We start from the raw sequence: 60,574 nt of genomic DNA, 5'->3' as shown, positions 1-60,574 counted from the left end.
TTCTGTCACCAAGCTTTGTACTGATATGCATTGCTCCCTCACTTTTCTCAATAATTGTTGTTCTGTTCAGGGCCCTTCTCTGAAAAAGCCAATCTTGTTTGGTAAACTTGTACAAGGTCTCTACCATCTTGTTGACACCTTTCCTGAATCCAACCAACTACCTCATAAAGACTCTTCTGCTTCTATATGTTGTGCTGCTTCAGATATTGAACACACAAAGCTATGGCATCTCAGACTTGGTCATGCTCCATTCCCTGTTATAAAACATATTTTTCCTTCTTTAAATGTCTCTGATTGCATAAATACTTGTATATGTAAAATTAGTCCCTCAGCAAGACAAACTAGATTCCCATTTCCAACTAGTTCAATAAAAACACATAAAGCTTTTTAATTACTTCACATGGATGTATGGGGACCTTACAAGCACTCCACATACAACAAATGCACTTCATTTCTCACTATTGTTGATGATTTTACCAGGACTACCTGGATTTTTTTATTGAAAAACAGATCTCAAGTACCTACTATCTTTGAGTATTTCCATTCATATGTCTTCAATCAATTTCACAGCAATATTCAAAGTGTAAGAACTAACAATGCACCTGAACTATGTGAAGGCAAAATAAAAGTTTTTTATCACATTAAAGGCATAATCAATTATAAATCTTGTCCTAATACACCACAACAAAATAGTGTTGTGGAAAGAAAACACAAACACTTATTAGAAACTGCAAGAGCTCTATACTTTCAATCTAATATTCCCATACAATTTTGGGGAGAATGTGTTCTAACAGCTACATATCTAATTAACAGAATGCCATTACAACGCTTAGGTAACATTTCTCCCTACCAAAAGTTGCTTGATATTCCTCCTAAAATGGATCACTTAAAATGTTTTGGTTGTCTCTGCTATGCTTCAAATACCTCTCCCCATAAAACAAAATTTGATACAAGGGCAAATCCTTGCATATTTCTTGGTTATCCTAACAACCAGAAGGCTTACAAATTATATGACCTCACTACCCACACTATCATCATATCCAGAGATGTCCACTTCTATGAAAAGCATTATCCCTACCATCAACAATCAGCCCAAACACATAACAAACCACATTATCCCTTTTTCGTACCAATATCAACACATACTGACATACTAGTGGATGATATCTTTCAAACACCCATTCTTTCAGAACACACTACAGCAACCGAACACCATCTTTCTCAGACTCTTCATGACACATCACCCTCTAATACTCTTGACCTTTCCACCAGCATTATCCAACATGATAATACAACACTTCAAATTCCTATAAGACACTCTCACAGACAGACAAAATTCCCAACTTATCTCTCAGATTATGTTTGTAATACTATTTCCTGTGCTACTAACAAATGGTGTTCTATGATGTCTTGTAATGATCTTTCCAATTCCCAGCAATGTCTTATGGCTCATCTTACCTCTATTACTGAACCTACTTCATACAAGGTAGCATCTCAAGATCCTAAATGGGTTCAGGCAATGCAGAAGGAATTACAAGCCTTGTCTGAAAATAACACTTGGCTGTTAGTTGACTTACCTACTAATAAGAAACCTATTGGCAGTAAATGGGTTTACAAAGTAAAGCTTCATGCTGATGGCTCTATTGAATGATACAAAGCCAGGTTAGTAGCTAAAGGTTACAATCAAAAGCATGGTATCGATTATGATGAAACATTCTCTCCTGTTGTCAAAATGGCCACAGTAAGAAGTCTTCTAGCCCTTGCTGTACATCATAAATGGCACCTATTTCAACTTGATGTCAATAATGCTTTCCTTCATGGTGATCTAAATGAGGAAATACATATGAAAGTTCCAGATGGTTTTCCAAATCCACAAAATCAGGTTTGTTTACTTAAAAAGTCTTTATATGGTCTCAAGCAAGCATCACGGCAATGGTTTCACAAATTAATGCTTTCTTTAAAATCTCAAGACTTTCTTCAATCAAAAAATGATTATAGCCTCTTCATCAAGAAGGATGGCCATAACATTACAGTGGTTGCTGTCTATGTTGATGATATTATTTTGACTGGCAATGATATTAATTGTATCTCACAACTCAAGCACTACCTCCATGATACATTTAGTATCAAAGACTTAGGGACTCTGCATTACTTCCTAGGCTTGGAAGTTAATTATATTGCTGCAGGAATCTTCCTATCCCAAACAAAGTTCACTAAAGACCTCCTCAAAGAATCAAAACACCAAAATTTCACAACTGCTGTTACTCCTCTACCACAAAACCTCAAACTAACAACTGATCAGGGCCAATTATATGATGATCCCAGTTATTATAGAACAATGGTTGGTAAGTTAAATTTTTTAACCAACACCAGACCAGATCTAGCCTATACAGTTCAGTACCTTAGTCAATTCATGTAAAACCCTCGCACTCCACATGCTTCTGCTTTAAAACACACATTGAATTATGTTCATACTACAGCAAGCCAAGGTATTGTCATTAAAGGTTCTGATCAATTACAACTCCAAGCTTATTCTGACTCTGACTCGGCTTCATGTCCAAATAGCAGAAGGTCTATCACAGGATATATATTATTATTAGGTTCCTCCCCAATAAATTGGAAATCCAAAAAGCAAGGGACAGTTTCAAGGTCTTCAAGTGAGGCAGAATACAAAGCCATGGCCTCTGCAGCAAGTGAAGTTACTTGGCTAGTAAGGCTATTAGAAGAACTACAACTCACATCTTTGAAGCTTGTTCTACTGCATTGTGACAACATAAGGGCTATACATATTGCCAAGAACCCTGTGTTCCATGAACGTACTAAGCACATTGACATCGATTGTCACTTCACTAGAGACAAGGTTTTAGAAGGGCTTCTTCAGTTGACATATCTACCCACCAAGAATCAATTAGCTGACGTACTCACTAAGATCCTGCCCTCTCACCAGCATTATCAATTGATGAGCAAACTAGGCATATCATCCATCCCTAGTTTGAGGGGGGGTGTTAATGATATTAGAACAAAATAAATAAAAATATATGTTCTTAGTTTTGTTAAGCTAGTCTTTCCTTTTCTTAGTTTTTCTTTCTTGATATATATATATATACATATATATATATATATATATATATATATATATATATATATATATATATGTATATATATATATATATATATGTATATATATATATATATATATATATATATATATATATATGTATATATATATATATATATGTATATATATATGTATATATATATGTATATATATATATATATATATATATATGTATATATATATATATATGTATATATATATATATATGTATATATATATGTATATATATATATATATGTATATATATATATATGTATGTATATATATATATGTATATATATATATATATATATATATGTATATATATATATATGTATATATATATATATATGTATATATATATATATATGTATATATATATATATATATATATATATATATATATATATATGTATATATATATATATATATATATATATATATATATATATATATATATATATATATATATATATATATATATATATATATATATCCTTTTCTCTTGTATGCATAAGAATAATGTTTCATTTTTCATTATCAATAATATTGTCTTCTCTTTTCTCTCTTTCTCTTTTACAATTTATTACTAGATCTCATCACAAATGGGTTATACTTCAATCTTCATCAAATATTGACCGTCGAGAGACTTGGAAGTTGGAACTTGGAGGGAATCTCTTACCCTGTACTTGTTATTTGGCACTTACCCGTTTGACAATTATGATAAATGAAAAATCAGTTAATTTTTTGAATAATGTTATCATTGTTCTTCTATAATCATCTTATTTATTTAATAAAATTTATTTTAATATATTATTATTTTAAAATATAATATTAAATGATATTGAAAATTATATATAAATTTTTTTTAGAAAAAATTATCTAAAAATAATATTACGTTTTCATAATTTCCAATAATAATTCGATTTATCGATTAATGTATTTCTTTAGAGTAAACTTTGGCATTCATAAAAAAAAATTTAAAAAGTTTTTGAACCACTCTCTCTTCTTTCTCTATCTAGGTTTTTTCTCTTAGGGCAACTCTTGCCCAGCCATGGCAATCAGAAGAAGAGGCCGCCCCGCTCGATGAAGAAGATGGATCCGTGTGCTTGATACACTTCTATGAAGTAGTCTCCTGCATAATAAATTAGTATATCCCTAAATTTAAGCTTTTTGGTTTCTCTTTTCTAAGGAAATAATTTTGAATCTATATCTGATTTGGGGTTCTAACCCTTATTTCGATTGAGGCTTCTTCTTCCCTCAGTTACGCTCTTTTGAAACCTTAATTCCTGCAGAATCGAAGAACCTGTCTCGATTCATTATAATTGTCCCAATCCCCTATGGTTTTGGTTTAATTCATGCCCTTGAACTCAATTAATGCATTAAGTAGTTCCACAAATGGGTTTTTTCAGGCTCAGTTTGGATTGAAGGATGGGATGCCGGTTTTACCGGTGCGTTTTTCTCACCCAAATTGTTTTTTTTTGACTACGAGAGTATCTGTAAAGTTTGTAGCTGAGCTAGATGCTTGCTCACCATCAATAATATTGGAGGATAGGCCTCTCCTTTGTCTTGTTGGCTTAAATGCTAAGATGCTGTTCTGTGGTAGTTTTCGAGGTTTTCTGGTGAGGTTTTGGCAGGAGTGCTACACCTGGTCCGTGCTTAAGGTTCTGGATTCATGGGGGTCCTTTGTTAGTGGTGGTAGTAGTTGATGCGAATATGGGGTGGAATGCTTCAAGAACCCGTTTAATCCTACCAAGAACAATGCCAAGAACGGTCTTGACACAATGAAACACACGAACAAGCCGGGTGACAAGAACAATTCCTTGGAATTGGTTCTATGTCGTGGATAGAGACAATTGACTTTCACTCAGTCGCTGGCCTCTTCCTCACACTCAAATTGAAATTCACTCTTCCAATTCTCGTGGAAACAACTGAATCCTCTCTTTACTTCACTCACAAAGAAAACACTCAGGATTGTAATTGCACACAATTACTTGAATGAAAATTTCATTAACCAAAATTGAATCATGATACAATGAGGTTGCTCCTTTATATAGAGCTTCTAACGGCTAGTTTGGGGAGCCTAACAAACTTAACTACCCCATGCCTAATTATTAAAACACGTGCAAAACAAGAATTAAAAACAGAAACATAAAATATCTTTAATATACTGGAATTAGCCATTATCAAATATCTGTCGAACACGCAACCTTGTATCTGTTCTCGTGGGTTCTGTGAGGGCTAGCACCATCATCCTTGGCTCAGGGCTTTTTGTCTCATGTATGAAGATGCCTTCCTTGGAATTTCCACGCCCATACATGCTCCAGGCGAGGCTCTCCATGGCTCGCTCGATGCCCTGCTTGTTCTGCTTGTTCCCTAAGTATAGGACTAAGCCTCTTTGAACCGCAATTTGCGGTTTTGTATTGAGGATAACACACTGATTATTCCTACTATCTCTAGATTGAGTTCTAGAGGAATTCTTAAGGTTCATCTCTGAGTGGGTCATAGAGTTTTGTCTGTCTATGTGAAACCCCTCTTTCAATTTTCTTAATGAAGAGATTGATTGGGTTTGATGTTTTTTTTGTATAGATATTGGTCCTTTTTGTGCTATGAGAAAGGTGCTGCTGGCGACTTCTATATTTTTTCAGAGCATGCTAGTTAGCAGAATGTGCTGCTGCGTGCTTGCTGGTGGCTCCCCGTCTACTACCGTGTACCTGTTTGTCCAGTAAAGGTACGAAGTGTAGATGTAGGGTAGTGTATGTTTGTTGCGGTTGGTTTTGGCTAATGTCACTACCAACTCGGGAACAGAGCGCAACCTACTCTAATGATGCTAGTCTCAATTGAATGCGATGCTACATTGCTACTCACTGCACTGAAATACCAGAGGCTTTGAGGAACAAGTTGATACCCCTGCCACTATGTTGCTGTTCTTGAGCTGTTCATGCCTTGGACATGCTATTGGATCTATTTTGTAATTGTGTCTTTGACTGTAAGAGCCATTTTGTCTTGGTAACCGACTTTGTTGTATAGGATATTCTTTTGTAATATCTTTTGAGGTGCCGGTTCCCCCTAGCGTATGATGACAGACTTGTTTGCCCCTAGGAGCTTTGGTTGCGAAGGGGCACCTAAGTTTGTGAACTGAGACGTAAAGTTTCGGCTTTTTTTTTGGCATTTTATAAAATTTACTTTGCCAAAAAAAAAATCTTGGGCAATCCGATGACTTGTTACATAAGGTAATTTACTAAAAAAAAGTAAATTAAAAAATAATATAAAATTAGAGAAAAATTTGGAAAATTTACATAAAAAAATTCTAAATTATATAAAACATCAAAAAATTTTCAACAATTTTTGACATTTTATTTTAATTATCTTTTTTTTTGATATAAAACTTACTATAACAAATTTTATTAGCATTTTGATTCTAGATTTCACAATCACAAAACAGAACCAAAGTTGACCAAATAATAAAGATAGATGGCACAAAGTGAACTTATAGAAATATAATACAACATGCTGTCAGTGTCCAGCAAATTATCAGACTTCCCGTCTTGCCAATACTAACAATAATTTCCTAATTATATTTGAAATAAAAGGCATCAAACATAACCAATTTACAATTTACAGTAACCTGTAATGAACTATTGACAGTCTTTACCAAAATAACATGTCCAGTAAATAAAAAAAAGCCAAGACCTTTTTCAATCTCTTGACTCAGTTATCAGATACCACATTCCATTTGAGATATACATTCCTGGATCTTTCGAAAAGGAAAGTAAATAATACGAGCATCTTCTTGCTCAATTTTTCATGAGAATGCATCTTATAGGTGATCCCTCGGCACCGACCAGCCGTAAAGGCAAGCAATGTACATTATACATTCCAGCAGGGATATTGTCTAACTTTAAACCTTCCACCAGTATAATTTCCTGCACAATAGAAAATTAATGTAATTCACTTGTTCCTACTATCCGGATGGAGTGATTCTGCGCATGTGCAAGGTGTTCGACTGCACACGGCCTCATAAATTAAGGTTTCTTAAATATTGATTTATATTAATTTACACTACTTTTATATTTTAGTTCAATTATTAGTCTATATATAGGCTCCAAAAGACCGAAAAAATAACAAAAAAAAAAAAAATTCTCGATCAATATGAAGTACAGATCGTATCCACGTACCCTACTTTTAAGAAGAACAAGGTGAGAAGGAGCCAAATCAGCAAATGCAGCTGCAGATAAATAGTCAATGCCTGCAATTTCACCAAGTTATTAGTTCAAAGTTAAATATTTAATCATCCACAGTCCAAATTTTAGTATTGTTATTTCATTGGCATCTAAATACAACTATAAAAGGTTCAACAGCCATCAAACCCATCCAACCATTGTAGAGGGCTCATTGGCATCTGCCTCGAGAAAGATCAACACTTGACATGCACCCCAACATATCTTTGAACCAAATCCTATTTCAAACCTACAAATTATTGACTACTCATGAGTCCCTTCTCGAAGTGAACCTTTTCCAATTTCAGCGAACTTATAATCCACCCATTTGCGATGGACTAAACATGAACTTGACTCTAATATTTTTTTCACCTTCTATTTCAAATGTGTAATTAACAAATAGAAAATTACTTCAAATAATATGCAACAATTGATGTGTACTCAAATCGTGATATAAACAAAACTAGACGCGACATGAAATTCAATTTATAATTCCTAGGTTTGATCAAACACAAAAGTTGAAATTGTATAAATTCAAATATGAAATCAAATAAATTGGATATGATCTCATCTGAAATCAAATCGAATTATGTCTACACCATTTTTTGTATTAACAAAATCCAAGTAACGAAGTCTACATGAAATCCAACTTCTATTTGGACCCAATCAAGCATAAATGAACACCGACTACCAATTAAACTCTACTTAACCCCACATTCACCCCAAGTTACTACTTTACTCACTTCAATTGAACCAAACTCGACTTTAACTTATAAGTATGATAACTAACGACAATATGCAATACTTGCATATTCTCTAACCAACTTTATCTGAAGCAGACTCCAACTTAGATCCAAGATTTCACTTATCCGAACTTATAAAAGCAAAAATTTATTTTTTGTAAAATCATGTAGAAAAGAAAATTATATTATAACAACTCTCAATAATATACAAAAGGGATTATAGACATTTTGTAAAATACAAGAATAAATGATAAATAATCATATCTTAAGTCCCAAAAAAAGATATACACAATACACCTCCTCATATCAAGTAGATAATTTTTCCACAAATTAAAGTCAAGCTTTGACTAATAAGAAAAAGAAAACTAGCAACAAACTAAAAAAGAGAAAATAACAGAAAAGATAATATAGTAAATGCTTACCAACAAGCTTAATATCTGTATTATCAACCAACCATTGAGCACCATCCTTCATGAAACCAACATAGCTAGAATCAAACTCTTTCTTGAACATGAGGCGTCTAGAATGAAAAAGTCAAAACAATACCCATAAGTCGGCGCCAAGCAAACTTATAAGCAATATAAGAGTTTCATATTCATTCATTCCTTCAAGATAGTGATGAAACTTGGGTGGAGTAAAACATTAATTAAACTCTTCCAACATTTTGATATAAAAACCTTAACAATACTATTATGACAACTAACCACTCTTATGATTTTTAAAAATGTCCGATAGGGATCCGGCTCCAAATCTTCTACATCTTGTTATTAGTTGCAGTCAAGAAGGTCTAGCTTTAGAGTCAACCTTCCCTAAAGTTTCCAGATCTAACCCAAATATAACCATTTTCAAATTCCATCCCATCCTAAAGTTTCCAGATCTTGTCTGACGGTGTCATTATATAAATATTATATTACAAAAAAGTTCGAGGAAGGAGCGAATCTCCTTCCTCCCTAATAAAGTTCCGCCACTGTCTATGCTAATACTTTAAATATCTAGAAAACTATACTATTAGACTTCTCATCACATGTAAAATACCAAATGCATAGACTTCTCAGCTCTTTCAAAAGAAACAACAGGGGAGAACGCACAAAAAGGAGTTGAATTCATTATATACAACATTTCAGCAAGTAAATAGATTGAGACAATAATATGAAATATTAGTGATAAATTCTGGAACTGCAGTTGTAATACGGGATATGTAGTTGTGCAATTTAGCAACCAAAGTTTACGTCGAGATAACAAAAATACAGCTAAAATATATTGTTATAATTGTGTCCATCCTTTCAACATGGCTCCATCAAAAAGTATCAAGAACTAGAAAGTTTTCTTGCTTTAAGAGAAGCAAGAAAGTTGATGTAGCAATACCAAAAAGACCTAATTAATATATGAAGTGGTTCCCATCAAAATTTGAAATGTGACAACACATGAATTTGGTTGTAATAAGATAACAAACTATGATATTGACCTTCTAGCAAACTTATGCAAAAAAGCTAACAAGAAATCACATGCCAACAATCTGGGAAGGCAGACTATGATGCTTCAAACTACTTTATTGACATTTAACTACTTAAGGGCAAGTTCACTTCACACTTCACAGGTTGTGATGCTTCATTGTTTATAATTTTTTAACTATTCAAGGGCTAGTTTGTGACAAGTTGTCATGGAAGTGATTGCACAAAGATTAAAAAAAAAAATAAAATTGGGAGGTCTATTAGCCCATCCATCAAGCTAGATGCTACGCTGACATCTCCGTTGAAAAGTTCTCTACTGGACGTATTAATACCTAAGTAAGCAATGCCAAACATTCAAGAAGTTGCTTAAAGGAACTTGCCTCCAACATTTCATTCATGTTCTTTCAGCGAGATCAGAGAGATACAGCAAGAGAACAAAGTGTCTTGATAAGTTAATGTTAAAGGAGTTAATGGATGATCACATATGCCAGCAGGAACAATGACAGTTATCAGTTTTACCTGTCGGTATTTAATGTTCTGAAAAGCACACGACGAACTCCTTTTGGAATGTGTAATGATTTCATCACGTCCTCTGTGAAAAACATGATGTTTATAATATTGTCAGTCTATTAATCCATTTTTTTCCTTCAATAGGTGATCTAATGCCCTTTGAACATTTCCAATCCTGATATGAAAATAGAAAGTAACCTAACCTCACGAATTACCAATATTACCTTGCACCCTCTCAAATCAAGCCCCTTCTCAAACCATTTACTATCTACTATGATTAATAAGCTTAGAAATATGCCAACTTTTAGCAACTAACTCATTGATGAATCCAATAGAAGGCCAAACTACTCCTAATATCTTTTTCAGTAAAGAGAAAACAATCTAAAATTCCTCCCAAAATTCTCCTCAGGAGATTTCTAATCCCTAATTATGATTTAACGCATTCGAAAATGCAGACTTGCAAATAAATCATCCATATTGCACTCTTGTACACAAGTTATAAAAATAAACATGTTGAATATGGTGACTCTAACTAGTAGCACCATTGAAGAAGATGAATCAAGAAGATGGGTCAAAGAGAATAAAGCGTGGGGTGCGGAGTTCTACGCGGGGTGGGAGTAGCTGTTGTATTGGTGCGCAGGGCGCGGTCAACATTTTGTCTGGGTTTCACGAGCCGCGTATATATGCACGAGTCGCGACTTGGTGCAGTTTTGTTGCGGTTTGGCGGTTATATTTTTGCTTTTGACGGTTTCTTTATTTACTTGGAGCCCAAAGTCTCTTCTTTTAGGGAGAATACTATAAATACCCCTCATTTAGGGCTAGGGTTTTCATTGACAAATAGAGAGAGATCACGAGAGAGTCATTATTTGTGAGAGATATCTTAATTCATCTTGTAAATTCTTTATGATCATAATCTCGGTGTTGGTGGAAGTAGCTATCACATTGATAGTGAACCACGTTAAATCTCTTGTGTCATTTTTTTATTACATGCATTGAATTTTGTTTATTATTTCATTATTATTCATCGATTTTGCTTTCGCTATCGCACAACAAAATACTTCAACAAGATTTTCAGAAAACAACTCACAAGCAGAGGGTAAAAGGGGAGTACCAGTTATATTGCTATCCCTTGGTACATCAACCAATAGTGCAGGACCTGTATAATCAAAAAAGTGCAACACAAATAAGACTATCAAAAGTTGATATTAATAAATTTTGTACTGAGACAAATTAAACAAGATTCTATCTGACTATATTTTAACTTATAGATTAAAAATAAAATACAAATTAAGATAAATAATTAAATACTGACAAAAACTAAATAAGACTTAATCAAATTTATTTTTTTTAAAAGTGAAGTATTTCAATTGAGAAAAACATTAAAGAACAGAATACAGAGGACAATAACCAATAATAAATCAAAAAAAAAATGCCCATGAAATTAAACTTCCAAAATATCAAAAGCCACCAACTAATTTTTCAATGATAAGCACACATTTAGGAGCAATATCAGTACCTAATATCAAACTAATCATGAATCATAAATTACCAGCACTACAAATAAGTGGTAAAATATTAATGGCAAAAAAGCGACCAGAAGCTACTCATGGCCCTTGGCGACGGCCTGGTGACGATCTTGCCATCGCCTTTAGAAATCTGGAAGTTAGAGACGGATGGGCGACGGAAACAGATTGTCGCCAGGTGATGAATCAAGATGACGACAGAATAGCGATGAACTACGCTTGTCGTCTGTATCTGCAACAGTCAATTTCTTTTTAAATTAAAAATGGCGATGACTGGGGTTCATAGCTAGCTCGTCTCCATTTTAAAATTTAACATTATAATACATCAAAAAACCGGGAAAAACGAAATTTAAAAATTTAAAAACACCTGGCGACGGGCAGACTAGGAGAAAATTCTCGTCGCCCCAGAAAAAGCTGATCAGCTTTATTGCTCTTGTCAAATTCGAGTCAGTTGTGCTGATTTCCCACATGCGGGCGACGGACAGGCTACCACATTATGGTCGTCGCCAGTGCCCAAATGTCAAACACTGAATTGTTTCTTTTCCAAGGCACTTGGCGACGGCACGGCTACCACCATAGGGTTGTCGCGCACCTCCTGTCTGTTTTAAGTGCTTTGTCCTTCCCTATTCTTCTTCCTCTAAATTTCTTCACTCTTTCACAAAATTTCTCCACACTCAGTAAACTTAAGTTGTAGTTGTAGAAGACCAAAGCTTTCTTCAATCTTCAACCCCAAACCAAAATCAAAAACACCCAAATATCAAAAATACCATAACTATTCCTACTCTAATTCTTCATCTTCAAGCACTATTACTAGAAACAACAGTAGCAATTTTTCTTCTTCTCATGATCAATATGGTCATTATTCTAGGAACTCCACTTTCTCACCATATATGGATACTACCACTTCCTCTTCTTCTTCCTCTAACATTCCAGCTTCATCTATGGTTGATGGGTTAAGTCGGGTCGGGGCCTAAGTCGGTTGCTGTTCAAAAGGATTCAAATGACCTATATGTGGATTTCAGGCAGTCCATGCTTCAAATTATTGTAGAAAATGAGATATATACTAAAGATGATCTTAAGCAACTCTTAAACTGTTTCTTGCAGCTCAATTGTCCTTCTTTTCATGGGACTATTATTTGAGTTTTTAATGAGATTTGGAATAGTTTCTTCTTCTAGTTTCCTAAACTTTTATACGACTTTGTACATATACTTTTATTTTATATATAGTATGTATTTTTTGTTATAATTTTAATATTATAATGTTACATATATATATATATATATATATATATATATATATACGCGCGAAAAAAAGCAAAAAAAAAATACAAAATCTAAAATATAGTGGCGAGGGGCTGGCGACGGGATATGTTGGTCACTATTCTCTCACATGAAAAATGGCGAGAGAATGACGTCCACTTTTATTTTAGCGACCACCAAAAAGGCGTCCGCCTTAGGCCCTCGCCAGACCGTCGCCCGATCCACTTTTTAATTATTTGGCTATCAAATCGCAATAAAATAAGTTGTCGCCATTTTATTATTTTTTGTAGTGCAGGAATAAATCCCCAAAGTAACACCTTTAAAACCATGTCACCTAACCAGCAAATAATACCCATAAACTATAAACTACAAATATCAGTACCCATAAACTTAAACATACAAATAATCACTACCCATAAGCTAAAACATACAAAAAGTCACTAGTTCACTACCCAAAGATCTTAAACGTACAAATAATCAGTACCCACTAACTATTTTGCAATTCATCCAAAAAAGAATATTTTATACCATCAAGAACATCAAGATCAAGAGAATCAATATCAAACCCAGAATCCAAATACTCATCATAAAAATGGCTGGGAGCATCAACATGTATTCCGGTATGAGTAGGGAGTTTCATCTTAGAGTTATTAGCAATTGAGCCATTTTCCATGCTCTTGACAAGCCAAATGAAATGACCAACGCCATCAGAAGAACTGAATGCAGGCATATTAGAGTTAACTCTGTGAGTGATGTCAATAATACGGCCATTGCCTTAAGTGTCTCTGCGTTCAGGGATGAGGTTCCCGGCTCCGGAAAGTCCGCATGATTGTTCGCCATAGGAAGAAGGGTATGCCTTTGTCCCGGTGGCGGAGAGAACTAGGATATGGTTGTGGAGATGAGGAACATTGCATTGGTTATTCAAGTCAGGTTTGGGTTGATTTAAAATCGTGTATTTTATTCACATTTATTTTTATAGGAGTATAATTTTAAATTTGGTTTAAATCGGATTTGATTATAAGATTGGATTAATATCGGATTATTGAGTTTGTTTTAAACATCTTTATTTTTACGTTTCTTATTCGCAAATTTATTTTAATATATTATACATTTTTTATAAAAATTTTGCTAATGGACATCCCGATACATTTGTTAATAAGGATAAAATTAATTTTAGATAGTAAATTAAATATACTCTAAACTTTTAACTATAATAAGTATTAATTATACACTAATTCTTACATGACACAGTCTCACGGTGAGACCATCTCTATAGGGCTGGCCCAATACATATTTTCTGTCTTAAAGTGATCACCTATAACATTAAAGTGACCACTTATAATTTTAAGAAAATCATTTTATATAGTTTAGTGATTATTTATAATCTTAAAACGATTACTTATGAATCTTAAAGTAATCAATTAAAGTAATCATTTTTTACGAGCTGTTAATTATATTATCTATTATAGCATAAAATTTGAAATTTATGTCAATTAATGTCAAAATATTTTTTATTCAAAACAAAGTCAAAATATATTATACTATTTTTATTTTTAATCTTGTTTCTTTAGTTTACTCTTCCACATATGCTATTATTTTTGTTAACAATCACCCTATATTAGTTTGTTAGCATTTGACCTTTCATAATACTAAATTTTATGTTTCTTCTATTCAGCAAAGTTGATTTCACAAAAATAAATTACACAATATACAAAAAATTAATAAGAGAAAAGGAAAAATAGATGGTATATGAAATAAAGATACTCAATTAAAAAAATTTCTTGATTAGTAAAATCATATAAAATTTTATATTAATAAAATTATATGAAAATTCAATAAAATATTGTTAAAATATTACACTTGATGATAATATATCTATCTATAAATATAACTAAAACTGAATACAATCTTTAACTTATTATAAATGACATTATTTTAGACATTTGAAATATACATATTTTATTTCATTAAATCTTATTATGCCAGTAAAAAAAATCGGAGAAAGTATTATTTTTACAAAACCTTTTTAATTTCTTCCAATTACTTTAAAATATTTCTCTTTTAAAAAGGGCTATAATATCAAAAAAAAAATTACTTATGAAGTATTTATCATACACTAAATAACTAAAATCTTAATATAGAGACTAATTATGAATTACTAAAACATTATTTTAGAATTTTTATACATATGTTAGAATAAAAATTTAGTCATACATGATACATCACACGTGTATGTATCAACTAGTAGCGCTTCTAAACAAAATAACACTATTCCTGTTATCAAACCAATGAAAAATGCTTACAAATTAAGCTAACTCAAGTAAAAACCAATTAAAATTAATGACTGAACATGCAATATTATTCCTAATTTATATTAAAAAATATTTCAAAATATTGAGTAGGAAAGTCATTGTTGAACAATAAAAAAAACGTATAAACTTGCCCTGCATCATGCAGTAGGTTTTATTTTTGAAGAATCAATAATGTAAGACTCGTTATAAAAATTTATTTGCAAGACTTTTTTCCAATACTTGTTATATGTTGACACCCTAAACACAAATTAAATTGACAAAACCCTAATTAAAATTTTCGTCCTTTATTACAAAAAATTAACATTTGGTCCCAATTTCAATTTTAAAATTGAAATCTTTGTTTTTCTTAAAATTACGATTTGTAATTTAATATGATTTTTAAAATACTTAAATTAGAGCAAATTGCAATGTTCGATTCAAATAATAAATTATAATTATAAATCATATGTGAAGCTCTTCGGTCAACACTCTTAACGTATGGTCAAGATATGAGCAGGGAACGAAAGATTGACAAGTCTTTGTGAAAAGAACATCCCCTAATTACTACTTTTGGATAGCATATACTAGTCAACAAAACACACCACAAAAATCAAAAAAAATCTTTGGAATAAAATTAACACATCTTAATAACGAAAAAAGAATGAAAACTCCACAAAATAAAATACTATGAGACGGTTTTACCGTGAGATATGTCTCATACTTAGCTTAAATAGCCAAATAATAAAAAATTTTAGCTTATAAACTTTTTATTTTAAAGTCATTTCATTGTAAGACGATCTCATATAAAACCGGCCGAATAAAATAGTGTCTTTGAAACCATCACCATTAACTGATTCAACAAATAGCCGAAAGTCTTGAACAGATTTTTAACAAGGGCCAAGCATGTACACTTTGTACCCTTGAACTAGTAGCAAAGTAACAGTGAATTTTTAGAAAATAGGGGACAAATAGGAGTAATAAATGAAACGAGAGTGAATAAATTGTATATATGAATTAAAAAAATGCATAAATAGAATTAAAGAAAAAGGTGAAACATATCAAAATAGCAAATAATACAAAATAAAAGAGACGGAATGAGTAAGAACTCTGATACAATTCCTGATTTTCAGAAGAATTGTTCTTGGGGAAAAGGAAGAAGCAGCAAAGAAGAAGCGAAGAAGGACCAGAGAGAGAAAGAGCAATTTTATTAATTGTATTACTGTGAAATTAAAGACCTAAAAAATGTTAAACAAAGATAGTGGTATTTATACATCTTTATTGTAATGAATTGAGTCAATAATACCCTTATTAGTAATACCCTTATCAGTAATACCCCCCTCAAGCTGGTGGTTGAATCAACAGGTTGAACAATCAGCTTGGAAAGTAACTTGTTGAGTTGAGGAGAAGCAAGAGACTTCGTTAGTATGTCTGCCAGCTGATCAGTTGTAGGGATATAGACAAGCTCCAATAAGCCCTCTAAAACTTTATCTCTAGTAAAGTGACAGTCCAATTCAACATGCTTTGTTCTTTCATGATGAACTGGATTCTTGCCCAAGTGAATAGCTGATTGATTGTCACAACAAAGTTTAACAGGTTTAAAATCTTGAACACCCAATTCAGACAACAATCGTACTAGCCAAGTGATTTCTGAGGCGGCTGAGGCCAATGCTCTATATTCTGCTTCAGAGGAAGATCGAGAGACAATAGACTGCTTTTTAGATTTCCAGGATATAGGACTTTTGCCTAGTAGCATGATGTAACCTGTGACAGATCTTCTTGTGTTTGGACAAGAGGCCCAATCTGAATCTGAAAAACCTTGCAGAGATAGCTCATTACCAGATTGGAGTAACATACCTTGACCTATAGAGCCAGCTAGATATCTTAACATGTGGGAAAGAGCTTGAACATGCTGAATTCTAGGACTTTGAAGGAATTGACTAAGTGTCTGCACCCCAAAGGAAATGTCTGGTCTGGTGTGCGTAAGAAAATTCAATTTTCCTACTAGACATCTATATTGAGCTGGATCATGATAAAAATCTCCTTCATCTGCTAATAGCTTGAGGTTAACAGGCATAGGAGTTTTTGCTGATTTAGAAACATCCATGTCACAATGCTCAAGAAGCTCTTTAGTGAACTTTCTTTGTGTCAATATGATTCCTTTATCTACCCTGGAGACCTCAATACCAAGGAAGTAACTCAATTCTCCCAAATCCTTGATGCTAAAGACAGTATGTAGGTGTAACTTGAGGTCATTAAGAGTTGTTGTATTTGTACCTGTGAGGATGATATCATCAACATAAACAGCAACAATACACAAATCCACATTGTCTTTGTATATAAACAAAGAGTAGTCATTCTTGCTCTGTGTGAAGTTCTTCTTTTGTAATTCAGCAGCTAACCTGGCAAACCATTGTCTGCTAGCTTGTTTCAACCCATAGAGAGATTTGAGTAACTTGCATACTTTGTTCTCTGGATTAGGAATACCATGTGGCATTTTCATATAGACTTCTTCATCAAGAGATCCATGTAAGAAGGCATTGTTAATGTCAAGTTGGTACAAGGGCCATTGTTTACCAGAGGCGATTGCTAAGAGGCATCTTATGGTAGCCATTTTGACTACAGGGGAAAAGGTCTCTGCATAATCTACTCCAAACTTTTGTGTAAACCCTTTTGCCACAAGTCTTGCCTTGTACCTTTCCAAAGATCCATCCTTTTTCAGTTTGACCTTGTAAACCCATTTACATTCAATAGCCTTTTTTCCTTTTGGTAGGTCTGTAACTATCCAGGTGTTGTTTGTAGTGAGGGCCTCTATTTCCTCCTGCATTGCTATTACCCATTCAGGATGTTGTGCAGCTTCAAGGTAAGTTATAGGTTCAGGAAGAATGGATATCTTGGATATGAAGGCTCTGCAAGATGCTGGTATATCTGCAAATTGAACAATGTTACACCAGTGTTGTGTATTATTAGAAGCTATACAAACAAAGTCATCCATCCAAGCAGGCTTTTTATGCGGTCTTTTATCAGGTAAATTAGTTAGAAGAGTTGGTGGGTTTGGTTGTGGAACAGGTAAGTGTGGAGTTGAGGAGGTGTCTGGGTTAGGTGTTTGCATGTGGGTAAAATTGAAAGCATCTGGTAAGGACATGTCTTCTGGTAGATTGAAGGGTGTATGGCTAGGTAGAAAAATAGGATTTAAAGGAGTTTGAGGAGAGTCAGAGAGGTGAAAGGGTAGATGTTTTTCACAAAATTTGACATCTCTTGAAACAAACAGTTTGTTTATTTCTAAATTTAGAAGTTTGTATCCTTTTTGTCCTATCTCATATCCCATCATAACACAAGGTATGGCTCTTGAATCAAACTTTGATCTATTTGCTTTTAGAGTTGAGGCATAGACCAAGCAGCCAAAGACCCTCAGGTGATCAATATTAGGTTTTACTCCATATACCTTTTCATAAGGTGATTTATTTTCTATGGAACTTAGAGGCATTCTGTTGATCAAGTGAGTAGCAGTAAGCAAGCATTCTCCCCAGAACTGTAGTGGAACCTTAGATTGAAAGTAAAGTGCCCTTGCTGTTTCGAGAAGATGTCTGTGCTTCCTTTCCACCACCCCATTCTGTTGTGGAGTATCAGTGCAGCTTCTTTGATGCAAGATCCCAAACTTCCTGTATACTTTTAAAATGCTTCCTTCACAAAGCTCTTTAGCATTATCACTTCTTATTGTCTTCACAGTAACAGCAAAATGGTTATGTATATATGCAATAAAGAATTTAAGAATTTCAACTGAATCATTTTTATTTCTCATCATAAAAGTCCAAGTATGTCTTGAAAAATCATCAACAATTGTCAAGAAGTATGTACAATTATTATGAGTTTTAACTCTGTAAGGACCCCAGACATCTATATGTAACAAGTCAAAGCAATTTTTACTTCTACTTCCTACTTTAGGGAAAGAACTTCTAGCTTGTTTTGCTCTAGGAAAAATTTGACAAACACAATCTAGATAGTTTTTATTTGCTAAGCTATCATCAACAAGCTGCAACTTATTGAATGGAATATGACCCAACCTTAGATGCATCAACTTCAGTTCCTCTGTAACAGCTACATTGACTGAATGTTTTGTCTTGACATCATCACTCCCTACTGCATAAAGTCCTGAGTCCAGATTACCAAGAACCAAGGTACTTCTCTGTGAATGATCCTGGATTATACACTTATTTTGTGTAAAAACTATGTCACAATCCATGTCTTTACACAATTTATATGTTGAAATCAAGTTGAACTGTGATCTTGGTACATGAAGCACATTTTTGAGTATGATACCATTTCTAAATTTTACAGTTCCAGTGTTTGCAATCTTAAGTTGCTTTCCATCAGCCACTGTTATCTAATTAGGTGATTTGTCAAATATATGGTAGCTATCAAATAATGCTAGGCTAGAACAGATGTGGTCAGTGGCTCCACTATCTACTATCCATCTTGAATTGGAACAAGAAATTAAGCAAATGTTGTTACCTGCCATGTTGTTGTTGGTATCAGTAGCCTTATCATCATCATTCTCAAGCTTGTTTTGTTTGATCAAATTCACCAATTTTTTATACAAAACGGCATCCTGATCCTGTTCATCATTTTGCTCATCTTCACAAGCCATAGCTGCCACTCTTTTTGCTTTTGTTGCTTTGTTGTTCCTATCATTCTTTGGATAGCCATGTAGTTTGTAACACTTGTTTACTGTATGATTTGTCATTTTGCAATAGTCACAGAACAAGTTGTTTTTCTTGAAGAATGTTGATCTATTGGTTTCTCCTTTGAGTCCATCACCAGCAGTGAATGCTATGGTAGAATGTTTGTTATATGCTTCTGTTATCTCCTGTTGTCTCTCATCTTGTATTAGAAGGTTGTAGGCAACAGAAACAGGTGGTAGAGGATTCATCATCAGAATATTGGTTCTGACAGCATTGTGTTTGCCGTCTAATTTCATAAGGAACTGTACTAATCTTTCATCTTGCTGATTCTTGAGAATTTTCTTGGTTAAACTGCATGTGCAACCATTGCAAGTGCAAATTGGTATAGGGTTGGCTGCACTGATCTGATCCCAAATGCCTTTGATCTTTGTGAAAAATTCAGCAACATAAATATCATCTTGACAAATCTTGCTCAAATTTTGCTGTAGAGAATATGATTGCGGTCCAGATATTACTGAGTAGTGATCTTCAAGATCTTTCCAGATCTCATAGGCAGCGGAGAAATACAAAACACTTTTTGCTATTGTGGTATCCACAGATCTTAGTAAATATGAGATTATCATATTGTTGCATCTGTCCCAAGCTTTGAAAAGAGGATCAGCGATTTCAGGTTTAATCAAGCTTCCATCAATGAAAGCAATCTTGTTCTTCATAGACAAGGCTAAAATCATAGCTCTCTTCCAATCTGCGTAATTTTCACCATTAAATTTCTCTGAGATCAAAGAGACAGTAGGATTTTCATTCGGATGAATGTAATATACAGAATTTGGATCTATAATTGGATTTTGGGTGGAATTTTGTGAAGCGTAGTTTGATTCAAACATTCTGAGAATTTGGAATTAGGAAAAAAAAAACTATGAATTCTGATTTTGATCAGAATCTTGATGCAATTCAAACGGTTGCCGACAAAATTATGCGGAAGGTGTGATAATCAGTAGATCTCTTGCTCTGATACCATGATACAATTCCTGATTTTCAGAAGAATTGTTCTTGGGGAAAAGGAAGAAGCAGCGAAGAAGAAGCGAAGAAGGACCAGAGAGAGAAAGAGCAATTTTATTGATTGTATTACTGTGAAATTAAAGACCTAAAAAATGTTAAACAAAGATAGTGGTATTTATACATCTTTATTGTAATGAATTGGGTCAATAATACCCTTATTAGTAATACCCTTATCAGTAATAAACTCTTAATGTCAAAATAAATTTTGAAAACTAGCTTGCTGCGAATGTTATAGCAAATTTAAATAGATATATAAATGTCAACTAATTTCTTGTAAAATCAATTGTTAATGAATCAACTAAACTAAAAGTTTAAGGTGATAGTTGAAGTCTATAATATATTTATATTTTAACATGCCCCTCAGATGAAAATCACATTTCGGCTACAAGTGTTGATGCAGCATATGTTATAAACATACATGGCACTAAACTTTGCACTTTCAATTAGCGGTAGATGAAATTTGAATTCGTGACTACTTGTTACATTAACTCTAATACTACGTTAAAGAACCAACTCAACTAAAACTTAAAACTGATGATTTAGGCCCAGAATATATAATATAATCTAAATACAAACAAAGGCAAACTAAAGATTTACGTACCATTAAGAACATCAAGATCAAGAGAATCAATATCAAAACAAGCATCCAAATACTCATCATAAAAATGACCAGGGGAATCAACATGAGTTCCAGTATGAGAGTGAAGTTTCATCTCAGAAGTATTAGCAACCGATCCATTTTTCATGCTCGAAAGACTCCTAAGGAACTGACCAACACCATCTGACGATTCAAACGCCGGCATATTGGGATTAATACGGTGAGTTATATCGATGATGCGACCATTACCGTAAGTGTCGTCTGTTCGCTCAGGGACGAGGAATTCGGCACCGGAAAGCCCGCATGATTCTTCGCCGTATGGAGATGGGTATGCGGTGGGTGTTGCGGTGGAAGATGTGGCGGAGAGTAGGAGGATTATGGTGGTGATGAAGGAGGGATTGAATTGGGGTTTCATGGCAGGAAGTGGGTGGGAAATTAAAGAGTTGAAATTGTAGTTTGGAGTAGGAAAGTAGTGGAAATATTAGTATTAATGAGGTGCAAATATAGACCAATGGATTTGTTCTACAGGATACTTCATCGTCTAAGTCAATGAAAGTAGGTGTTGGACATGTTTCATGCTTTATAGCCTTACTTATCATTCTCAAAGATGGGATCGGAACGGGCTGGATTGACATGCTTATATGCTAGGCAAAATACAATATTGTTTTTAACACTATTTGGCATGGTATAATTTGACATGAAATATGATATTTAATTTAAACAAGTTAAAATGACATGATTTTTATAATTAATTGGCTGAACAGTAAGCACGACACAACACGACACGATACTATTTACGATATGATTTGACACTTGACATGAGGCACAATAAAAAATATGTGCAAAATAAAAATGTTTAATAAATATATTAAAAATGAGATTTTTAAAGATAGACATCTAAAATTGTTATTGTTATACACATACTCATTATTTTTCATCTATCATGCACACACTCAACTTTTGAACCCTATATCACTCAAAATGCGCACAAAAAAAGTCTCACATTTATTGATTTATGTCGTTACCAAAATCTTATACTTCTAAAAAGGAACAAATGGTATATAATAATGCTATATTAGTTCTATTCTATGTGCCCACAAGGCCACAACTGTTTTCTTAGAAGTACTAACATAGTAACATATACAAATTATTCCCGAAGTTGCATAGACTTAATCCCAACTCCAAGACTTAAAATGTCTATTTTAAGGTTTAAATTTTTAAATTTTTTTTTTTATTGTGGGTTGGGCTAGTCGCACATGTGAGGCGGTCTCACATGAGATTTACTGCACATTTATAAGTCTCGCGAGAAACCACCTTATCGTGAGACCACTAATCCAAAGTAGTCCAATCGACCTAATTTTAATTTTTTACAATACACGGTCACCAAAATAATCAATTTAAATCAATTTAAGGTTATAATTGATATATTTACATCGTGTTTGGATTGAGGAATGCAATTTTGATAGGGGATTTAGGGAGATTTGAAGGAGTTTAATCTTTAATTTTTTTAAATGTCAAATTTCTTTTCAATTTTTAAAAGATTTAGAAGGAAAATAACATAATGACTATCAAATCAAAATAATAAAAATGACTTTGCTCTTACCATTTTGCTTTCTAGTTTAGATGAAACTATGTAATTTTTTCCATGATTTTTTTGTACAAAAAGTTCATCTTTTCCATTTCCTTTCTCTTCCTTACATTCTCCTCCTAAACCAAACAAATAAATTATCTTCTTTTATTTCTCTTCTCTTTCTTTCTTCTCCCTCTCTTTCCTTCCCTCCTTTTCCTTTCCATCGTAATGCTCTATTTAAACACAGTGCTAAGGTCAAAATTGATATCTTTATTAAAAATTATAACTAATTATTTATAATTTATTATTTGAAGGTCAGAATTTACCACTTTAATATTATAATTGATTCCTTTAATGTTATAATGGACTCGTTTAACATTATAAGTTATAATTGATCACTATACATGGGATGACTTATAATTTAGCACTATAAGCTTTAAATTGTTCACTTTAAGATTGTAATTTATCAATTCTAAACTTGTTAGTTATCTTAAAGTTGTCCGCTCTAATGTTATAATTAATCACTTATATACAACTATAAACTAATCACTTTAAAGTCTGAATTGATTAGTTTAATGATAAAACTGATCACTTTAAAAAGGTCATAATTGATCCTTTTAAGGTTATATACTATAAGTTAATACTGATCACTTTAAGGTTAGAATTGATCACTTGTAGGTCATAATTGAAAATGGGTCAGCTCGTATGTATTTGATCTCACTATGGGACAATCTTTCCTGATAGTTTGTGTAACACTTATAGGTTATTATTATATATATAGGCAGTTTTGGTCCCTAATTATATATATTTAGTCTCTCCATGCTATCCTATTATCAGAGATATTTAGAGTAAGAATATTATACGAAATACATACTAGTATGGAAGGTCGAACTGCTCACTCTGTTCGAATTTGCTTCTGTGTAATGGAATCAGATAACTTTCAAGTATGTCTCTTAATTCTAGATAATAGTTCTTGTTGTTAGCAATATTTTAGCGTATTTAGTTGTCTAGTTAATTTGAAAAATATTTAAGAATATAATTTAGTATTTCTTTGTTCCTATTTAAAAACAATATTAAGGTTTTGAGACAATTTAACACAATATTTGAACTATTAACCTCTTTAGTTAATTAAGTATATATATGTAAAAATTATAAAATTACTTTTGACACAAATTTAACAAGACCTTGTACAAGTATATTATTTTTTTACAAATTTATGAGGAAACTTAAGACAAGACTAATGAATAAATAATATTAAAAGTACGATTGTTGTATTTAATTAGTACAAATACAATAATTCTTATAGAAAGTACTTGTTACACAGCCAATGTCCAACTAAGAAGCTGTCTCGTTCTCACAACTCATAAAACACGAGTAAATAAATAAGATAGTTATTAGTTTTACATAAGCCGCACATATTTAGGTGACAATAGTATTTATATTGCTTGAACTAATTAAAGACAAAATTTTTGTTGCTTTATATGACTTGGTTTGAAATTTCATATAGATAAAATCGGTGCTTTCTTTATTCTATGATATTTGTTATAAGGATAAAAAAAAGGATAATTAAATCATTAAAAATGGTAAAAACAAATAAAAAGTGTAATTTATAAAAACGTCAAAGAAATGTATATGATTGAATTATAAAAATAATATGTGAATGAGAATTTAAAAAAGAGTGGTCATAACTAAATTAGAAATGTAGTTTATAATATGGAACCACCAGAAAAAAAAAAAAAAAAAGTATCAAAACTCGTGGTAAGGAGCGAGTATATGGATTGTCTGGCAAAATAGCTTATTCAATAATTTTAATTTATTTTGATACAAATATAGGATTTGGTGGTCAAACCATTAAACGCTAGTGTCTAGTAAATTAAAAAGTTGAAACAACTTATTGTTATGAATAATGTGTTTTTAAACAAACTGCTCATAACAGTGTGTTAAAAATTAATTAGTCAAACCAATTAATAAAATCAATTAATTGAATTAGTCAATATAATCAGCTACCAAATACCACCTATAAATTGTTTGTCAAATACCTATGTTTATCCAACAATAAATACATCCAAATTAAACAGCTGTTAAGAAATTGATTTTAATGATCGTGAAAGATACGATTCCATAGTGCCAAGAGTTTTGGTTTAGTTTATATAATATAATAAATAAACAAATATGGATAATAGCCGAAATTAGGACTTGTTTGTTTTTATTAGTTGCTTATTTGTTTGTCATCTAGCTTAACTAGCCTTGGATAAAGATACAACCTACTTTAACAAAATTGCAATTTCAAGAATTTTTTTTTCAATAACATCTAATTCATTAATAAAGAATCATACAACATTTACACTAGAGATAAAAATTAGCAAGTACATAATACCTTTAATCAAAGATAATTTAAAATTAATAAAACTACGATCGTTGTATATGAGATATGACAATTCTGAATATCCTCTTCCGCATCGCTATTTGACACAACCTTCTACGAGGGGGTCTTTCGATCTGTTGTAGTCTTGAGATAGAATTGTATTTGATGTAGTTGATGGTAATTTCAATTTTGGTGTCTGCTGTGTTATCGCATTAATCTCTACTAACAAATCAATTACAAACCAAACTTCATAACTCTAAAGTCTCACAAAGGGAGATCAAAACCCAATATATGGGTAGAATCAACCCGATGAATGAGTACAACAACTCCTGTAGGGAGAGAATAAATATTTATTCTAATAATATTTAAAAAGGTTAAAACGTACAAATTTAGATGCTTACCATCAACCAAAAAATTAATGATAACACCAAATCAACAATAGAGATTATTTTTTTTTTTTAAGAAAGAGAAGATAGAAAAGGAGAGGTATACCACTTCTTGCAATTTCAAGAATATGATGTTATAATTTTAGCTGTAAATGATTCATTTAGAGGAATATATATAAATACACATAATAATATTTGCTTTATTGATTGTAGCTAACTACCAATCAATGTCAATATATTTGTTGTTAATGGTGACTCAAACTAGCAAGCACCATTGAAGAAGATGAGTATGGGTCAAAGAGGAGGTCCGCGGGGCGCGGAAAAGCTGCTGCCTTGTCTCCATTTCGCGGCTCGCGTAGTTGTACACGGCTCGTGAAATGGCGGTTTCTTTTCACGGGAGGTGTCTTTTGGGACGGTTACTTTGTGTTTATTATGTAATAACTTCCTTTTATTGGGCATTAGTATATAAACTCCCATTTTAGGATTAATATATGATAATTCACAAAATTGAGAGAGATCACAAGAGAGCCATTAATTTGTGAGTGTGATGAGATCCATCTTGTAATTCTTTGCGATCATAGTGAAATTATTTGATCTTGGTGCCGGTGGATGTAGCTATCACATTGATAGTGAACCACGTTAAATCTCTCATGTCAATTTCTTATTTTGCATTGAGTTTTCTTATTGTTTCATTATTGTTGCTTCCGCTGTCGCACAACAATATCAATATACATGTAAAAGTTAAAATTTGTTGATAGAATTTATTTATTTTTTTGTTCTTAAATTGACGTTCTCTATCATGATATAATACTTATTCACACTTTTGTACAAGGTTTAACTATAAATGACTTGATGATGTTGAAACGTAATGTTAAAATGGAAATTTATGTGGACATAGATTATCAAAATTCAAAAGTGATGCAAACTTTAATTTTCGCAAGTTGATTCTGTTATATATACAGAGGATCTTGACAACTTAAATAAAAGTATTTAGAATTCTGCAAACAATTCGATAAAAATTATACTCTATTCAGCCCCTTCATAAATTATAACCTTATAGTTCTATTAATAATTCTTCATTAGCGAATGAAGTTTTTTTATTTATTTGGAGGTTAGTTAGAAAATTCCCATCAATAAGAAAAAAAAAAGAATTAATCATTTTTGTAGGTGGTGATAATTACGTAAAAATTAATGAATATTCCTTAACCGTAAACTAACCAATAATTTTCAAACCTAATTAATGAGCTAATTATTAACTTATAACACTAAGTTTAACTCTGTATGTTAGTTTAAATTATGAAACCTCGTCTCAAATAACATCAAAGAAAATGAACTCTAAATGTTATGATATGTGTAAGTTTATATCTTTGAATTCGGCTTTTAAACTTACTTTTCATTTTCTTTAATTTGTATTTTTCGCTTAAACCTTAATATTCTAAAAAGTTAGATGATAGGTGGTACCAATCAACAATTCTTCAATTAAACTGTTTGACTATGAAACTAACTCATATAATTAGTTTCTAATTAATCACTTTAAGATTATAAGTAATCATTTTAGGGTTATAAGTAATTACTTTAAAAAAATAAAAAAAAAATTACTTTTAAATGTACATTGGACAGCTTAATAGAAACGATTTCACCATTAAAAAACATTACCGTGAGACCATTGGAGAATTTTTATACCTAAAATTTAAGTACCATTTTTTAAACATTTTTTAATGGTTTTATTGAAAGCTAAATGAAAAACCAATCCCTTTTTTAATTTAGAAACATCTAATTATTGTAAAAAATAATTATTGCTAAACATTATTCTTCAAGTAACACTTTTGGCGGCTTATTAGATATTCTCTATTAGTTTCCATTACAACTTTTCATACAACTAAGATTTACCTTCACCACCTATAATTATTCTCATTTTGTTATATCAATTTTTATCGAATAATTTATACACAAAAAATGATAATCTAATTCTAAGGAATAAAGGAAATATTTTACCAATAACTTCAAATCAACTTAAGACCTAAAAAAAACACTTCTCTGTCCTTTTAAGTTTTGGGATGTATATGTAACTCTTTGAATTTTGATATCCTAGGCTTTTGAGGCGTCCTATTGGTATCTCATATTTTTAGTTCTTTTTTAATTATCTTTTTCGGTTCTATTTAGTTTTGCTTATTTATCTAACTTTTCACTAACGGCCCTTTTCCTCAGTAGGATATAAATATGATCTATCTACTATTTATACCCTCGATCTCTATCTTTGTGTAGAATATCGAATTATTGACCATGAGCCTAACCTCTTTGATTTAGCAAATTTAAGGTGAAAGAAGAGTAATATAGAAGTAACAGAGTGATGTTCGTTACATTCAACTAACTGTACTCCTAACCTTCGGTTCTCTTAACACACAACATGGAGTACCTTACAACTCCATATGTGTACATTCCATCATTGGTCTATGCTTTTAGTGCTTTCCACCTGTTAAATTAAAGCATAAATATCCTCATCCCTCCTTTTTTTTCAACCCCATTATAAAACACCCACTTTCTTCACTTCTATCTCACTCACGATTCACATAACACTTCCATATGATCTCATCTTTCCCTCTCTAAAACCCCACCAAAATCCCAATAAATTAAAAAAATAATAATTTTTATAAGTGAAATACAGAGAAAATGATCATCCTGCTTAAACCCATTTTCTTCTTCCTCTGTTTCTTCTTCTACACTCCATTTTCTGTGTCCTCAACACCTCCTACAGAAATTTCAGCCCTCAAATCATTCAAATCCTCCATTAAACCTTCATCAATCCCACCATATTCATGTATTGGAAGTTGGGTTTTTTCTTCTGACCCATGTTCAAACCCGAAAACTATTCATTTTCTATGTGGGCTTACCTGTGATGATTCCAACCGAGTTGTATCCATCACCCTTGACTCAGTTGGCTACTCAGGTACACTCACTCCACTCGTGTCTCAACTGAGTCAACTCGTTGTTCTTGATCTTGGTCAAAATTCCTTTTATGGAACAATCCCACCTTCTATTTCCTCTCTTTCTCTCCTCCAAACAATCTCTTTTAGATTTAACTCATTTTCTGGGTCGATTCCTTCTTCCATTGGTCAACTTAAATCACTTCAAGACCTTGACTTTTCTGGTAATTCATTATCTGGTCAACTCCCCAATACTCTGTTTCTTCTCTCTCGTTTGACTAGGCTTGATTTAAGTTTCAACAAATTCTCAGGTCAACTCCCTAAATTACCCCTTAATTTACTCGAGCTTGCTATTAAAGGAAATTCACTATCTGGGTTAATCACAAAATTTTCATTTACTGGGTTGACTCAGTTAGAAACGGTTGAACTCAGTTCCAACTCGTTCTCCGGAGTTTTACAATCTTGGTTTTTTCAACTTCCTAGTTTACAGCAAATAAACCTGTCAAATAACAGCTTAACAGGTGTCGAGATCTGGAAGCCTAGTCAAGGGTACAATGAATTAGTAGCCGTTGATTTGGGGTTTAACAAAATTGAAGGGTATTTATCAGTGAATTTTACAAACTACCCTGTGTTAGCCTCACTTTCCTTACGGTACAACCGCTTACGTGGACCAATCCCATTGGAGTATTGTAAAAAAAGTAGTTTAAGAAGATTATTTCTTGATGGAAATTACTTAAGTGGGTCCCCTCCGGCCGGATTTTTCACCAGCGGTGGAAAATATTCGACGCTTTCCGGTAGTTTGGGAGATAATTGTCTACAGGGATGTCCACGGAAATCCCAGCTGTGCCTGCCGACACAGAAACCAATGTCAATGTGCAAACAAATATACGGCGGAAAAAAGCCACGGAAATTTTGAAGAGTCGTATTTTGTGGACAAAAAATGTCGAAGATTTTTATAAAAAGGCTCTACTCGCTGAGGTGGCGCGTTTGATTACTTCTTATAATCTGTGCCGTTGATGAAGTGAGGAGACAGAATTTAGTGGTGATAGTGCTGACGTGGATGGTGGAGATTTGCGTGTTTTTGAGAGAGGTATATATATAGGTAAACTACTAATTTTGCATGTGGGTTTTATTCCTTTTTATGCTTTTTTGTAGTATTTCATTTTGTAAAGATGGTATAATAATAATAATAATAGTAATTCCTCCGTTTTATTATACTTCTATGTGCTATATTTAATTTTTACATATGTTATTTTGTTCATCTAGTTGTTAAATTATACTTCTTATGCCTCAAATTAGTTACAACATTAAACAAAATAACACTATTCATTCATCACTCTTAATTTTTGGTTAATTTTTTATCTATAGGTTCAAACATTCGCCCTTCGTCCCATTGAATTTGAAATATTTTCCATTTTGATCCGTCCCACTTAATTTGCATCATTTCTATTTTTGCACAATGCCCCACTACTTTCTTTTAATTTCATTCATACATTTTAACTCTTATTTAATTTCACCCACACAAATTATTTCTCTCTCTTCATTTTATTACCACTTTCCTAAAAATAATCCTCTTTCTCTTTGATTCAATTCTATTGAGAGATATGAGTAGTCAAGTAAAATCTTGTTTGATTCGTTTCATTGCAAAGATTATCAATATCAAATTTTTATAATTTTGTATTATACATAATTAGAGATTAGTTATACTAAGGATTGAATTAGTTCATTGAACTGCGTGAAAAAGCAAACATTGTAAGTAAATTGGAACAGAGAAAGTACAATATAAAAATTAAATGTTAATATTATGAAAGTACGCGATTAAAAGATTCAAACAAAAACACACTTGACTATATTTTTACTCGCATATTAGCCGTAATATATAAAATAAGCTTGCACAATAAATAGTGCTTATAACCAAAATGTAGCAAATATTTCAGAACGGAGGAAGTAATAATTTGTATATTTTGAATTATGAATAATTTGGAGAGTTCTAGAAAGGTGTTGATGAAATAAAGTTGTTTTTAATTTTTATACAAAGCTATTAGTTTCTTCATGATGAAGTATGGCAAAATTTTATGAATTGTGATCTTATGAGATGTAGATTAATGGAATGCTTTATCAAATGTGAAATGTTGGGTGTTGGACCAAATAAAAGGGCAAAACACAAGCTTACTTCTTATTAATAAACTTGAACAAGTTTAAATTTGTAAGTAAATATGATGAAATAAGCAATGAACAGAGTAAAATAATAAGCTACAAACAAACTTATAAGATTTATCAAAATGATTATGTTCTCACTTAATTAGGCAATGAATGATTTCTCATTTCCTTTTAAAATGCTTCCGGCAACTCCAAACTTCTTTCTTCCATGCTTTGCCTAATAATTTTACATATCTAAACCTACCAAAGTTTTATAAGAACTCTATTATTTTATTTACTCCTATATAACATTGTTAAACCAATTCACATAATTGACAATTATATATGTTGTATTTTCTTTAACTAAAATATTTATTAATTTATTAAAATTGTTCAATTTTCAAATTTTCATAGAAGTTTTAATAGACATAATAATCTATCAAGATAATTAGAGAATATTGATCATTTTGTTCCAAACTAAGAGCATTCTATTCGGTGAAAAATTTTGGTTCGAGCCTTGGTTTGGTTGATTTGATTATAAAACTCTATTAATTAATATTAAATTGTGTCTTGTATGATAGAAAAAACGAAGTTTACTAGTTCACTACACATCTACAAAGAAGTATGTTTAGTTTAATTTTAGATTAATTAATTCATTAATTAGTTTGATTGATTGATAATTTTTTTTATATTTCAGATAATTGATTGATAATTTTACTTTTTGTGTTTCAAATTACTTGTAACATTAAAATATTTCACTATTTATTTATCATCTTTAATTTGTGATTAATTTTTAATATATATGATAAAGTATAGTTGAGTGAAATATTGTTTAATTCGTCTTAATGCAAAAATTATTAATATCAAATTTTTATAAGTTTTTGTTTACATAATTAGAGATGTTAAATATTGAATTAGTGTACTAGACGGCGCGAAAAATCAAACGTTGTAAGTATTTTGGAAATAAAGATTTCTAATCAATAATCGTGATTTGTAAATCACCACAAAAAGACAAAAAGAATAATAATAAAATAAACAAAATCAAAAAAGATAAATTAAAATAACAAAATTTTCACCGTATCAAATCTTACCATATAAAAGTGATTTGTTAACCTTACAAATAACCGTTACTTACTAAAACGTGATGATTTGGGAACTTAATTAAGATTTGAGAGTGCCAATTTTCTTTTTCCTAGAAGTATTTATTGTTTAGCAAAATGTTTTTTGGGGAAAGAGGAATATGTTTAGTTTATTCAGATTAATTATTCTACTTCATTGATTAGTTTAATACTGTACTGGAAGGAGTAAGAAATGACGTAAGTAACTGGAATCCAATGACTGCCTTCAGTCGACAGTCAGAACTCAAAAGGCTCATAGATTTTTAAGGTTAAATCATTGACCGTACAGAAATTGAACTGAAGATCCAAATCAAATCAAGTTGAATGTATGAATAAAAGGATAAAAGTATCTGTGTTAAATGTGTAGATGAAATTTAAAAGAAGATCCAATGACTCCCTATGTAGTACTCTCTATATGTCCTAAATAAAAAGCTCCAAATATAAATGAATAAAAATTAAGAAAATTGAATAAAAGTGTTAAAAATATACTATTATAATTTACTGGAAAATGCCAAAAATATTTAAATAAAATAAAAAGATAAATTATATGAATAATAGTAATTAAAAAATAATTTGAAACATAACAAAATATAAAAACGAAATAAATTCAAATAAGCGTTTAAAATTGAAAATGAGACCAATTTTTGAGAGGGGGAGTACTAACAATCACCAGCTACTTTGGTGTTTTGCATAATCATTCAATATCTCTATAATTGCATTATGAGTAATATGTGAATTTTAAAGGGATTATGACAAGTTGTAATATATTATCCTTTTAATATAATAGAAATGGATAGATGTATATTAATAAAGAAATAAAGAATTGTATAAATGAAATCAAAAGTGTGTAGATGAGATTAAAAGGTAGTTCTCTCTTTCTTTAACCATCCAGATAGGCTTGTTCCCGACATCAAATCCTAGACTTACGCACATACCTTTCCGGTGAGCTCCATTAAAGAGAGTTGTTCTTTGTTGAGCTCCGATGAAGAAAGAAATCAAAGATTTTTTGAATGTTGTTGTACTATTTTATGTTTTGAATAGTCAGTTTTTTTTTTTTTTTTTTTTTTTTTTTTTTTTTTTTTTTTATCTTCTTGGAGTTGGCTAATAAGAGTCGTCATGGTCTCTTATAACATCCGTTAAAAGATAAAAATGTAACAAAATCAAACGCCCAAAACTTAAAAGTATAGCTAAATCAAAATGATACCAAAAGTTTTAAATCTAAATTTGACAATGGCCCACATTTTCAATCTAGTCAACAATAATAAATCCAATTTAACACAAATTCTTATATGAGAGAGTCTCATTATAATACGCATTTCATATATGAGTTAAATAGTACAATAATATAAATTATTAGTGTAATAGGAGCGACAATCTCTATATATAATTAACATTTAATAATAATGTTTAATACAAAAATATTGCGGAAGTCTCAAAATGCCGAACTGTTAAACACTTTAAATCATAAAAACTGAAACTATTTAAAACAAAAGTAAAATATTACATTTGATAAGAAATATTGTTTGCTCAAAATGAAAAAAATACATCATTATCAAGTCATCAATAAAGATACAAAAAACAGCTAAATTCTCGATAAATAGTAATTGCTGCGACTTGGATCGGAACCTGAACTAAATCTTGCAAAATACTGTCATCCATGATTAAAGGCTGAGGAAGAATATGATGCTTTTGAAGACTCCCCGCCATTTATCAATCCAAAATCAGTAGATGAAGATGATTTAGATGTTGGTTATATGCGTGTAGATCATACGGAAGGAATATATTTGAATTAAGTGATTCACAAGGTATGAATTTTAAGGTTTTTAAAGTTTTTTTGGCACTTTCGCGCATAAAGCATCTCAAACTTGGTTTGTTTTGCATGAAACTTTGCACACAACACTTTTTGGTATATATTATTGTGTTGAACGCATTAGAATTGTAAATCATAGTCATATTCTTAATATTACATGGTAAGTTGCGATTTTAAGGTTTTTAAAGCTTTTTTGGCACTTTAACACACAACATTATTTTGTTAGAATTGAATTTACGTTCCTATGTTCTAATATATTTCTATTCATACTCATTCAGGTACTGATATACAATGCATCTTTTCAGAGACGAAATTGTCCTTGAGATTGAGACCTCGGATAATGAGCATCATAGTTATGACACTGAAGATAACCAAATTGTTAGATACGAGCGTATGGCTGAAGACGCTCCACCACTTAACAATGATTATGACGCTGAAGACGCCCCACCAACGGATGCTCCCACTACCACTAAGAAAAGAAAAGGGCAAGGTCCTACGAAAAACCTGAAAGTCACAGAACCCATGCATTTGGAATACAATGCATTGGGTCAAGCCTGCAGAAAATGGCGCAGGCAATATGGAAAACAAGTGGGCCTATATATTCGCAAGATTTCCATATTGTACGCATGGAACGAGATTCCAGAGGGTTTGAAGAACTCTCTATAGAATGATATTGTGGTAAGCAACCTTACTATTTTTATTCATTTAGTTTCATTTTAAAATTAATTTAATTGACACTAAAAAATATAATTTTTTTTGTAGAATCTTTTTCACATCGAAAGCAATGAGGTCAAGAAGAATGTGTTTCTTTTCGCCGTTGCTGAAAGATTCAGAGATTTCAAATCCAAGCTAGTAACCGGCTGGATCACGAAAAAGCGTGCCCGTACGACCAAAAAGGTCAAAACGGCAAACGAAGGTGGAGAGCAAGCACCTTCGAAGATGCCCTACGAAATATGGGGTCACATATCAAAGAAGGAATGGGAGGCTTTTGTTGCCAAAAGAACAACTCCCATTGAAGTTGTAAGTATTCCATATTATATTATAGCTTTTGATTTGAAGATACTTCTTTTGATTCAATCATTAAATTAATATGTGATATTTGATTTCTATTGATTAATTAGGAAAAGTGTGGTATAGCTTCTGAATCAGCAAGCAAAAGGAAGTTTTACCATCGCTTGGGCCCAAAAACGTATGATGAGGTTCGAAAAGAGTGGGTGGATGGGGGTTTATACCCCAATCAAAGTCCAGCCACGCCCTCATCTACGACTACCTCCGCAACCGTGAATAATCCTACTAGAGATCGGGTGCGAGATTGGTATTGTGGGCTTCATTCCCGAGATGCAAGTGGTAAATTTACCATTAATGATCCGGGAACGAAGAAGGTTGCTAATGCTGTGGTGAGTTTTGAAATTATTAAGTATATTCTTGATTTGTTTTGTATTTTTGGCTTTGATTTTACTTATACTAATTTTTATATATGTCACTTTTTATTTGAACAGATGGGTTGGAAGGAAAAAGAAGCTACGGGGGAGTTCACCCCAAGAGACAATGTTGATGCATTGCATATGGTCTTAGGGAAAGACCATAGAGGGCGGGTAGTCGGAAAAGGAGGCGTCTGCGTGGAGTTATAGAAGGCATTTGGCAAAGAGTGTGTTGCTACTCAATCTCGAACGATGCCACCTGATGAAGTAGCAACCCTCCGAGCAGAAATTACGAAGGACGTTCTCGCCAAAGTGGCACTCGTGTTGCAGAAGATAGGAGCACCCATTGTTGACTTGGCAAACCTGATTGTCGAGGATCAGCAAAGTCAACATCGGGATCCTAACGCTTCGGTCGAGCCACACCCGAGCCCATTACCTCCGTAGCACTTCAGCCCATTACTACCCCTGAAGGGCAAAATCCCACACCGGAGACCATGAACTCCATTGCTCAAAATCCGGAGCCAACTCCCGAGCCAGTGGTACAGGTACATAGTTTTTAAATATATAAGCACTTATTAATTTAAATTGCAACATGTTTTAATATTTTATTATGATGCTTATTATACTAAACGATATAATTTTCAGGAGGCGACTTTTTGTTCTCTTTTGCTGCCTCAGTTATGTTGCTAGTGATGGCGACTTAACTGAGGTTGCATATGGTGTGGTACAGCTAACCAAAGAGGGCCAAACAGTGCATTCAATGCCTGTTACAAGTAGCCACATCGGTGTGACCGTGGAAACTATTCTAAAGGGGTTTGAAGATTTCTCACTCCCAGTTCCAATGCCAGAATGGAGCCTTGAGAAACTATCAGACGCCCTAGGTAGTTTCGTCACATGGCCATATGCTTGGGTCCGATTCACTACCATGGTAATAATCATTTGTATCTTATTTATTTTTATTTTTTAATTGCATGCTTACACTAATTTAATTGTATAAATTGAAATAGCAAAAGAGTTCAAAGGGCTCTAGGAGAGAGATCGATTCCTCATCAAAGGTGTCGACTGGGTCAAAGTCGATGGCAATCACTCCAATTTTGACTGATGCGGAGCTAAAAGATCTCTCTCAAGATCGCAAATGGCTGCACACATGTGCATCTCGCTTGCTTGAGGAGGACCCAATCGTTCTAACCCTGCAGAAAGAACAATTCTGCTTTGTTGAGAGCCCATTTGTAATTATTGGTCCTAGTGACATTGGGCAAATTTTGAGAGGAGATATGTTGAATGTAGCTCTTATCCATGTCTACATGAGGTGATGTTCATTATCTTACAATTTAGGCATTATTGTAATTGTATTAACAACCGAATTACTGAGAAAATTTTCTTATTCGTGAGTTTAGTGCGGCGTACGAGGAGCTAAATTCTTGCGAATTACCACCAATAAAAATTGGATGGTTTTGTCCTGAGCCGATTTCGGGTACTAAAAGCGTAAATGATTCAGATAACGTCAAAGCATACATTGAGACTGTTTTGAATAATTCTCTTGCATCTAAACACACGTTCATTCTGGCTCCATATGTGGAAGAGTAATTTTTATTTTTGAAATTGAACTTATCTTTTGATTTTTAAGTTCTCATTATCTCTAATTTGTTGATTTTAAATTTGCATTTGTAGTTTGCATTGGATACTTTTGGTCATATGTCCTTTAACGAACACTGTGCACGTCTTCGACTCATTACAAAAACCTCAAAGCCCGCCTCGCAACACAAAATTCATAGCCTTGTTGAATGCGTACGTAATTTTATAAATTTTACCAATTTTCATTTAATTAAGTGTTATATATATATATATATATATATATATATATATATATATATATATATATATATATATATATATATATATATATATATACTTTTCCCATGCGTTTCAACACATGAAGAAAGTGCGTGGAGAAATGAGATCTATCTCCAGAGCCACATTTCCGAAATGGACAGCAATAAAGGTACACAACACTATTCGATTTTATGGGTTTTTAAGCTTTTTTTGGACTTTCGCGCATAAAGTAGCTCAAACCTTGTTTGTTTTGCACGAAACTTAGCACACAACACTATTTGGTATATATTATTGTGTTGAAGTGGTTAGAATTGAAAATAATAGTCATATGCTAGAAATTACGTGCTAAGTTACGATTTTTTGGGTTTTTAAGCTTTATTTGGACTTTCGCGCATAAAGTAGCTCAAACTTGGTTTGTTTTGCACGAAACTTGGCACACAACACTATTTGGTATATATTATTGCGTTGAAGTGTTTAGAATTGAAAATAATAGTCATATGCTAGAAATTACGTGCTAAATTACGATTTTATGGGTTTTTAAGCTTTTTTGGCACTAACATCTATTTTCTCTTAGTGCTTTCGACAAGCTGATAATACCGTTGATTGCGACTACTATACTCTCAAATACATGGACGATATCTTACAATCCGTGAAGGAGGTTGGAGACGAAAACATTGACGCTGTAAGTATTTGTTACGTTCTTAAATTATAATATTTACTATTGGTAAAATCTAATAATGTTTATGTATCATTTAATTTAATATTCTATTATAGGTTTTATATGACATTCAAAGGGAAACACGCCCTTTGAGAGATGGAGAAATGCGCCAATTGAAAGACAAGATTGCCGCGTATCTTGCTAATTTTTGTTCTTGGTAAATAATGTAATTAGTTTAGATTTAGTATTTAATTTGTATATGTGCATATTATTATATATACGATCGAGAGTTTACAAAGAAATTATTGGTGATAATTGGTGATTATCATTGGATTATTGGATTAATCATTGTTTACATTGTACATTATTGGATTATTTATTAGTATTAAACAAAAAAAAAAAAAAAAAAAAAAAAACCTATATATGCTGCGGGCTTCCATAAAACCGCAGCATATAGTGCAAAAAACCGCAGCATTTATAGTGCATATATGCTGCGGTTTTGTGGAGGCCCGCAGCATATGGTCTTGCACTATATGCTGCGGTTTTAGGGAGGCCCGCAGCATATAGTGCACTTTTCTGGTGCGGTTTTAAACCGCAACATTTATAATAGGTCAACTGCTGTTATCACTAATGCTTGGGGCCAAAATCGCAACATATTATAGCCAAAAAACCGCAGCAAATGAGGTTTTTTTCCATTAGTGTTTGAAGGGAATTAAAGTACTTAGAAAGAGCAAACTTTATCATGTGTTTATGTAATTGACTTTTTAGATTTTGAACTCGTGATCTTTGAAATTATTGCTAAACATATGTTTTATTCACCTAAAAACAATTTCTCACAACACCTTTGGAATAAATGTTATTATATATTAAATTTATGAATGTCAAAGCCAAAAGATTTGTACTTTGTTCAAAAGCAACAAATTTATACAATTAGGTCAATGTCATTTACCTTAAGTTTAATTTGTTGGAACGAGAATTTGGTGGTGTAATTATGATGCTTTAATTATGATTACTTGTAATAAATGATGTTGGTGTGAGCGTGGTAGCAGCTACATGATTAAGACTAAAGAAGAATATCAAACACATATAACTTCTACTTGAAGACAAAGTTGCAACTTGCAAGTGATTTATTTGACTTGTCATTTTATGCATGTTTGCTACTCCAACTAATTAATTTGAGGATTTATTTTAGATATCAACTTTCAAATTTGTATTTATACATAGGTTTTTTTAGATATTAAGGACTTATATGCTTTTGTTAGGTATAAGTTCAATAAGAAATTTATCATGGTATATATCATAATTGATGGTTTTGAATCAATAAAAAAAAATTCGATCTTCAACTACAAGTCAAGCTATATGTGATGGGGAGTGTTAGAAAGATAGCTTATATGTGATTTCACATCAAAAAATTAGAAAGAGGTATAACATATAAGCTTAATAGACTACTCATCTTATTATCGATTGATTTTAAGACGTAATCTTAATGGGTTTATGTTCAGTGAACTCCCCACTTGTGCGGGCCTATCGTGTACAAGTCCAATAACAAACTTACCACTTTTTTGTCATTGTATTGGATTTTTTTGTGCTCGAACTAGAATACCCTAATATGGGTATATATGTCATTTCACAAAAAAATTTAGCAAATCTCATGAAGCACGTTGCATTGTATATGCTCATATGAGTGAATATTGGAGCTATAGTATCGTGCACACTCTAGTGAAAGAATGTATAAGTTACTTTAACAATTGAAGTAACATCCTTTCGCGTTTTGAGCAAGGACAAACTTTACATTCAATATCCTAGTTCACTACCCGTGATATCTTGAGTTGAGCTTCAAAAATGATTGACAGATTACCTATATAAATAAGGTGCATCTTCTTTTTAAGGGAGTCCAATTGCTAAGAACTCCATAGTTGAACGTGCATGGTGGAGAACAATTATAGGCCCAAAAGCGCTGAAATTTATAATATGAATTTCTTGTTTGAAGTCGTCTTACAATAAAAGTATATGCAAATAGAGTTGTTCAAAACAGACTCGACAATCACCTAGCTTGTAATCAAACCCCAATTGAAAATAAACTTCAAAACTACGTAAAACCAATATAAACATAAAATTTAATTTCGAACCGATCCGTACCTTAACTCAAAATCGATCAAATAACTCAAATAAACAACTCAAGCCGCAAAACACAAACCACCTTATTGATATGAGATACAAACGTTATTGTGTATCCAATATATGGAGCAGTAAAATTTGACGCAATCTAACGAAGGGAATAATGTTTTGAGGGCAAGGCCTATCCACTTTTGTGGTCTGAATATTAGTGGCTCTTTGTCTGAAGGATGGGTTTAATAATTTAACATCGGTAACAATTCATCTCGTATGAAATTGTTTATCATGAGACGGAGTTCCTTTTAATAATTAATTATTTTAAAATTATAAGTAATTAATTTAACATATTACGTACATAGGCGGCCAATAAAATTGGTAATGTGTTTGATTATGGGTTGAATGCATTTTCATGGTTGCTTGAATACTTTTATTTCGTTAATCAATTCAGAACACTTTAGCAAGTCGGATATTTTTCACACTGAAAAAGCCCACAATCACTAAACTAACTTGATAATTATTTGGTGGAGAAATTAAATTAGTTGCAATAAAAGAAAGCAAATTGATAAAAATAAATAAAGTCAATCGTAATATCAAGGTTAACACTTATAATGATTTCTATGTAGGGGCATTCATTTTAAAGTATCAAAATCACTTTAAATCATGTACTTCGTAATAATGAAAATACACAGTTTAAAAAGTAATACTCCAAATCCAATATATGACTTTTGTTATGGGTCAAATAAATCCATAACTCACTGGTCAATCCCTAAACCACTCACCTTGATCTATTATTATCACATTTTAAAATAATTCACTACTATTCCCATATCTACAAATATTATCTCTATTATCATTCCATTATCAAGCAATAACATTTAAAGATCCTACAACAGACTATTATAAATACTTTATGGAACACAATTCTACTCTTCTGTACGCGATTTATTTCATTAAAATACTCTATGTCCAAATAATCTCTTGATCATCGTTCTTGGACTGACTTGAACATCTGAGAGACTTTTCGGGAATTCACCTTAGATTAGTCTTTCCTTGTGGTTGCCTGACTTAGAATTTATATTTTGAAAGAGTCAATCATCCTATATTTGGGGCTTTTATTAAAATTAACTCTTCGATAAGGTATTGTATTATTTTCTCACCTTTTATTTATATTTCAAGTTTAATACTGAAATAACTTTATTTATTTTTCTAACATATTTATATAAAGTAAGAAATTTGAATTTTATGAAATATAAATTATTATTTTTGATGTATTTATTTTTTGAATAAAGGACAAATGGTTAGTTATAACGGTATACAATATAGTATTATGAGTTTTTTTAATATAAAAGTACATTCAATTTTTGCTAACAAAAAAATGTTACATTATTTTATGATAAATGTTACTACTATTAATAACACACTTTAAAATCATATATAAAAAACATAAAAACTATCTAATATATTTTATGAAAGTTTAAATGAAATTTTTTTAAAAATTCCCATAAAAAAGCAAAAAAATATTTACAAGCTTACAAATGTATTATGTGAGATTTTGTTAAAATTAATTTTGCCATACAAAATTTTATTATATACTTTGTATAAATTTTTATAAAATATATTTTAAATATTAAGTTTTGAACACATAATTATACTTTATTAACAGCAAATAAAAATATCAAATGCAACCAAAAGAGGAATATAGATAGGGGTGCAGCACGGACCTGTTTGGTTTGGTCTTACACTAAAATCAAACTAAATAAAAAATTTCTGCCTGAATATTTTCCAGATCAGACCATTTAAATCACCAGATCGGACCGGACCAACCGTTATACGACGGTCTGGTCTGGTCTGGTCTACGATTTTTTATTTTTATATTTTTGTCAAATTAATATGTGTTTATACAAATATTTCACACCTACAATTATCAAATATAATAATCAAATATAATTAGTTGATTGCATTAACACTATTCAAGTATATATTACTATATGAAGTAACTACATCTCCAAAGATATAGATAGCAACAAATTTTTTTAAGAAAATTATGATTTTTGGTTATAGTACGGTTTGGGGTTTGATCTGGTATGAAAAATAAAAAATCGAGACCATATCGTAAACCGTAAAATTTTTTTTTTAAAAAACCATACCAAACCGTTTAGACCGCAAACCAGATCAAATACTAAAATTACAATTTAGTCCCTTTAATTTGCGGATTAAACCAAACTATTTTCAAGCCTAAATCTATAACAAGGAATCTTTTTGCATTTTTTTTACACCAAAATAGCACAGTTTTTGAAAACCCTAACTCATCCGACCTCCTTCCTTCCTCTGTTCGTCGCCTTATCGCCCCTCGCCGGTCGCCGCTTTTCCTTCACCGCGGCTTGTTTCGGGTATTTTAATCAAGTTTATTCAATCTGTAGTTTTGGCTAAAAATAATTTATGTACTGTCGATTTCTTTGAAGCATTGTTCAATTTTGCTTTATCTCTTGTCCAGGTATAATCCTTCAACATGGTAGTAAAATCTCTGAGGTAAATTACTCTTCTTTTGGATTTTCAAAAACTGGTTTAAATTACAATTTACAAGTGTTTCATTCATTTGGGGTACAATTTTGGTTCTAATTATGCTTGTATATGTTCAGGTTGGATGCCTCTAAGAAAGCAGATCGAAAATTTGAGAAAAAACTTCAATTTTATTCTAGTAAGACCTCTTTATTTGCTTGAATTTAAGTCTTTTTGTGGTAGATTTTTGTGTGATAAATTTGCTTATTAAGTCCCTGTTCTTTCCAACTTATGGGTATTTGATTCATTTTATTTCAGTCAAGGAGCGTATTTCCTGCTTATTGTGTTTGTTTGATCATAAAATAGACGAATTGTTTTTGACAAAGCCTTTATTTTTCTGTTTGTTTGTGATAATTGCAGAGGTGCGGGAGAATGTTGCAACTTTAAGTGCTAAGAAGAGTATTGAAAAGGTGAGTTTGCAAACTTATATTTGATGCCTATATGTATATGTAAAAGTTAAAAACTATGCACATCTTCTGTGTCAAAAAACCATCAATGGTTGCTTTTTGTAATGAAAATTGAACTGTTATGACTTCTACTGTTCTACATGCTCATTGACATACTTTATTTAATAGAGTTTAATAGATTGTTGCATGTGACGGTTTCACTGTGAGACACATCTTATTCGTAGGTTAGATATTTCATCTAATCAAATACAAATTATGAGAATATGAGCTCTTTATTTGAAGTCGTCTTACGGAAAGACAAGCTTCTCACAAGAGTAGTTCATACAATTCTATTAGAGTATTCCTTGAAACTATGTCCTCATACTTCTTTGTGAGTTGGGTTTTTAATGGATCTTGAGTGGACTGTTTGAGGCTGGTATGTTGAGTTGGAATTTGATATATTCAGTGGTCATTTTGCTGTCACTCTAAGTAATTGCCTTTAATAGTTAAGCATATGGAGGGGTAAATTTTGAGGGGGGTAATGCAGTATGCTCATGGGGAAGCCAAGAGAAGTGCCATGTATTGCTAAACGATGAGTGAGGTGTATTTCGATACCACTGTATGGTCCATGTAAATTTTGAACTATGGTGAGTTGATTGGACTTGCAATATCATCAGATCCTAAATTCTGAAGTTAATATTTCAAGTTGGTCTAACCAGCCAACAAATTCAGTGAACAGCTCTGACTAACGGTCATCAGATCCTATAATTCTGAAGTAAATAGTATCGGTTAAACCATGCGCTGAGTCAAGGGCTGTTACAAAATACATAGCATGCAATACAAAAGAAAAGGAACATCGCTTACTTACAATTACTGAAAGCGAATTGCTGATTATGCTTTTTGGAACTTTGGATGAAAGTTGAGGCTCATTAATTTGATCCAGTAAGCAGCACGTTTGTTTGGGAACCTGTATTCAAGGGTCTGTTTGGTATGCAAGCTGACGATGCAATAGTCGAGGAGACTGAAGCTAAGTTGGTAAAGGTTCTTGATATTTATTCGTTTCTTCGTCCAAGTCCAAACACTTAGCTGGTGATTTATTTACTTTGGTTCATCTTCATCACTTGCTTGTCCTGCATTTCTTAATGGGTACTAAAGAGAAGAAATTGTCCGATGAACGCCCTCATGTCAGTACTTGGTCTAAGGACATTTTGCCCAGGCCTTCATGGGCAAAGGCTTTGGCTTTGTAGAAACGACCTTGAACTCATCTTTCTTAGCTTGCTTTTATGTAATGATGTCAAATATCTTGTATTTTTGCCTCTATATTACTACTATGTTTGCATTTGTTAGAGTTGATTAGACTTGGAATACCATTTATATCACCTATAACCTATATATTCTATTTTCTTGAGGATGTGAAACTATACTAACAAGTATGATGAGTTCTAATTTGTCAGAAATATGAATAGAATGATTATTGTGGGGTGTTAGAAGAAATACCCAGTTTTATCTTTGAATATTGAAATTATAATGGTAGATAGGAGATGTTTTTTCTGCTGTTTCCCTTATGTTCCGTGTTAAAGGGCAGACTCCGCCCCAAAACTTGTGCTCTTTGACTGCCTGAGGGTAGTTATATCAGTTAGATGGGTGATCATTTACATTGTTGTAGAGATAAATTCTAGCGTAGAGGTATACTTGTTGCATTTGGTCATTTGAGATCTTCTTTCTTTAACAGAAGAGTAAAAGTACAAGAAGACGGCAAAAGAAATTGAAGGCTTATGATCTTTCACACCTCCATGAATTCTTGCCTGAGCTTAAAGCAGGCCAGAAACCTGCCCCCGAACCGGAAAAAGTTAACTGTAAATCCCGACAAAAATTAGTGTAATTAAGCTATCCACTATTGATATATTTCATTCATTTCCCTCTGCTTTATTTTTTAACTCGTTTATTTGATTTATTGTCGTCGACTTTTTTCTTTTGGTGGCAGATTGAAGGAGGCAAAGCAGTTGATGACTGTCATTAGTCACCCCATTTTCCAGTCAGATCCACTTGCTGCCATACATCAGCATCTGCAAAACACCCAACCAGCTCCCGAGCACAAACTGCCATCTAAAGACGATGCTAAGAAGAAAAGAAAGAAGAAAAAGAAATCTTCTTCCGGACCACAATCCATGGAGCTGTGAACTAAGTTCTAGGCATACATATGCAAACTACTTAACATATCTTCATTTGAGGATAGGTTTTTAGCAATCGAGCTTTACGAAAACAGTTATCAGATATGGTTGGGCTATATAGTTATCTGGTATTTAGTGACTTAGCGATATAGCCTGAGAGGCCCGAGATTTTGTATGTAAAGATCCTCTAGTAATTTCATCAGGTTCTCATCATCCTAGCTCTTGCTTTTTTTCTTTGATGCTTTGGATGTTTAGTTTTTATTATATTCCTTGTGATTCGATGCAATAATGGTTCTGTTGCCCCATTTGAGTACTTTCCTCGTTTGTTTGTTTACTAGCTCAAATGCTAGAAGATTTGGGTACATTTGTTGGGTGAAATTGGGGTGTTGAGACGATGAAACAATTTTTTCAATACCTTCTTAAATATAACCTTTCTTTTTCAATGAGTAATTTTAAATGAGCAAGGGCATATGGAGTTTAAGCATAGGAGCCACATGAGGTTTAAACTTAGGAGGTTAAGGGGTATCTAAGGTTCTTAGGTTAAGAATGAGATTTTGGAAAAATGGTAGGTTGATTAGTAGATTTTTAAAGCTAGTAGATGTCGTGGAAATGAGGAAAATTAATACTTTATGTCTACACGAGACATAGGGTTATAGATAGAGTTAGATTGATAGCAGGTGAAAGGCAAGAATATAAATTGTGGTGCTTGGGACAAGATAGCAATCGAAATAGAGTTGGTGTTCTTGTGGATGCATAAACGTCTTAAGTATATAATAAATGTATGCAAGAACGACGATAGGATTATGAAAGTGAAAATTGTATATGGAATAGATATTGAATGTCATAAGTGTATGTACACTGCAAGTGGGGATAGAGGAATCAATTAAAAGGAGATTCTGAGAGGATCTCAATGATAGGGGGCAAAATATACCAATTAATATCCGTGGAAATTTGAATAGGCACATAGGAGAATGTCGTAGTGGCTATGTAAATGTTCATGGAGGATTTAGTTACGAAACTAGAATACCAAAGGAGAGTCTATTTTGAATTTCGCATTCTCAAACGATCCCTAGGTTGCTAACTTATGATTTTAGAAGTTGAACCATAGTAAGTGTAATCTAAATTGACTACTTTTTGACAAGGATGATAGATAGAGAACTCTAAACTGTAAGGTTATCTCAAGAGAGAATGTAGCCACCCAACACGAACTTCTTATTCTAAAGTATTCGCCAAGATCAAAGATAAACAAAGCCAAAAAAACAAGATTAAACAATAAGATTTAAAGAAGATAATGCTAAAGTATTCGCCAAGAATTTCCAAAGAAATGTTTGTTTAGCCATTACAAATGCAACTTTCCATGAGAGTTCCATTCATCTAAAGTACCACTAAATTTATTTAGTTTTTCTTTTCATGAAATTTAAAAATATTACAAAAGTGATAGATATCTATACCCATCTTTTTCCTCTAATAAAATGTGTGGCTTCTTTGTTGGAGAAGGATAAATTGTGTAGATAAAAAAAATGCACAAAGAAAAATGGTAAAAAGAGGCAAATCTCTCTATTAGATTACAAACTATCAAAAATGAGGTAAGACATAGGTTACAATACAAAGAACATCGTCGCCCTACTAAACCTACGGAGCCAAAAAAACACTGGCACCTACACTGAAGTTGCATCACTATCTACTCACATTTGATCGACCGATATATATGGCGCACAAAAAGGAGTGCAGCTCGGAAGCCAACAGTTCCAAGCATGAGGAAGAAGCCATAGCAAATGCAAGCCATGTAGCCAAAGAAAAATGATGTTTGCATGAAGCCTGACATATCAGAGCGCGCATAGTAGTAGTATAAGCAATAGCCATATATAAATAACCCGGTGGAGCCACCGCACCAGAAGGACCTGTTATAACAAGTAACCTAATCAGTAGGAATCATAAAAATAAAGATTCTAAAAATAGGTATAGGTAAAACTATAAGAGGCTTGAAAAATTATGATCAGGAGTTATGACACTCAAGGTCAGTAAAGGTACGTGGATGATGAAAAAACAATCTGTCATACCAAAACAACAAACGCAAACAATAGAAAAGCCTTAATCCCAACAATATAGAGTAAGATACATGAACCAAAATTAATCAACATGAGAGATCAGGGACACCCCCACATTTAATTGAGAATTCGAATCATAACTCGCAAGATGTGATGATGATTTACGCTGGTTGTCAGTTGTCACTAATTAACGAAAGCTATGGCATCTAAGATGAGAAAGTTGGACCAAATGACAACCATAAATTGAGATAACAAGGCAACAAGCCAACAATATTGAATTAGACCAAACATTATATACTTCTAAAACAAAGTAGATCATGGATATAGAAAGAATAAAAATCACTTGGAAGTTTAGAGCATGATTCATACCTCCACCACCACTCGTGATCTTCAGCAGCAAGTTGGAAGTACGTCAAAGCCACAGTGATGAAAGCGGTGACGATAATCAAAATAATGAAGACTATGAACAAAATGCTATATATTGTGTAAATCCTGTGGCCCCAAACACTGGCAAAGATGTAGTAGAGCTCTATATAAATCGCACTGAATGGTAAAAATCCAGCCATTGCCATCTGGGGAAGAGTTCCCCGGTACAATGGTAGTGGTGGAATTTCCCTGGGATACTTGGTTGTGCGGCATGGAGCTTGAAACTCAACCTTGCTATTCTTTCCGGCAATTCCACCTAATACAAGCAATGGTGAAGTTACGAGTGTCCAAATAAGAAGTATCACCATTATCGTGCCGAACGGAAGGGCAGCTGTGGCATGGTATACTATTGCAACAGTGTTGAGGAAGCAAAATGTGAGAAACAATGGACCACAGAATAGGCAACCAGTCAATAACAGATTCCTAATCTGTGAAAACCAAATGGGAAAAATATCAGCAAGATACCTAACCCATATCTGAGATGGAAGGCAGAAACATGAGAAACACATACCCAATTTGTTCCTTCCAGCTGGCAGTAGAAGGAGGTTGCAGTATAGCCGGCAATGCCAGATGTAAGAGCATAAATGACAACCAGGGCTGTGAACAAGGCTCCTCGGTTGTATGGATAGAACACTCCAACTAATGCAAGTAGGAATATGAAAACCGTACTGAAGGCAAAAGGGAAAGAGGTTAGATAAAACATTCACAGTGTGGACTACCACCACTTAAAACATGTAGTATAGGAATACAAAAGAAATATTAGGTACTTACAGAGTAAATAGCTGAGTACCAGATCCAAGAGCAGCTGCCAGCACCGACTTGTACTTGGGAAACCTGAAAACATCTCCATGAATGTATTTCCATCCAGTTTCTTCCTGGTCTTCTGCGGTTTCTTCATCATGTGCATACCTGTTATCCAAAAAATGATAGGAATAAAAATCCATAAATGGTACCGCTTGCAGAAAACAAAAGTGTAAGATATCAACTTTAATTAAATCATAGTATATCACTATATCAGATAAGTTGAAGACACAGAATGGTACTCATAATACAACCAATCTTACTTGACAAAATCATTCTTGAGGACTCGCATAAGAATCGTGGCAAGAAATCCAGTCAGGAGAAGCACTGTGACACATGAATTTATGATAGAGAACCAATGGATCTCCAAATGATGAGGAAGAGAGGAAGATTGCGAGTATTTATCCATTCTCTTATCAAAAGGAGTATTTGTCTCTTTCCACTTCACAGTATACATGAATTCTACAATCACCTCTTTGTCCTCAGAAATATCCACCAAAGAGTTGGGATCAGTCCGAACATTGATTTCAATAACACGGTCTTTGTTATAGAAGATGTCAAAATGGATATGCTTACATAAATAATACTTGTACTCGCTTGGGTCTAGTTTTCCTTCCTTGTCGACTTTGCCTAGAAAACCCCAGATTGGCAAGTCATCATAGTACATCTGAAAGTAATAATCTTTGGCAACGGCATCTCGGAACTTAGCAACTTCTTCCTTTTCCATCTTTTTCTTGCAAATGACTTCTGAGTCCTTATCCACTAGGAAGTCAAGTTTGTAGGGTGCACTGACTAGACGGTCTCCATTTAGTACTTCACCAAGCGCTTCTCTCTTTTCCTTGACATGATCTTCACACCAGAAAATATGGATCAAAAATACAGAAATAAAAAACTGAAAATTGACAAGTGACAGCAAAACTGAACTAGTTAATTACCAGGGGAGCAGAATGGCAGATCAAAATACTGATATGTTTCACTGAAAAAAAAAATCCACAAACATCAAATTAAATTATTTACAAGCATAAGCATAATTCAATCGATCACAGGAAACAACGCCACAATAAATTATGAAGTTTAGAAACATTTACACAAAAGTCACTAATTCAAGCCTTTACCAGGGGAAACACATCTTTCCCTGCTAGTTAGTATTTCTTAAGCTTGTTGGTCTATAGATGTGATGTTGCTCGATGACACCCTAACAATAGTGATTTAAATACAAATTCACATATCTACAGCCTTCCATGTAGCTGTTTCACCCAATGTAACATCACGTAAAAACATGGGACACAAAAAATTTCCTATTTCCAGAATTTAAACAGGATACTTAAACAAGAAATCTGAGCCCAAAGATAAGCCTTTAGGCATTCAGTGGATCATCTTATCCCGAATGGCCAACATTTTACCCAAATTTACTCCAACAAGGTAGGCACGTACTACATGATTACACTGATTATTATCCCAAACTCCAGGATTAGTAGTTGATTACCATCCTTAAAAAAGCTACGGGCCCGTTAAAGCATTAAACAAATAAAAGAGCAAAACTTAATACACTAATTCTTTATTGAGGCCGTCTCACCGTGAGACGGCCTCAAATGGGTTAGCCCAAACTCTTAAAAAGAGTGCTTTATGTATAAGTGTAAATTCATATTTCATTGTTTTTTTTATGTTTTTTACTAATGGGCTGCTTGTATGGGCTCGTTCACAGTGAGACGCTCTCATACAAGACTTACTGAACTTAATAACCCCTCCTTTCACGAGGCTCAAATATCTAGCAACTTCTAGCCCAAATTCATTTTTAAAAATCCACTACTAATGTGACTTCGCATCTTTGACACATTTTAATTCACAATCTGTACTCATCAAGTCACTATACTATAGAACTTATGTTTAGATGGAATCATAAATCTCTAATCAACATAACATTTCCGATTCAACATATATATCAGGCAAATATCTTTGACATAAATAATTTAATCCCTGTACATTCCATTGCTCAACATTGTTAGGGTTATTGGTGACTTATGTTCACCAAGTAATCAAAACATGATTAAAGTAATTAATCATTTTAGTTAGTGAAGATTAGAAGAGGACACATCACATTTTGGTGATTGGTAGTATGGGAATCAATAGTACATAGTACTATTGATCATGTAAATCTTGACATATGAAGCAATGAAGTGCATAAAAACAGTCCTTGAACTAAGGATATAAGCATGGGAGACCGTGGGGCATACACGAAAGAGGAAAGGCACGAAACAACAACACTACACATGCTGTACACTTGATAAAGGAGCACCAGTAGGCTCCTTTTCACGATCTGCTACCTGCTGTCCACTACATTTAGATGCTGCCCCTTTTGTGTATTACCTCCCCCTATAAATACACTTATAGATCCTTAGTCACTAGTGCCAAAAGTCTCATCTAAGAGCACTATCTCTTGCTTTATGTAAATTACTCCCATTTTAGCTCCTCTCTTCCCTTACACTTGTCTCCATTGTAATTCCTTCAAGTCTTATATTCTCTCTTTAAACACATTAATATAATCCTAGGCTAGATGGTGGATGTAGCCCAAGATTGGTGAACCACCTTAAATTTTTATCTTGATTATTTATCTGTTATTGTCATTCATTACATACTTGCATCATTTGATTCCTACACTAAGACACAACACAAACATCCACTTAAATTTCATACTTAAGATCCTTGAGTGAGGCTTATAGCCTCTCCTTTCAATCTAATTACCTGTCATTGTGCACTAGACTAGGAATCCAAATTTGAAGACAAAAAGCACAAGATGCATCAGAAAGAACCATAGTTACAAAAAACCTATAAATGCATTTAGTAGAGTTTCAAAACTGAACAAATCCATAAATACAAGAAAGAGATATAAAACCACATAATGCGCAAATTATTAATTCAAGCATAATCTTGATTCTTGCTGAATGTTGACGACTTCAACGGCTCAACGGTTCACCATTATTTTATGACCTTACACATTTCACTTTAAGATCAACAAAGTAACAGGTCAAGCAAGCATGATCCAACCACTAACCTTCACTAATTTCATCAAAAAAAAATTGAATTATAACACAGATCAAAATTAACGCTACTTCCATCTCATTAAGCTAAAAGACTACAAAAATCATCCAAAACAACAAACATCTCAAAATAAGTGAATGTAACAAAAAGTTCAAATCCAAAATTTACCAACTAATCATAATTATCACAAAAAATCATAATCAGGCTTCCTACAGATCAACTAAACGCTAATTTCAAATCACTAACTTTTATAACTAAAACTAAATCAATACGCGAAAACAATATGCATTTCCCAACAGATTCCATTTCAAAATCTGAAAAGTCAAACTCTCCAAAAATAGATCAAACTAATGTCTCTAAACTCAATAAAACTTGATAAATCAGGCGGAAATCGAACATTTTAAGTTAAATTCGAATACGTAACCAAAACAAAGAAAATAAGCATAAACTAGAAAGTTAGATAAAAAAAATAAAGAAAAGAAAAGAAAAGAGACAGAAAGTGACCTAGGATTATGGAAAGGACCAACTTTATTGGCGTAAAGAGGAACTTGTTCTCCAGCTTTATAGCGGTGATCGGATGCATCGGATCTTACTTGAATAACGCCGGAAAAGAGCAAGAAAACAACGGTCACAATATAGGTGGCCAAAGATTTCTCCATTGTTTCGTGATTTCTGTGTTTCAATTAGAAACAATCAATAGTATGAATGAAACAATAGTATGATTTCGTGATTTCTCCATAATAAAGAAAAGGCTGAAGATCATCAGCGGAATGAAACGACGAGAGAGAAAGAAAATGAGTTGAGTGAGATGGTAAAATCGAGTTTATGGGGCATCGTGGTTAATAAAGAGGTTGAAATTAATTAACTTATCCACTTTTTGTCCGGTTTTCAAAGTAGATTTTAAGCTTTAATATCTCCAAATAAGCATTATAAAAAATATAGGACTTTGTTATACATAGCCCTAAGGGCTATCTATAAAAATTAGCAAATTCCTATAATAAATGTACATGGACTAATTTCAATGGAATTTTTGACAAGTTTATTAATAGATCAACAAATTACTCATTAAATTAGCCTTGTAAAATAATTAATCTTTGACAAGTTCACTACAAAATTAAAGTAATAAATTGCTCTTATATTAAAAAAAAAAATTACTCATGATTTATATGGGGAATATAAAAGAATCTTATTAGCATTAATGGTTATATATAGCCCTTAGGGCTACATATAACATTTGCCAAAAATATATAGTACAATAGTATACACTAAGACGAATTTAAGAGATCTCACATGGATATACTTTATTATTTATACGTGTCTTTAAAATCTTAATTAAAATTTTCCCCTCAAAATAAGATATTCTTAACGGGAAATACATTAGAAAATGGAGGTTAGGGCTGAACAGAGTTTGGTCTAGACCGTAAACCAAACCGGACCAAACCGTAATTTAAATGCTTGGTCTGGTCTACGGTCTAAATGGTCTGGTCCGGTTTTTCCGATCCGGTCCCGGTTTTAAAATTTTCAGACTAGACCAGACCGAAAAGCCGTAATAAATTCCGGTCTGGTGAAAACCGTAAACCGTAGACCGAAACCCGTAATTTCCATTTTATTTAAAATTTTAAATGTTACTATTATAACATTATGATTGGGTTTTTTTTAATCCTTGATTCTGAAGCTCTCCCTCGATCCCTTCTCGTTCTCCCTCGATCCCTTCTCGTTCTCCCTCGATTCCTTCTCCTTCTCCCTCGATTCCTTCCTTCTCCTTCTCCCTCGATCTCTCCCTCGATTAATCTCTGAAGACTCTGATTTCTCCTTCACCGTATCAGACGACAGATACCATTCTCCAGGTCTACACTTCAATACTACTAGCTGTGCTGTGCTTCTGTGCTTCTTCGAGGCTTCGACGCTCCTCCTTCAACACTTCACCACGGAATCAAGTGTAGAATCTCGTGATGTAAGTATATTGGTTGATTTTTTAGGGTTTTTTTTATCAGTTTTTGTTTAAATTCGAAGATGAATGGATTGCTTCTGGTGGTTATGTTAATCCTAAGAAAATGCAAGAAAATGTTAATATGTTGAATGTCCTCCTTCAATTTTTTTTATTAGTTTTTGTGTGATATGTTGAATGTTAATGTTAATATCTTCATCCTTTGATATGTTGATATGTTGTTGATATTGGTTGATATTGTAGACTAAATAGATTGTTGATATTGATTGAAAACAGAATATTTGGAACATATGTGAAATATTCTTTGAAATGACAAGTTGTAACTTGTAAGTATTGGTGGTTTAATTGTAGATATCGATGGATGAACCTTTTATAGTTTGCGATGAAAATGAAGTGGATGATCAGGATGGTAATGAAATCAAAAAAGATGAAGCTATGAGCAAACAAAGGAGGAAGCTTGTGAAACCGAGATCCGACATATGGGATCACTTCACCAAATTTACAAACAAAAATATGGAAAAGAAATGTAAGTGCAACTATTGTGGTCGTGAATATAAGTGCAATCCTAGTGTAAATGGGACTAGTACTTATAGAGCACATATAAGTAAGTGTCCTAGATTTTCACTCAATAACAAATCAAATGCTACTCAAACACAATTGAGTTTTCAATCAAGTGTTAATGAACAAGGGGAACAAGAAGCTCACATAAAGAGTTGGATGTTTAACTATGAGGCTTGTAGGCAAGGCTTAGCGTTCATGATAATTGTTGATGAACTTCCCTTTAGATTTGTTGAAGCCTAGGGGTTTAGGTACTTTTGCTCACAGATGCAAAATAAGTTTGTGGTTCCTTCTAGAATGACTATTGCTAGAGATTGTTACGAGATGTTTTTGGATGAAAGATTGAAACTAAAATCTTTTTTAAAAACTAATTGTAGGAGAGTATGTCTTACTACTAACACATGGACTTCAATTCAAAAAATTAATTATATGTGTTTAACTGCTCATTTTATTGATAATGATTGGAAGTTAAATAAAAGAATCTTAAACTTTTGTCCAATATCAAGTCATAAAGGTCAGGCCATTGGAAAGGCAATTGAGAAATGTTTACTTGCTTGGAGTCTTGAAAATGTGATGACCATTACTATTGACAATGCTAGTTCTAATGACACTGCAATTGCTTATTTAAAAACAAGAGTCAAAACGTGGGGAACTAGTGTGTTGAATGGAGAATATTTGCATGTAAGTTGTATTGCTCATATCATGAACTTAGTGGTTAATGATGGTCTTAAATTAGTTACTGATGCTGTTTGCCGAGTTCGAGGTGCTGTTAAATTTATTTTATCTTCTCCATCTAGAATTGAAAAGTTTTATAAGTGTGTTTCGGATGAGAAGAATCCATCAAAAAACATGTTGTCTCTTGATGTGGTCACACGGTGGAATTCAACTTATTTGATGTTAAGCATTGCTTTGAAGTTTATATTGGCATTTGAGAGGTAGGATGGGGAAGATCCAAATTTTCATGAGCATCTTCTAGATCCCCATGGTTATGAGAATGGTTTAGGAAAGCCTACTACTGATGATTCGGACAAGTATTTAGATGAGGTTACAGAAGAAGATGGAGATGGCTTTGATATTTTGACATGGTGGAAAAACAATAGTTCAAGGTTTCCCATTCTTTCTCTTGTAACTCGTGATGTGCTAGTCATTCCTGTATCCACAGTTGCATCGGAAAGTGCTTTTAGCACTGGAGGTCGAGTTCTAGGTTCATTTTGAAGTTCATAAAGTCCAAAGATGGCAGAAGCTCTTATTTCTTGTCAAGATTGGCTTTGTGCTTCTTCTCCAAAAGTTGAGGAGTGCTTGGAGGATATAGCACAACTAGAGAACGGTATGTGATCTTTCATATCATGATTAGTATTATGTTTATTTTATAAAATCATATTTTTTGATGTTTGTTTTTATTGTATAGAGTTATCAAAGATCAATTTGGCTCCTTCAGTTATTGACGTTCCTTGATGCAATGATGCTTATTCATGGATGAAGTCGCTATTGCTGAGTGCTGACTAGTGACTACTATGAATTTACTTTATGTTCTATATTATAAAATTAGTGATGTACTTAACTATTGAAAATTTGTAATGTTTCGGATTTGGTGATGTATTTTGTTTACAGATTATCGTTTATCTTAGATTCTCAATTAAAAAAATACAAAAAAATAAAAAAAACCGTAGACCAGACCAGACCAGACCATTCTAGAACGGTCTGGTGTCTTGACTGGTCTGGTTTGATCCGGTCTGGTGTCTTGACTGGTCTGGTCTGGTCTGAAAAATTTCCAGACCGGACCGTGTGCAGCCCTAACAGAGGTAGTTTGTAGAGAACTCATGTATTCCGGTCCCACTCATCGTACTATGTATGGGAGTTGCTATTGATTTGGGCATAGTGTTGGACCGTTAAAGAATTTTAGGAAAAATTATTCTGAATAATGTTACTTATTGCTTATTTGGTGTAAATAATCTTTAATATTGTAGGTATCTATTAGCTATTACATTCACTTCTTCCTTTTAATGTTTCATTGTTGGTTTACCCCTATTTCTCTTTGCTGGTAAGTATCTACAGTAGCTACTAAAATGTAGCAAATGATGTTGTCAGCAAAAAATATATAAAGGTTGGATTATTTAGAAATAATCAATAATATGAATTATTTACAACAAATGAGTTTTAGGTGAAATTATTCAAGATTATTTTTCCTAAATTATATGATAAAATGAACTTTATATGTGTCTTGTCTTGTCATGGTTAATATTTGCAGTTACTCTCGAGTCAAAGGTCGCATTGGCTATAACTTCATTTTCAATGGTCTAGTCTATTGTCATTTAGCCCTTATGATACCCTAGTCATAACTTTTATTAGCGGGATACATTAAATATAATCGTGCGATCATGATCTTGATAGAGTTTATTTAAAAAACCAAAACGTGTTTGACATTTATGTGTAAAAAACTATTCTCTTCCTTCACCAATGTTCTTTCCATTTGACATATTTCACTTTAAGAAGAGAGAAATTTGATTAATGTTTTTGACACATTGATTAATGTGAGATTTCGTTAAATTCGTCTTAAAATATACTTTTTTATTATGTACTTTTTATAATTTTTTAATAAATATGTTTATAAATATTGAGGTTTGAAATTTGCAGTGAAGGTTATAAAAAGAGTAAACGAGAAGAAAAAAAAATGGAGAGAATGCTTCTCTTCTATCTTCTCTGTGTTGTCTTGCCATCGACAATATTCCAATTTGTTCATCAATCTCTTATGTTTTCTATCTTCTACGGAATTGAGGAAGATAAAACATCAAACAAGGACTTGATGTCTTTTTTTCTTTCAATAAAAGATTGGTGGATCTTTGCCCATTATAATGCTAAAAATAAAATTATTTCCTAATATACTCGAAAGGGAAAAATATTTTCCTGAGTACCGTTCACGTAGGACACCTGGGAGAATTTTTTTTTTTTAATATAACCGCTACCTCACTTAGCGGTTTGCTTAGGAAATCTAAGAGAACCGCTACCTCACTTAGCGGTTTGCTTAGGAAATTTAAGAGAACCGCTACCTCACTTAGCGGTTTGCCCATTAATGTAGTTTTTTTTTTAAACAAAAAAAAAATTTACCCTAAACCGCCACTTGAGATGGCGGTTTTGTAGTTGTACGTACAAAACGGCAGCAGCTTCCTGTTTTGTTCACTTCATCTCATTTCTTTCTCCTTGCTGCCGGTGCACTTTAAAACAAAAAAAATTTCTACACTCCTCATTTACTTCATATCCACAATTCCTCTCATTCAACTAAATTAATTAACTACATTCTCATCTTCTCCTTCTTTACCTGTTCATTTTCATCCTCATTTAAGATATGAATATAACCCTAATTTTTTTCAATATACAAATAGATTTTTTGTTCATTATTGTTGTCATTTGAAGTTATAAATACATTGATTGTTTGTTACATTCTCTTGATTTCATGATTTAAGCTTACATTTTACACATTTGTAGTTGAACTTTATGATTAGGTTTGTATGTATATAAAGTGTTCGATAAAATGCTTCAATGTAAGTTTACTACTTTGTAGGGTTTGTTTAATGGTTTTATTATATATTCGTAGTTGTAGCTTCATATTTGAATTGAACCTTCTAATAAGTGTTGTAATACTTTAATATTACACATTCTTGTGTTCACATTTATACTTCCCTTACTCACAATCAACAATAAAGTGTATGTGAAATCACATGAAAAACATGCTTTTGTTTGCAGAATATGGATCATTATCTCGTTATAGTGTATTGGGGTGGGGAAGTAAGTTATTCTAGATCCGATGTTGTTTATAATGGAGAATTAAATGCAGTGATGTTTATCCATCATTAGAATACTACTTTTGAGGTTTTTCATAGCAAAGTCTATGACGTAATTGGTTGTGATCGCAACTCTTTTATGTTAAAAATGGAGATGAAATATCCGGTGACTGGGAAAAATGTGTTAGTCCCGATTAAGAATGATGAAAGCATAAGTACTCTTGCTTATGCGGCATCACAAGCCCCTGGAACGGCAATGGAGGTTTACGTTGAAATATTTGCAAATTTGGGTAATGCGAGGGAAGTCATGACTAGCATGGAACTTCCAGAATCAGGTCCTAGTGTACGCCATGATACATTCACAGAAATGTTAAGTAACCCAAAGTACGTTAATGAGCACTTAGATGAGTTTACTTCTACAACTCATTCACGTGGCATTGGTGGTGGTGTAATGAACACCTTCTCCACAAGTCACTTGGGTAGGCGTAATGCCAACGAGGTTGACTCTTTAGATCAGGAGGATGAGCATATTGATTCTGATTCAGAGGTGGATGATGACAAAAGAGAAGCTCTAGATGCAGCGATTAGAGATGGTGCTCCATCTCAAGACTAGCTTATAATTGACGCGGATGATTTTACAGTGGAGAGACATGTGCGAGCGTACATTTTGTACCTGTTTTGATGCATCTTGTTTCCAGACAAGAGTGGTGACTCGATCCAATTGATCTATCTCCCTCTGCTAGAAGACTTGGAGCGGGTAGATGAGTATAGTTGGGGAAGTGCTACCCATGCATATCTGTATCGTAATTTATGTCGAGCATCTCGTAAGGGTGCCAAGAACATTGGAGGCTGCTTGTGTTGTTACAGATATGATCGTGGGAGCATATTTTTATAGGGAGGCCTATAATTCGAACGATTCGACCCGCTGGGCAACATGATGAGGACGATGACGCAGTGGATTTTGAACCGGTCTTAAGTTCACAGCATCATCGTGGAAGGGATCCTTTAGTAGTAAGGTAGCAACAATCAATTCACTATTCAAATTCAAAATTTCACTATTTTATGATATATAGAAATATTAAACAATGTTCGTTTGTTCGCAGCTGGCTTTGCGTATATCTTTTGAGGTCCCACTCCCCACATACTCTAGTCTACTACAGAGAGCACTTGATCGACAATGGGACGAGCAGGTTATTAACATTTATTATTTGTATTAGTTATCAATAAATTGTATATATTATTGAGTATATTGATTTCTATTACAGATGACATAGCATCCTTACACAACGGCTAAGATGGACGCGTTACCACACATATGTAGATCGGGCCACGAGATTTGGAGATCGCGTTGTCCACTTATTTGCTTTGACATCGTCGAGCTATATCTCTCGGATCGTGTCATGCGTCAATTCAGATTGGAGCAGGTTATTCTGCATGCCTGTGACACCCAACCTCAACTACATGCGATTGATCGGAGGACTGGGGACAAGAACTACGTCATACGACATAAATCGCAAGTAGATGCGTGGAATGATCGAGCATCTCGATTGGTTCAAGGAGATAACTACACCGGTCAAAGCTCTGGTGTATACATGAATTGGTACAGGCGTATATCCATACTACGCCACACGAACACCACATTTGCACAACCAGGATCACATTACCATCCGACATCTACATCACAGGTACGTCTTCTTTTAACACTGATAACATATAGTAATACATTTATGTGATTCTTTTAACAATATAATGATAACACACAGGCTGAGCGCATCCGATCGGTCCTCATACAATGCAATGACACGATTCACAGGGCCACTACATCGCCAGTTGATGTGGGGTATCGGCTATGTTCTCAGACCCTTGGCTCCATTAACGCGTCATTGACCGATGCATTAAGTCAGGCAAGGTATGAGTACCTCATTCCGACTCCACCTATCATTAGTGAGGTTGATGATACGTTCACACTCCTTCTCCACGGAGTTCGGCCCACCAAGGTAGCTCTTCCGGAGGATCAAGTAGTCGGTCCACAAGAGGTCGCGAGCGTTCATCTACTCGAGGTCGGTCTTCCAGATCCCCATCGACATTTGGTGCTATGTCGCCATTCGTTCCTCCAGCTTCCATGACCACTCCTCCACATCCATCGCCTTCGCAAAGGATCATCACATATCAGCGTGCTAGTCAAAGACGAGCTCCTGCTCTTAATGTCATTGCAGAGATTAACGAGTATACACCATCCTCATCCACCGGTGCGCACAACAAAAGGACCAGGGATTATAGTTTAACACATTTTGTATCAATTTATATGCTTTGAACTTCTTGTAACACTTTCCATGATTGAAATATACCTTTGCATTATTTTCATAATTAATGTTTTCAAATCAAGCTGGTTCAAAGTTGATTATTATGGAATAAATGGTATTGAACTAGTTTAATGCAAGTTGTGCTAACTATTTATGGGAATTGAAAGAAAGAAATAAAATGTTGCAAGGGCACACAGCAAACCGCCAAATAAGATGACGGTTCACCCAGAGCAAACCGCCACATGAGATGGCGATTTACTGTGCACTGTTCACCCAAAGAACCGCTACATCATGTGGTGGTTTACTATTTACCACAATTCGCCATCTCATTTGGCAGTTTTGTCTAGAAAATTTTTTTAAAAAAAAAATAATAAATTTTCACGTGGACGGTAATCGGTATATTGGGAAATACTTTTCCATTTCATGCAAAGTGGAAAATACTTATGGAATTAGCAATATTGAGAGAAAAGTACCAAAATTGGTCAAATAGTAAACACAGTGAAATATATCAGAAAAACTGGTTTTGTGTTTGATTTTAGAAATATAATAAAAAAAACTAAAATCTATTTTTAGTTTTCGACTGAAAACTCGTAAAAATGACAAAAATCTTTAGTTAGTTGATAGTATGTTTTACTTTATTTATTTTGCGTTAATCCCAAAGATTAAAGTCAACTACATAAATCCATATATATTAGTTTCAATCATCTTTATGATTCTTTTCTCCATTCAGTTTAATTTTCTATCATCTTAAATCTATAAATCTAAATCTTTCATATCATTCTCCAC

At 33.0% G+C, this 60,574-nt stretch overlaps 4 protein-coding genes and 1 pseudogene across 5 annotated transcripts; 3 read left to right on the top strand and 2 right to left on the bottom strand.

The window, feature by feature from the left end:
• Window positions 1-6,550: 6,550 nt before the first annotated feature.
• Window positions 6,551-21,991, bottom strand: LOC130825092 (uncharacterized; annotated as a pseudogene).
• A 6,218-nt stretch (window positions 21,992-28,209) lies between these two features.
• On the top strand, window positions 28,210-30,213 carry LOC130825082 (probably inactive leucine-rich repeat receptor-like protein kinase At3g28040). The gene has a single exon (XM_057690125.1). The coding sequence runs from the start codon at window positions 28,423-28,425 to the stop codon at window positions 29,590-29,592; it is 1,170 nt and encodes a 389-aa protein (XP_057546108.1). The 5' UTR covers window positions 28,210-28,422; the 3' UTR covers window positions 29,593-30,213.
• Window positions 30,214-34,025: 3,812 nt separating this feature from the next.
• Window positions 34,026-36,969, top strand: LOC130825074 (uncharacterized). Of its 2 annotated transcripts, none has more exons than XR_009046834.1 (5): window positions 34,026-34,421; window positions 34,506-34,763; window positions 34,865-35,140; window positions 35,243-35,709; window positions 35,810-36,075. XR_009046834.1 is itself a non-coding variant. In XM_057690111.1 (5 exons), exons 2-5 carry the CDS (start codon window positions 35,925-35,927, stop codon window positions 36,966-36,968), a joined length of 789 nt encoding a protein of 262 aa, XP_057546094.1. In that variant the 5' UTR covers window positions 35,443-35,709; window positions 35,810-35,924; the 3' UTR covers window position 36,969. The 2 variants fall into 2 exon arrangements, 1 of the variants encoding a protein (XP_057546094.1); XM_057690111.1 differs by lacking the exons at window positions 34,026-34,421; window positions 34,506-34,763; window positions 34,865-35,140 and adding exons at window positions 36,172-36,473; window positions 36,562-36,747; window positions 36,836-36,969 and having other exon boundaries at window positions 35,443-35,709; window positions 35,810-36,092.
• Window positions 36,970-41,842: 4,873 nt separating this feature from the next.
• On the top strand, window positions 41,843-45,099 carry LOC130825058 (uncharacterized). The gene is made up of 6 exons (XM_057690090.1): window positions 41,843-42,160; window positions 42,265-42,299; window positions 42,410-42,468; window positions 42,690-42,739; window positions 44,448-44,593; window positions 44,700-45,099. The coding sequence occupies exons 2-6, from the start codon at window positions 42,280-42,282 to the stop codon at window positions 44,893-44,895; spliced, it is 471 nt and encodes a 156-aa protein (XP_057546073.1). The 5' UTR covers window positions 41,843-42,160; window positions 42,265-42,279; the 3' UTR covers window positions 44,896-45,099.
• Window positions 45,100-46,259: 1,160 nt separating this feature from the next.
• Window positions 46,260-52,016, bottom strand: LOC130825049 (transmembrane 9 superfamily member 3-like). The gene is made up of 7 exons (XM_057690077.1): window positions 51,705-52,016; window positions 49,097-49,137; window positions 48,425-49,010; window positions 48,132-48,269; window positions 47,872-48,028; window positions 47,304-47,788; window positions 46,260-46,787 (listed from the first exon to the last, which is right to left on the bottom strand). Exons 1-7 carry the CDS (start codon window positions 51,857-51,859, stop codon window positions 46,568-46,570), a joined length of 1,782 nt encoding a protein of 593 aa, XP_057546060.1. The 5' UTR covers window positions 51,860-52,016; the 3' UTR covers window positions 46,260-46,567.
• Window positions 52,017-60,574: the final 8,558 nt, after the last annotated feature.

Source organism: Amaranthus tricolor, chromosome 1 (genome assembly GCF_026212465.1).
Source record: "Amaranthus tricolor cultivar Red isolate AtriRed21 chromosome 1, ASM2621246v1, whole genome shotgun sequence".
Lineage (NCBI taxonomy): Eukaryota > Viridiplantae > Streptophyta > Magnoliopsida > Caryophyllales > Amaranthaceae > Amaranthus > Amaranthus tricolor.
This window is presented reverse-complemented; position numbering and strand designations above follow the sequence as displayed.

Excerpts from the sequence above, each read along its gene's own strand:
- LOC130825082 (XM_057690125.1), top strand. The coding sequence starts at position 28,423 with ATGATCATCCTGCTTAAACCCATTTTCTTCTTCCTCTGTTTCTTCTTC.
- LOC130825074 (XM_057690111.1), top strand. The coding sequence starts at position 35,925 with ATGCCTGTTACAAGTAGCCACATCGGTGTGACCGTGGAAACTATTCTA. Across the intron at positions 36,093-36,171 it reads GGGTCCGATTCACTACCATG|CAAAAGAGTTCAAAGGGCTC; the intron begins GTAATAATCATT and ends AAATTGAAATAG. Across the intron at positions 36,748-36,835 it reads CTGGCTCCATATGTGGAAGA|TTTGCATTGGATACTTTTGG; the intron begins GTAATTTTTATT and ends TTGCATTTGTAG.
- LOC130825058 (XM_057690090.1), top strand. The coding sequence starts at position 42,280 with ATGGTAGTAAAATCTCTGAG. Across the intron at positions 42,740-44,447 it reads CTAAGAAGAGTATTGAAAAG|AAGAGTAAAAGTACAAGAAG; the intron begins GTGAGTTTGCAA and ends TTTCTTTAACAG. Across the intron at positions 44,594-44,699 it reads AAATCCCGACAAAAATTAGT|ATTGAAGGAGGCAAAGCAGT; the intron begins GTAATTAAGCTA and ends TTTTGGTGGCAG.
- LOC130825049 (XM_057690077.1), bottom strand. The coding sequence starts at position 51,859 with ATGGAGAAATCTTTGGCCACCTATATTGTGACCGTTGTTTTCTTGCTC. Across the intron at positions 49,011-49,096 it reads TCTGCCATTCTGCTCCCCTG|ATCATGTCAAGGAAAAGAGA; the intron begins GTAATTAACTAG and ends TCTGGTGTGAAG. Across the intron at positions 46,788-47,303 it reads GATCACGAGTGGTGGTGGAG|GTCCTTCTGGTGCGGTGGCT; the intron begins GTATGAATCATG and ends TTGTTATAACAG.